The 72,089-nt window shown below is 35.1% G+C and overlaps 6 protein-coding genes and 1 long non-coding RNA gene across 7 annotated transcripts in view; 3 read left to right on the top strand and 4 right to left on the bottom strand.

Annotated features, from left to right (window-relative positions):
* Positions 1-11,471, top strand: part of LOC121253577 — a 22,404-nt gene extending 10,933 nt beyond the window's left edge. The window contains exon 6 of the mRNA XM_041153576.1: positions 11,277-11,471. Coding sequence (XP_041009510.1) covers positions 11,277-11,471 — 195 coding nt within the window. The remainder of the gene's footprint in view (positions 1-11,276) is intronic.
* Positions 11,472-16,373: 4,902 nt separating this feature from the next.
* Positions 16,374-18,496, top strand: LOC121251669 (protein high chlorophyll fluorescent 107-like). Its single transcript, XM_041150984.1, has 4 exons — positions 16,374-16,625; positions 17,023-17,149; positions 17,278-17,474; positions 18,355-18,496. Exons 2-4 carry the CDS (start codon positions 17,051-17,053, stop codon positions 18,413-18,415), a joined length of 357 nt encoding a protein of 118 aa, XP_041006918.1. The 5' UTR covers positions 16,374-16,625; positions 17,023-17,050; the 3' UTR covers positions 18,416-18,496.
* A 694-nt stretch (positions 18,497-19,190) lies between these two features.
* LOC121251670 lies at positions 19,191-21,064 on the bottom strand. The gene is made up of 2 exons (XR_005938077.1): positions 20,876-21,064; positions 19,191-19,649 (listed from the first exon to the last, which is right to left on the bottom strand). It is a non-coding gene; the product is annotated as an uncharacterized LOC121251670 (long non-coding RNA).
* Positions 21,065-24,473: 3,409 nt separating this feature from the next.
* LOC121251668 (ethylene-responsive transcription factor ERF086-like) lies at positions 24,474-25,276 on the top strand. Its single transcript, XM_041150983.1, has one exon. It carries the CDS (start codon positions 24,598-24,600, stop codon positions 25,096-25,098), a length of 501 nt encoding a protein of 166 aa, XP_041006917.1. The 5' UTR covers positions 24,474-24,597; the 3' UTR covers positions 25,099-25,276.
* A 4,218-nt stretch (positions 25,277-29,494) lies between these two features.
* Positions 29,495-32,601, bottom strand: LOC121251667 (probable WRKY transcription factor 21). The gene is made up of 4 exons (XM_041150982.1): positions 32,100-32,601; positions 30,935-31,764; positions 30,665-30,790; positions 29,495-29,935 (listed from the first exon to the last, which is right to left on the bottom strand). The coding sequence occupies exons 2-4, from the start codon at positions 31,711-31,713 to the stop codon at positions 29,791-29,793; spliced, it is 1,050 nt and encodes a 349-aa protein (XP_041006916.1). The 5' UTR covers positions 31,714-31,764; positions 32,100-32,601; the 3' UTR covers positions 29,495-29,790.
* An 8,306-nt stretch (positions 32,602-40,907) lies between these two features.
* On the bottom strand, positions 40,908-44,625 carry LOC121253681 (signal recognition particle 9 kDa protein). Its single transcript, XM_041153686.1, has 5 exons — positions 44,417-44,625; positions 44,031-44,150; positions 43,799-43,867; positions 41,429-41,522; positions 40,908-41,001 (listed from the first exon to the last, which is right to left on the bottom strand). Exons 2-5 carry the CDS (start codon positions 44,100-44,102, stop codon positions 40,925-40,927), a joined length of 312 nt encoding a protein of 103 aa, XP_041009620.1. The 5' UTR covers positions 44,103-44,150; positions 44,417-44,625; the 3' UTR covers positions 40,908-40,924.
* An 18,870-nt stretch (positions 44,626-63,495) lies between these two features.
* LOC121252884 (E3 ubiquitin protein ligase DRIP2) lies at positions 63,496-70,043 on the bottom strand. The gene is made up of 8 exons (XM_041152715.1): positions 69,797-70,043; positions 69,481-69,693; positions 68,431-68,530; positions 67,330-67,663; positions 66,731-67,176; positions 66,556-66,606; positions 64,766-64,838; positions 63,496-64,095 (listed from the first exon to the last, which is right to left on the bottom strand). Exons 2-8 carry the CDS (start codon positions 69,593-69,595, stop codon positions 63,922-63,924), a joined length of 1,293 nt encoding a protein of 430 aa, XP_041008649.1. The 5' UTR covers positions 69,596-69,693; positions 69,797-70,043; the 3' UTR covers positions 63,496-63,921.
* Between the last annotated feature and the right edge of the window lie 2,046 nt (positions 70,044-72,089).

Here is a 72,089-nt window from a genome sequence, read left to right as displayed (position 1 = left end):
AGACTAAACTATTTATAATTTATATATATATATATGTATTTATATATAATTTATTTATATATAGACTATTATTTTGGAATATAATTTTTATATATAATTTATTTATATATCGACTACCCCGAAACGCTATCTCGAAACGGTACCGGTATCGAAATATTTCGTTTTAGTACCTTGACCGCTACGACGTCCGGTACGGTATTCAAAACATTGTTTCTCATTGACATTTAATAATGTGTTGGAAAATTAATGAGGATCGAGTTCAATTGGTCATGGAAGGTATGTTTTACTTCCATTCACAGCCATAATCACACGCTAGAGGGCATCTCTACCTTGTCGTGCAAAGATTAAGGCCCCGTTTGAATATAGAAACGGTTTTATCTTATCTCATATCATTATTATGACTTTTTCAAATTCTTACTCAAAATATAATAAACAATTCAATTTTTCAAATCCCAAAACAATAATAATATTAAAAAATAATATTCTAACAATATTTTATTTAACTTTTAACTTTCATATAAAATCATTTCATCTCATCTTACTATCCAAACGGGCCGAAAGGAGTGTCTTTGTAGAGTTTACTGCAAAGAAGTTTACTAGTGCTGTGGAAATTTTAGCCTTTGGGGCATGCATAGTCTTAGATGAGCATGTTGTCTTATAGTAGTACAATCTTATTATTGCAATGCAAATTGAATGGTAGCTTGGGAGCTGATTGCTTTATCTAAATTCATGGGCCAGGCTGGTTTGACTTGGTTTGTTTACAGCTGCTTTTTTCTTATTTTCTGCAACTTTTTATTTTCTTTTGCAAGTCTATGTGCAGCCACGGTAGAACAATAATAAAATCATTAATAAACTAATTTTCTTGCTGACTATTATAGTTAATTGTAGAGGTTTGGTTTCCCTCGAAGTAAACCAATTTTTTATTTGATTTCTGTTGAAGTAAAACCAATTGGAGATTTGACACTTGACATGCTTCTTGTCTTGAAGCTCACTTGGTGTCCTCGAGATCCAAGCAAGAAAAAATGATAAAAGTGATGAGAGAGATGTGTTAAGCATCAGCATTCCTTGCTACAATTGCTGGTCTCCATTAGTTCAAAAATTTAGTTCAAGCAAAAATTTAGTTCCTCCTTGACTGAAAAACCTATGTTATAAAGCCAAATTCTGTCCCTCTTTACTTGAGGTGTGTGGTTTTTGTTCCTCTAGAAGTTGGGATTTTTGGGAATGGAATATATTTCTAGATATTGACATAACTCAGCACTCTCTTGAGAAGGGTAGGGATAGATCATCGTGCTTAATGGTGATAATTAGACATAGAATAAGAAGATATGGATGTCTTGAAGAATGCGCTCAAGCTTATTTATAATTAAGTTGCATCATGCTCAATGAGTGGGTCCTTGCTATGTAAGAAGCACAATTTGTTAGGAACTCTAAGGATGGAATGGTGTCACAAAATGTGAACAAGATGTTGTAACACCCATTCCTATAGGTACAGAATGTTACGTACATTCCTAGCATAATGCTAGGTAAAGAGATTCGACACCATAAAAAACAAATACCTCATTTATTGAATCATAAACTAACTTAGTGCAACAAAGTCTCATAATATAAAAGCTAAAACATACAAATAACATAAACTAGTTCTATGTATCAAAATTAGTTATTCAACTGTATAATTATAACTAGACCCATGTGGCACTAACACTTCTTCAAGGTCTAAGTCTCTGGAAGAATAATCTACTAATGGCACTCTTGCTCTGTATCCACGAAATCATCATCTGGGACGTTAAAACATAAAATAGAGAAACAAACAAATGAGTCGAAGACTTAGTAATAGCAAATCATATTGTAAACTTAACTTAGCTTAACGTTAGACTTAATTTTGAAAACTTACATACATCGTCACACATACACATAACATATAGATCATTCATTAGTAACATAAGCGGAATCAAACATATTATAGCAATACATGTAACATGGATGCATGAATGATTGACTCCATGCATTTCCTATAATTCATACATAACTTATTCATCTTGTCTTTCATAACATACGTGGATCGGTCCAATAGTCGTCGACTGCATAAATCATAAGGTGAACCACGCTTGGGTCTATGGTATCGTATAACATATCATAACCAATAGTGAAACACGATTGGGTCTATGTTATCACATAACATATAGTGAACCACTGATACGAACCAAGGTGAGCCTGCTCTTAAAGATCATTTGCAAGTTTCAGATGAGCCAATTACAAGATCAAGAGCCAGGAAAATCAAGGAAGCAATATAAGGATTGTTGCAATCTATTTGGGATAAAGCTGCCAAGAGCCCAACACTTAAGATGGGCTTGAAAGAAGGAGAACCAGTTTTCATCCACTTGTTTCAAGCTATGGAAGACAACTAAGGTTTCAAGAGGTTACTGTAGCATTATTGTAAACGCGGCACTGTAGCCGCGACACTGTTCAACAAGGACATTTTGGAAAAAATGGGCTTTATTTTAGCTAGAGTTTTAATTAGGTTTGGTTTAAAAACTCTTTGTAGCCTCATTTGAAGCTCTAGACAATATTGAATTTTTATTGTGAGTTGAGTTTACACTTGTTCTTGATTGAATTTTTAAACTTATCAAAGGTAAATCACAACCTTTGTAGTGTTCCTCCTAGCCTTATCTCTAAGTCATGTCTTCCACAGCTTAAATCAAGTGGATTAAAACTGATTCTCCTTCTTTTAAGCCCATCTTGAGTGTTGGGCTCTTGCTAGCTTTATCCCAAGTGGATTGCACCAATCTTTGCATTGCTTCCTTGATCTTCTTGGCCCTTGATCTTGTAATTAACCCATCTGGAACTTGCAAAAGATCTTTAAGAGCAGGCCCACCTTAGTTCCTATCAACCACGATTGAGTCTGTGGCACCGCATAACATATCAAAACATGTGGTGAAACATGCTTGAGTCTGTGTCACCTCAAAACATCATATCATGCATGTGGTGGACCATGCTTAAGTTTTTGGCTTGCATATCTACCCATAACATAAGGCCAAACTTAAAGCTTACTTTTCATTCATTTGTCTTCTTACTAACTTTCACAATGCAACTCTTACTTAAAAAAAAAAAAAAAAAAAAAACCTTTCACAATGTGAACATGTTGACTTCATGAATTTATATGGTGTGACATACTCTTGTGCATGGCATAACGTTAAACATGGCCTATTAACATGAGCCTTATGTAACATAGCATAGCATAGACATGGCATAACATAATTTGAACATTACATGGCATACATGTGATTTTCATGACATATCATCCATTCTAACAACAATCCATATCAGCATAGCATACATAGTCTCATTCACAAGCATATCATTGTAATTCATCGAGGTTCATGAAAAGGAGCTAACCTTGAATTGGCTCGTAGCGTAGAATAGGTAAACATCACATTTTTCATGCAAAACAGAATATTTACAGCACACATAAAGTTATGATCATGCTACTTACCTTTTAGCGCTGTTTCTTGAATCTCACTTTGTAGTTCCGAAGCACTAATCATCACTAACATTTCTAAAAAAACGTGTCATAGCATTCGACTTAATTAATCACATGCTAGGGAAATTAATCTAATAAAATATTTGGTTATATACTAAAATTAATAACTACAAATATCATATAATTATTTAAATGCTAATATCATATTTAATCTTTCAAATATACTTAGTAGCGTAGATTAGGCTTTATACAAATCTTTTAGACAAGCTGTAGAAATCTCACTTTATAACATAGGTTTAATCACGTTCAAAACGTTTCGAAATAACATCTAAACCCTTATAATATAATGTTGTAAATTGGTTTGTAAAAAGATTAATCCTTAACCATTTTCTGAGAAAAATAAGGTTTTTGGGCTAATATTTGCCCAAGTGCCCATGTAAAACAATATTAAAGGTTTTCTGTAAAATACCACCAGTCCAATTTGAACATCAAGCCCACACGAAGGCAGGCAGGCTGCTTAAAATGTTCTAACCGCTTTTGAAATATAATAAAACCAAGCCCACGTGAGAAATCAGCCCATTTAAATTAACAAAAAGCACCTAGCTAAATGGGATTAAGGCCCAAGGCCCACTTTCCATTTTAAAGATACACTATGGAGATAGCAAGGAGTTGAGCCACATACACACAAACGGGAAGCCATGGTCGTGGGACAGAGGAATTTGGGACTCATTGAGAGAGAAGTCTGAACGCAACGGTGGCTCTAGCGGCTGGACTGAAATCGAAAGTCAAGGCAGCCCCTTCTGGTTGTGACGGAGAAAATCTGAGAGAATAAATTTTTGTGGTCTATTAGACTAAGAACCACGTTGGGAAGAGAAAGAGGAGAAAGAATCCGATGTGGGCTTACCGGAAGGTGTGAGTTCGACAAAAGGCAACAGGTCGACAGTTTCTGTGGCTGTCCGAGTACCTCCAACCCTTGTGGTGGTTGAGGGTGGCTGAAACAAAATATACATAGGTGGTTTTGGTTATTGATGATGGAGAGAGAAAATGATAGAGAAGAGGTCTATGGGGTCGACGCACGTCGTAGGGGAAGGAAAGCTTATCGACGGTGTCTTCTGTGATGGTTTCCGGCGAGGAGAGAGCCTCGATTTGCTGTGAGGAAGGCTACAGGGCTTTTGTTTATAGGGCTTGTTGTGAGAATGGGCTTGGCCGCAAGATTGCTGTTGGTTTGATGGAGAGGAAAATTGTGGGGGAAAAAGAGTATATATATATATATATATATATATATTTATATAAAGGTTTCTTTGATGTGTGAAAAATTGTTGGGGTTGGAAACAATTTCCATCTCATCTCATTTTCTTCCCAAACATCATTCAAACATAAATACTAATACTTTCAAACTAATCATTACAACTTTTTCAAATTTTCAAACAAAAAACAATTCAATTTTTTTAAATTCTGAAACAAAAATTATATTAAAAAATTATATTTTAACAATATTTAAAGACGGGTCATGCCTCAGAGTTTCAGAATGAGGGGGTTTACAAATCACCACTTAGGACCCGCTTGTAGAGATGCATAATTCTTTAAAGGAGATGGAAACCCAACTGGTCGAGTTGAAGGCAGCAATAACTTGCTTGTCTACGAAAATAGACCTAATTTCAGTTGGAGACAACAGAGTCGTAAGAAACAAGACGGGCCCGAATCCATTAAACTCTAAAGGAAAACGGAAAATCGGATTCGGCCCTGTCCTCATAACCAGATCGAGGAGAGTATATGGGGTTAAAGGGAAATCTAGAATATTTGAAGCGGGGTCTACATCCAATATTGGCGTTGAGACATCAGTAATGGAATGCCATTCGCCTCTTGTTACATCCATAGTCATTGAAAAAACTATGGTTCCCTCATCGGAGTTGAACGAAAATGGTGTACTGCCGAGGTCTGAAAGAGATGTAGAATCCGATACCACCCTAGAGGTGAAGGAACTTGTTGTCACCCCAGAATCTCCAATGGGCTTGAAACCATTTGAGAGAACCGATGAAGTTGCTGGAGAACCAATGAGCTTGGCATTGGTGCCTTGTATAGAGGAATGTCCAGAGGCGAGAGTGCAGTTGGATGCTGTGTCTGAGGATAATGTTGCTCCTTTGGTCTCTCTTCCTCCAATAGCAGATTGGATTCTGCCTAAAGTTAGCGAGATTCAGCAGTTTGTGAGAATTTTACATGGAGGATGTGAAAGACCAATTTAAAGAACTAATCACTGTGATTGAGGCAAGCCACGCGCTTGAAACCAAATCAAGTTTCAAGAAAAGCAGGGAGTTACAATGTCTTCATTGGGCAATCAACTACGACACTAAAAGTGGTAGCTCAACTAGAGGGAAGTCCAAAGGGAGGGCATTGTGAAGTTTTAGTTCTAAAGGAGGAAATAAGAGGTTGGGGTTGGGTTTTCGGGTAGTGTTTTAGTTCTACGGGAAACAAGGGGTTGGGGTCGGGCTTAGTGTATTTTGGATTTTTTTCAAGAGTTTTTTGGGTCATTGGGGTCAATGGGCAAGGTGTTTTCTTGTATATATCAGTGTACTTTTTTTATATATAATATTTTTACTTATCAAAAAAAATATTTTTTATTCAATTTTTTTTCTTCTTTCTCAAAACCCAATAAATACTTAAACTCTCTCATTACTATTCACAAACCATTTTACTGCTATTTACAAAATTCTCATCTTATCTCATTCTCCAAACATCCCCTTAGGAAGGTTTTGCAATCTAGGAAACCAAAACTGATAGATATGGGCATGTGGAGAGTGGAAGAATCTCACTCAAATAAACCACTATCTCAAAATTGATCTTTAATAATAATAATACTGAAAATAATAATACTAATTATAAACTAGCAAAAATGATAATAATAATCCTAAAACCCTTAACTTAGAACCTGTATGTTACAGATGTAGACAAAGGCAACCTTGGGGTCAAGGTTGTTGAAGGGAGGTGGAATGTTGTGGTCCAATATTATTTGATTAATAATTATTATTATTGTTATTATTATTATTATTTATGTTGGGGAACCTCTCCAAGGCAGGGCCTTTCAAATCCACCCCTGCAGAGGAAACTTCGGTCCCGTGCACCGCACCCTCGGAAATTTTCCTACACGAAACTAGTAGTAGTTATTTGGGTATTTTGTTTGTGATAAAATTTGGGAAAAAGGCCAAGCCTCTTGATAACTCAGTTTACTTGATATGTTAGGAGTTTTATGTTGTTTAGAAATTGAGTAGAATAATTCACAGTTGAACATTAATATAATCATTGGTGAAGTAATTTTCTTGTCGAGTATTATAGTTAACTGTGGAGGTCGATTCCCCTCAAAGTAAACCAAATGGAGATTTGATTTCCCTCAAATGAAATCAGAAAACTCATTTCTTCTTGTTAAGCTCCTATCAAAATCTAAGAATCTTTTTTTTTTATAAGTAAAATCTAAGAATCTTTAATTAGGCACTTCTTGGGAAATGGCTATGGTGGTACCATTAGAAAGGGGAGTCTTTGGGGCTATTATTGAGTCGAAGTATAGGAGCTTATTGTGTTTTTTTTTTTTGGGGGGGGGGGGGGGGGGTGAAGTGAGGGTTGCGCATGGTGTAAGTTTGTGGAAGAATATTAGAAATGGATGGGAGGTATTTGCTTGTTTTATTAGCTTCGCTTTTGGAGAGGGATCAAGGATCAGATTTTTGTATGATACTTGGTGTTGTAATTCTACCCTCAAGATTGTGTTTCCTTCTCTTTTCCAAATGGCTCATGATCAAGAGGCATCAATGTCAAATCCTTTAGACAACTCTAGTGGATCCTCATAGTGGAATGCTTGTTTTCTTAGAGCTGCCCATGATTAGGAAATTGGAGTTATTTCCGAATTTCTCATTTTATTGTATGCTTTGAACATTCGTAGTATCAAGGAGGAGAGGATGCCATGGATAATATTGGGAATAGGAAGTTCATTGTGTGATCTTTGTACAAGGCTTTATTATATCAAAATCATATTTTGTTTCTTTGGAAGTGCATTTTGGAGAAGTAAGGTGCTGCCTAAAATTGTTTTCTTTGGTTGGACAGCATCTTTGGGGAAAATATTGACTATGGACAATTTGAGAAAGTGTGGACTCATTGTCCATGCTTGTAAACTCCTCAATACTTGTAAACTCCGAACGATCCTATTATAGATATATCTTAGCCCTGGACATTCCAAGTTAGAATCGTGGGCTTCATAATACAATTGGTTTTCCCTCACTCTAGTCTTCCACGACTTGGACTACCTCCTTTAGCGTCATGGTTGATTGTCCAAGTAAGACGCTTTAACTCACTGCTCTTCTTAGATCTTGATTTTGTTCCTAGTAAATGACCCACCTCAATTGCAGTGAGTACTGCCGTGAATTGGTCCTCAAAATCCTCCACATGTAATCTCCACACACTGCTATATCTCGTTGATCGGTGGAAGAGATATCAGGGGGACAACATTTTCCACAGACTCAGCTCCAAACTGTAGACCAAGCCCTAAATATCTCATCCACAATGCCATTGTTGCTATCACCACCTTGTCCAAAGCTATGTGTCGACCCCCAAGATACTTGAAGAGGTACCGAGAAACTGGCTCCCTCTGTCATGGGTGGTGGAGCCATGGTCCCAAGTCTCGGCAATATCTCAGGTTCCTTCACCTCCAGTGTGGGTGCCGTCATCTCAACGGAGGGAACATTGAAAGGGGGTGCGCCACTCACCGACGATCCTTTATGTGCTACTTTGATAGGTGCTACACCTCCCTAAGGTTCAGTGTTACACCATTTTCCTTCAACACTAGCGTGAATGCCGTCATTTCATCAGAGAGAACATTGACTAGGGGTGTAGCACTCGTAGACACTTTTGTGTCACCTGTAGCGGAGAGCAGTCTATTTTGGCTATCTCTATACTGATACCTGACGTAAAACACACTTCGAATATCGTTATCATTGACCCAATTCTCCTTTTGACCTGCCACTCTCCTAGGTCTAGATATCAAAATTGGGCCAAACCCAACTTTACTTTTTTCCTTTATCCAATTTTATAGGATTCAGCCTATCGCTTATCTCGCTATACCACCCCCTTCCCGTAGATTAGGAATGTCATGTACATACACAAATAAAACCAGGCAAGAGACTTGCATAATTTATTAAATATGAAATTCATAAAAGATTTATTAAAATAACCTGTGTCCTAAACAAACTAAATAAAATGATTGTCATAAAATAAAATTCACTAAAGTTCACTAGTATTCTCCTTCTAAGCTTGGCTTGCTTGCTAGTAATCATCATCCTCACTTGGGTAGTTAAAAATATGAAATAAAACTAAAATGAGTCGAAGACTCAGTAAGATACCCATTACAATGTAAATATAATAAACGTAAGGATTTTCATTAAATTTTTCAAGTTGAGAATTAAAAATTATGATTATTCGTACTCATATTTATGTTATGCATGACTTGTCTTGATTTATCTGAATTAATTGATTGATTTGATCCATCTGACTGGCCAACACATTTAACCCCATGTACAAGGTTGTCCACCGGCCCCACATTCTGCGGCCGCAAGGGGAGCTGCTAAGTAGTATTTTGGCATTCTATGGTGGACCACGTTTGAGTCTGTGACTTGCACATTCACCCATGAATTTGCATTGGTACCATGCATATGAATGACCATATTATTAAACTAATTTGATATTGTATTTGATTATAAGAAAGTTTACGTGTCTTATGCAACTTAAGATGCATGACATACATAATACGTATATACTTAGAAAATGCTAAATTAAACATGATGCGGAATTAACATGATCATGTATTATGATGAATGACATGCTTGCATAAATCATGACATGTTTGATACATAAAAATTGACTGACAAAGAATTGGATTTAATAATAATTTATCTAAACTAACTAATGTGTGCCGATCCTAATTTATGATCAAGTGACTTATCTCGTTGCTTTGCTTCCTAGATCTTATTTCGTAACTCGTTACCTATACGAAGTACTAAATGCTATTAACATTTCTAGAAAAATGTATCTTAGCATTCTGATTAATTAATTACATTTCAAGAATATAATTAATAATTATTCAGTTATACTAAAATAACTAAATAGTGAACTCATAACATATTTCTTTATTTTGTAATTAAAAATATAACATAATAATTTCATCAAGCCTGTCAAAATAAAAAATAGATAATTGTTCCGATAACTAGACTTGATTATACTAAAAATTCAATTCCTTGAAGTTTATTACTATAATCAAACCATAAGTTAATATTTGATAATATAATTTAAACTCTTAAATATTTTCTGGGCTAGCATAATTATTCAAGTAAAACTGAGCTGAATTAAGCCTAACCCAACTTAAAAATAGTTTCTGAAATAATTAATTTATGTCCATTGAAACTAAGTTGAAATTGGACCCAACTAAAACAAAAGCCCATGTGATTTCAGCCCATCTAAAAAAGTCAGGGTCATTTTGGTAATAATACTTAAAAAGCTTCCCAACTTTTATAGGAGGGCTACACCTCAAGGTGCTTTTATTGGAAATTTTGTAAATGATAAGGTGTCATTTATTTTTGTAAATGAGATGAATTGAGATAAAAATTTAAAGTTAAAAAAAATATTGTTGGAATATATTCTTTTAATATTATTTTTGTTTTAAGATTTGAAAAAATTGAATTGTTTATTTTATTTTATGTGAAAATTTGAAAAAATTGTAATGATTAGATGAAATAAAATAAAAAAAATATGTTGAAAAGTTTTGTAAAAGTGAACGAAGCCTATAAAATCTACACGTGATTGACCGACAGGAGTTAGAAGCATAAAAGCCCATTTTATGTTGCAAGGAACAAAGCCTCCTCTGGAGCAATGAAGGAACCGAGAACACTTGGGGAGAAATATGCGTGCAATAGATCCTTAATGAGGGAGGTAGAGGGCGACAGAACAATGGTTGGGCTGAGATCGATGGTGGCGAACGCGGTGGAAGGGCACTGAGAGATGCAAAACCACTTACCACGCCCAGCCCATCAAGTTTTGCTGATAACATAGCAACCGCTGCCCCTTTAACTCGGCAAGCTGGTTTTGCATCTCTTTCAATGTATTGAGCATCTCTCTTTCAACCATACTGTCACTGGGAAGATCAAACCATCCCTTGTTGCGTAAGAAACAGTTCTTAAGCTTTCAGAGGAGTTAGACCCCATGTGACCTGCATTCTGTCCGTGCGTGATTTCACAGTTTCCCTTCTTACCCCTATTATCAAACTGAGTCACCGAAGCATGACCCGTATTCAAAGCGTCTGCACATGATCACCTCACCACCGTGGTTGCACTCGAATCTTTTTTGCTTCAGCTCCATATTGTTCTTCTCATGAGCAGAAGTGTTATTTTGGATTTTTCCCAATGACCCATCTCCATGAATGCGAAAAAAACAGAGCAACGAATCTGTCTAACTTGACAACAAATTTCTCCCAACCCAGGCCTTCCATACCCTTCCGGAATGACTAGAACACCTCGCCAACCTCTTCTACCGTATTTGGTTACAGTTAAAAATCTACCATGTACATTGGAGCATTGTTGAGCCAGGAAGGCTCTGTTTTCTTTGCACGTGTTTTATGAATTTTGACTGTCTCTCCACCTGAAACATTGCTTCCAGCGTTGCTAGGGGTGATACCCGCACATGATTATAATAACTTTGTATATGTAGCTAATTGCTGACCAAATACAGGGATATTTTCATGTTAATGGTGGTCTTATGATTGGAACAGAAACGTGAGGCACCACCCGGTGAGAAGCCAGAGCCAGTTAGGACTCACCTCCGCAACATGATCATTGTACCTGAAATCAAGCCAGAAATGATTGGACATTATCTAGCTGAATTCTCAATCAGTTACAAGCCTGTCAAGCATGGAAGGCCCGGCATTGGTGCTACCCACTCCTCCAGGTTCATTCCTCTCAAGTGAAGATTTTGCACGTCCCTTGAAATTGCTTTCCCTTTGTTTTACTGTCCAAATGATCTATGACCACGTGTGTTGATCAACAGGTTCTTGACCTTCTACTTTGTTTCTTATGTTTTATCTAATATACATTAGAAGTAGATATTACGTTATTAATTATTTTGGTGTCATCTACATTTTTGTCGGAATTTAGTTATTTGCCTTTAAAGGGAATATCATATTAGATCGCATTCTGAGCTTCCCCCTAAATAAAGTAGATGTTCAATATTTAAGAAAGAATGGATTTAGTCTGATCGCTATTTTATTCTATTTCTGCCCTTCTCTCTCACTGCTGGTTACTTAGCCAAGCCTGGGTGGTGGTAGGCTTCTCCAGGTTTCTCTTTCCTTGCAGGCCTTTTCCCCCTTTCCTCGACGATGGAGTTTCCCACTTAGATTTATCGTATCTAGTAGGCCTCTTGTTACCCATGCGCGCCACATAGATGGCTTCTCAACACAATGCTCTTATCCCACCAGCCTTGTTACCTTGACCTGCAAGTTGCAACCCACAACGTGAGTCATGAATCTCACACTTCATTATCGGATGATTATGTCATTGTTGCAGGTTTTTCCACTTCTTTTGTCTAGGGTTCCATGCTTCACTCTCTGTTGCAGCCTCCCAGTCTTGTCAGTCAAGACTCAAGAAAAACATGGGATCACACCAAACATTTTGGCACCATTTTCTACTCCTTTTTTTTTTTTTTTTAGGCATTTCCTGCACTTTACTGATTGTCTTTGGGTGATTGTTGGGGTTGACCCTCACTTGGTATCCTAGTTAATATTATAATGAATTGGTAGTGAAGGAAAGAGGTTGGTCCCCATGTTTTTCCATGAATTGGTAGAATGGTGTGTGGTGTGAGATGCTGAGTAGCATAACCTGCAAGAGTAAACACTCTGTTAACACAAGTCAGCCTTCCATTGATTTTCCAGCTGAATTAGCTTGTGTTCTACATTCTAGCCCTTATTTGGATATTGAATAAAGAAAACAACTAGCCCTGAAAATTCATCATCCCGGTTTACGTTGCTAGCTTCCACAACATTGATAGCTACTTCCTCCGACGGACCAATTTCTGGCTTGTTTTGGTCGGAACAAGGTTCATGACGGTACAAATATCAAGTACCACAAAAAGACCTGTGCTTTTTTCAAGTGACAAATCCATTCCAAAAACTAAATACCAATGAATTGTAGCCATAAGAAAGAGTAATGTATTTTCTTACAACTTATTTTGCAATTACCTCCCAATCCAGAAAAGACATTATGATTGTAGTAGGGATCCGAACAAATTCTAGTGGAATAGCTGAAATGAGCGATATTCTGGAGGTGCCAACAGATACTGCTATGCTGGTTCTAATAGGCTATAGAAGTGCCGAACCTTGGCGATGCCGACAGCTTTATCCACAATCAAATATTCATTCGTGGCTCGAGGGTTCATAGAAAAGTCTAATAAAAAAAAAATCAAATAAATGTTGGAGATGCAGCCGAATCTGGAACGATTTATCCAAGGAAGATGATACTATGTTTCCTGAATTTGCTTCTTCAATTTGATGGTTAAAATCTTTTGTTTTATTTTTAAATATTGTTTTACTTAATAGTTAAGAAAGTAATTATTAATATATTAGTTTTTTTTATTTTTTTAAAAGTATTTAAATATATTTAAAAAATATTCAAAATACGTTTTTTTTTTTTTTTTTTTAAATGCAATTTGCAACAGGGGCATATCATGTAAGCAAACTTGGATGGCATAGTATCACTGCACTTTCTGTACTATGGACGCATTGCGATGTGTTTGCACTTTTTTTTTCAACAGAATGTAGAATCTAAAAGGGAATCGAGCTCAATCTAAATATTGACCATCTCTTCTCGTCTTTACTTTTCTTTTATTTTTATTTGAAAAATGATTTGTATAAATTTTAAATAGATAAATTCTTTATAAATCTTTATAAAAAGGTGGGCTTCATTTAAAATAGTGTAAAAGAAATTGCTTTATTAGTAGAACATATTTTTTGACAAAAGATTTTTACATGATTTATTTATTAGGAATTTGTATATAGAGCGGGAGTGAGATGAGATAAAAATTTTATAAATAGTAGTAAGATTGTTTGTGAATAATAATGAGATAGTTTGAGTTGAGTATTTTTTTAATTTTGAGAAATGAGAGAAAAAGTTGAATAAAAAAATATTATAAAGTTTAAATATTGTTAGAATATTATTTTATAATATTATTTTTGTTTGGAGATTTGAAAAAGGTGAATTATTTTTTATTTTTTATTCGAAAGTTTAAAATAGTTATAATAATTAATTTAAAAATATTTGTATTTAAATTATATTTAGAAGGAATATGAGATGAAACGAGATTGAAATTTTAGAATAGATATATTTCCAAACAAACCTACGTAACAAGAAACTATTGAAAAATAATGTCAGAAAAAAAAAGAGGTTTTTACACAAATTTCTAGTCCGAATCTCTATTTCGAACCCTTTTCAGCCTCTGTCAGACTTCAGTTGAAATAGTTGGAATTATTATTGGTATAATATGTACAAATGTTTTGGTGTTTTATACTAGCTAGAGGTTTTAAATAAATATTTCGTCCAGATATTTTATAAAAAGAATAGATCAAAAAAGATACTTTTTGACTTTTTTTTATGACACAATCTTTTTTTAAAAATTAAAATAAGACTTATTTATTTAAAACATAAAGAAATCATTATCTGTTCTATATTTGTTTTCACAATGATTTTTAATTTATTTTATTTAATCATTATAACTTTTTACATTTTTATAGAATATAAATAAATAATTCAATTTTTTTAAATAAAAATAATATTAAAAAAATATTTTCTAATAATATTTTATTTTTTTAATCTAAATTTATTTCATCTCATTTTCTGTTCAAGATCTCCATAGAAGCAGGCTAACATCCATGAAAAGCCTTTTTGATCTATCCATGCATTAACATGTCTATTTGAGTATGTATGAATTCTGAGTCTTGTTTTCTCATTCCAAAACACAACCAAACCTCCACTTTTTCCTACTCCATCCACTGTGAATAAACTTTTAAAACCCAAACTGCATCTAATCCTCTCCATTTGATGTTTTTATAACTTAGTTTCCATAAGAAACAAGATACTAGGCTTGTGGATCTTAACTAAATGGCTAAGATCTCTAATTGTCTGAAGGTTGCCAAACCCTCAGTAATTCCAACTTAGTAGCCTTATTTCTCTCGGCGAGACTGATTAACAGCCTCCACCGATACATTGATATCAGGTGTCATGACCTTTTTTTGCCTCTTGCATCTTGATTGTTCTCTAAGGTAAATAAAATGTTTTCTTCTCCAGTTTTCCTTTTTTTGGTAGCATGAGGATTAACAGGCGTCATATCTACATTAACTTGTCCCCTTACTCTTCTCTTCCACCTAATAACACTTGCCTCAGATGCTTGTTGTAATTTATTATTGTTTAATTGACCTTCTACAAAATTTGGCCTGACTTCATTCTCTATCTTTGTTGGAGCTGCGGTTATGACTGAAGTAAGTTCCTTGTGGGTGTTATGTTGTGTTTCCAGTATCAACAAAGGTATTTCTTTTGAGCTATTTAACTTTTTGTCATAGCCACTATCTTGCTTAGATGAATCTTGAAACACCTTTCTCATCCCCTTTCCTCCTGCTTTTTCAATCTCTTCTGTTTCTGCCATCTTTTACTTTCCCAAACTTTGTTGCCCTTCTAACCCATACCTAGGTATACTTGATATCAGTTTTCCAGAACTACCTTTCAGAACTACTTTCATAACTAGAATTAGTTCATGAACTAATTGAACTAGGGCCTAAAATTGCTGCTCTTAGCCATGATCCAAACTGAGTGGCACTTGTATCTCCAGTTAAATCAGATTTGTTGTATTTGACAACACAACCACTCAAACCATGCATGATAACCCCACAATTAAAACATAATCTAGGTAACCTTTCATATTTAAATTGCACAAACTTTCTTTAACCAAGTAATTCAACTACTTTCCCTCTTACTAATGGTTTTATTAGGTCTACTTCAATTAACACCCTTAATCATTTTCCCCAGCAATCTTCATTATAATCTGCATCCAGTTGAAGAATTGTGCCTATAGTGGATCCAATTATGTTTCCTATCTCTTTGTTCATGCATCCTAACTGTAGATTAATTAATTGGACCTATAGATTGGTGTGAGTAAACTGAAGTTTAGTAGGAGGGGTGAATCTCTCAAACCTCTTTTAAGCAAATTAAATTCATATCAAACATCCAAGATTGCGCCTCCCATATCCTACTTAGTTTAGCTTCTGATTGGAATTCAAAGATATAGATGTTCTCTCCTTCTTCAATAATTTCTCAGCTTGTCTTTTTATCTGCTATTAATTTACCCATTAGATATAGTTTACCTCTTTTCATTGTGAGTTCAATATCTTTTCTTGTAATTACAACTTCATCTTTTTATTTCTATGTTAATGATAATTTGCTCCATACATATGCTAACACATCTGTCGTCTTCCTCTCAATCTTGCCAACCTTATTTCTGTTTCAGTTCTAAGTCAGCAGTTGAGAATTGTTCTCCACCTCTTGTTCTTGGCAAACCAGCCTTCCACAACAGTGAAAGATATTTTCCACCTCGCTAGAGATCACTAGATTCGAGAGGAAACTACAAATTCCACGAATTTATCTCAAGGTGCCCTCAACTCAATTATATTTCATTTCCATTTTTCATCACAAGGCTATACTCAAAATTTTAACAATTCTTCTATATACAACCGCCGATAAGGAACCGGCGCGGAATTGGCTGACATGGCACGTCAGCTAATATTTTATTTAAAAAGAAAAAGAAAAAGATGAAATGAAACGGTGGAGGGAAAATTTCAGATTACTCATTTTCTCGTTCGGAAGAAATCAGAACTGGGGTCTGCGACGCTGCGTCTTGTGTGGCTGTCTCCGTCTGGGCATTGTTGGGTCTGCGACGCTACATCTCGTGTGGCTGTCTCCGTGGGTGTCGTCCATCTCTGTGGGTGTCTCCGAATAAGTAGTTTTGCGTGGGTGTTTCTTCCATCTCTGTGGGTGTCTCGTCCAAATCTGTGTTGTGTGGGTGTCTCCGTGGCTAGCTTCAGGTAAGATCTCGACTCTGAATAATACATTATGTGTTGTGGTGGTGCATGTTGCTGCTTGGGATCTTGGATTTTTACGTTTCTTGGATGAAATATGTCTATTTTGGGGCTCTGTCAAGTACCAAATTTCTTGCACTGACAGTTATTACAGACCGCATTAAAATGGTGGAAATTTGGGGTTTTATAAGTACTGTAATTTTTAATCTTAGACAAGCTAAGAGGGAGCAGCTGCCTCTGATGGTGATGCGGATTATTTTAATCTATATTTTCCCATTCTGATTGTTAGTAGTTCTTGTATTTTGATTTCTCCGTGCGTTATAATGATTTAGCACAAGAAATCGCGTCCATCCATTTCTTTTCAAGCACTTTGTGAACCACTGGAAAACAATTTAGTGATTAGGATTTGTGGCTGTTTAGGCTGGGGATGGATGGAATGGAAAGAAGGAAACGTCGCAAAGGCAAGGGAATTGTACCAAATAGCTCTGTCAATTAACTCAACTAGTGAAAGTGCTGCTCGATGTCTTCAGGTAATGAACATGTCGTGTGATGTTGTAGCAACAACACGTTTTATTTGGTTTGGCTTAGTGTAGTAGCTCTATGAGATTGCAGACTATATTATTATTATTACAACTTACCATAATAAAAATCATTGCAGGCTTGGGGTGTTCTTGAACAGAGGCTTGGTAATTTATCAGCAGCCAGAAGATTATTTAGGTCCTCGTTGAATATAAATTCACAAAGTTATGTAACCTGGATGACATGGGCATCATTGGAGGAGGACCAGAGCAACTCTGTACGTGCTGAGGAAATAAGAAACCTCTATTTTCAGCAGGTCAGATATGGTCAATATTGGTTTTTAACACATTTAATGTCCTACTATAAGCAGTGACCTTAAAGTGATGTATGTTATCTAGCAATTCTAGATCTTAACTATCTAGCAATTCTAAATCTTAACTATCTAGCAATTCTAAACCTTGAAAAATATTTTCTTTATTTTTGTGTGTGATTTTTTATCAAATGTTTAAAGATATCGAGCCTGACCTTCCAAATCTCAGGCTAGTGTGTCCTTTCATTTTGCCAAAATTGCAACTTCTCGACCTGAATTTTCACTCCATTTGATTAATTCAGATGCTTAGAGTATTTTCTCTCATCCTTGGTTACCCTTTAGTGCTTGTAAATAGCTTTCTTTGTGATAGTGGGACTTTTTTTTTTTTCCTTCTAATTTGCTTTAAAGGCTCTTCATAAGGTTACTGGTCTATGTTCATAGTTTATCCCCATTCAAATAAAATATAAATTTTGGACAGAAAATAGCAAGCCACCAAGCATTAGAGCTTCAACTATGGACTTTAAAACGATTGCTTATTCCTAGACTTTAGCTTATCAGAAACGTGGAGATCAGTTTTTTAGATCAGAAAGCGTTGATAAAGGAATCTGAGTAGAACAATCAACTTCCATATCAAGTTTGGATGGAAAGAGAGAGCACTTTATTGGCCAAGTACTTGAATAAAATAGGTCAAGCACAAGCATGTGGAATCTGGAGATATCACATTAATATTCAGATTGTACTATTGATATCACATTAATATTTGAACATTATTCGTTACAGATGCAATTTGGATTGGAAGGATCACAACCAGTGCAACCTGACGGGGATGGATCACAACCGGCAGAATGAGATGTTTTAATTTTAATATTCAGATACTCTGTGTATTGGAATGTGTTTTGATGTGAGTGTATTGGAATGTAAGTCATGGAATGTGTTGAAACTGTGTATTGGATGTATTTTGATGTGAGTGTATTGGACTGTATTGGAACTGCGTACTGGAATGTAAGTGTGCTTTGAATGGCCATTTATAGCAGGTTGGAGTTTTGTGCACTTGAATGAGATTTTTTGAAGTAAAAGGGAATGAGTTTATAATAGAAAATCCTGTTGCAGTAGCAAGAAAAATCTGATAGCTTCAACCTTCCTTCCTCCCAACTCTCATCACCTTAGTCACTGTTTTACCTTGTTCGAGACCACCTCAAAAAATATCTCAGCCACAACAGCAGAATTTATATGCCTCAAACAGCAACCAGCAACCTATGAAATTCAACAATGTAGTAGCTAAGAGAGATTGGAGCAGAAATTACACAATTGGGTCTTCATACCTCAAGTACACGACACCTTCAACCAACAACACTAAATTCAGTTTCTTTCTTTTTGTAGCTGTCACCACAGGGATCCTAGACCAGATGAAACCACCCAAGTGTAGCAGAAGCTCATACAAAAAGCAAAAGCAAAAGAGCAACAGCAGTAGAATTTCAGTTATCGGGTAGTGTCAAGCCAATGGTCCACAATCTTTTCTTTTGGCATCCCTTCTTCCTTTCCTTCTTAGTTTTAGTGTATGATAATCTCTTCCCAATCAATCGTGATCTAGTGCAGCAAGTAGAAGGACTTAAGAGAGACTCAGCCTCCATAATGGCCACTACAACAGTATATCTACTCTCTGTATATCAATTATAAGAAGCATGGATCAAACAACTATATAAATATACATATACAAATACATATGATATGGACAGAATCTGTGACAATACAACAAACATCAAATTACAAATTTTGAAGCAATCCCATTACAGACTAGTTAGATTAAAGAACATCAAAAAGTTAAACTAATCATTCATTTATACAAAACTCAATCCCAAATCACTTCAGAAACTTAAGCTAAGTACAAGTTTCACAAAATTTGTTGGTGAACTCTGGTAAACACCAACTAATTAGTCCAACATAAGCCTACAAATTTTACAACATATACCAAGTTCCAAAATCACCTACATACTATTACATACATGACACAACAACTACAAAAGCCCAATATAGTCGGAGTAATCTGCATGAACGCAATATTTCAACTTCTTGCTCCAGAAGCCCCAACTCTCTCTTCTCGATCTCATCCAATCTCTTACAAAGCTCAATCTCTCTCCTCTTGATGTCTTCGAGTTTCTTCTGGAGCTCTTTTTGGCTCCCTAACAGTTCATTGTATCTTTCTCTAAGTTGTAATCCCATACACACATCAAGTGAAAATTAAAACAAAAAAAAATGTTAGAAAGTTAGTGGGGACACCAGGAGAAACAAATGAACTTCATTGTTGTAGCATATAAGACAATGCAGCCAGGAATGAGCAAAATAACAGAGACAGAGCTTCTCCAAAGGGTGAGTAACTTTTCTATACCACCCACATTTAAGAAACAGAATAAAGTGTTTTCCATTTTACTTATGAAAAACAAAAATAATAACATTGGCTTAAACACACAGTAAGCTATATTTCTCACCCTTGAAAATCCATTTCTTTTTCTTTTTCCCTTACAACCAAATGCAGCAAAACAGAAATTTTGTTTCTGTCTATATCAAGTTTGTATAAAGTGACATTGACCTATCAAAAACTCAAGAATCTGAAATGCACAACATCAAACTAGAGAAACAGAGTATTATGGTCAGAAATTAATCAGTGTGTATCAACTACTGGTTCCAAACTAAAGATACAGTTGGTAGTTCTAAGCAATTTATTAGCATTGGCAACTACTGGTTCCAAAGGCATTCAATTTACAAGAATGCACCCAATCTGCAGACTACAAGAATGAACAGCTATTTATAATTAATCAATGTAAAAAGGGTGGATCAACATTTAGCCAATTTGGTAAAGGAACTTAAGTTAGCAGTGGATCATTGCCTTCCGTTACTTCCCAATCACTATATATGTAAAAAACCCTTAAGCTCAACCTTATCTTGTTATTTGGCCATGACAACAGGTCTAATTTTATATATAATACGGTACTAATTCTGTATCTTTTTTTTTTTTTTTTTATTGATTTTGTCTAGAACAATACACAAGAATTAACATCAAACAGAAAAGTCAGAAAAAAACTATTGAAATCTATTTTGTAAAAATAAAATGTGTTATAGAATAGCACATTTTATATTAAACTGAATTTTTGCGTCTACAAATATGTAATTTCATTCTCAACATATAACGGTTCCCAAAAGCAAGCAAGCACGAACATGAAGCCATCAACACAAGCATGCAGTTGTGATCACAAGCATATATGGATTAGTAATCGAGAATAAAAGCCATCAACATCACTACAAATCTACTTCAAAAGCTTGGATTTTCACAATATGGATGCTAAAACAATCCATCAAAAATCATAAAAACAAATCACCCTTGGAGCTATAATGTATGCTAGAAGGAAAGTAAAATCAAAGTTACACTTACTTGATGTTAGGGTTAGGGTTAGATTTTGGACAAATTACTTCAATGGATTACGCCGTGGGTTGGATAATGGTTAGGGTTTCGGTTTCGAATGGATTGCGGTTTCGAGTGGGAAGGTGGGACTTTCGTGGGAATGAGAGGAATAGTGCTTAAGAAAGAAAAATCGTGCTTGATGAAGACGAATCTGCCACGTGGGAGCCGGTTTCGCGGCAGGTCCTCAAACCGGTTGTATATAGAATTTTTGAAATTTTAATATGCATATTAATTTTCTGAAAGCCAGTGTCGGCAGCTAGAGGCAAGTGTGGGTCCCCGTCTGGAGCCGCCGTCGCCGCCTCACTGTTACCACGTGATTCCTACCTATTTCTTTTTTTCGTAAATTTAGGAACAACTGACATTTATTAGTTTTGACTGCCTAATATAATTAAATAATTATTATAGTATAGTGTAACCTCGAAGTGTGTTCCTGACTCTTTACTATTATTAGTATTATTATTTTATTATTTTATTTTCGGTTAAAGCTGGGTGGCATAATTGTTCAAAGCCCTGCTGTCCAGCAGCCCTAACCTAGTAGTGGTCTCGCGCTGTTGCTCTCCAACCCAAATTGAAACGTGCTGAGCCTGCGAACTCTTTGAACCTACTCCAATTATGGCAAATCAAAAAGAAGAAAAACACAAGTTTCTAGACAACTTTAAACGTTACAAAAGGCAAAAATGATAATAATGCTGTCCTTGTAAATGTGGGGTCATAAAGTTTTTCTGTGTATTTATTTAGTTGTATCGTACACTCATACTTGTCTTGGGATTATTTGGAATCATCAAGGATGACGGATTGTGGCAATAATTATCATTTTTAGATTTTTTTAATATTTTTTAATATTTTTTAAAAATAAAAAAAGTTTATAAAGTTAAATAAAATATTATTATTATTTTAATATTTAAAAAAAATAAATTATTTATTATATTTTATATGAGAATTTTAAAAAAATTATAATGATTAAATGAGATGAGTTGAGATTAATATTTTAAATTTCGTACCGTATTGACCTATCTGACCGGTACTTACCATATCGGAGTAGTGACCGGTACAGAAAATGTATGTGTTTTATACCGGATCAAATACCGGCTGTACTGGTGCTTTTCGGTCAATATTGGCCTGTTTTCGATGTATCGACTGGTTTTTGTGTACTGCCGAATTTATTATTATTATTTTGTAATTAATGTAAAAATTTTGATTTTTTTTTTCATAATTTTCAGTCTAATTCTCACATCTGAAGTTTTTTTTTAACTTTTTTTAATCATTTTTCCTCGAAGACTGGAAATCAAATCCTGTTTTTCCTTTTCATGATGAAGATGAGTAATTATTTTTTAAAATAGTTGGGTTGAGAAATTATAAGTATTATTAAGTTTATAAATGTGTTTTAACTTTTTAAGACTTGCATTGATATTATTTTGAAATATAATTTATACAGACTATCTCAAAAAAGTATTCAAAACGATATTGGTTCCGAAATATTTCATTCTACTGCCTTAACCGAATCGACCACCAAAACGGTATTCAAAACTTTGGTTGAGATGAGTTGGGTGGACTTTTATATCCAAACTGGGCCTTACTACCTTGTACAATATTGATTTACACAATTCACATATTCATAGATTAATGAGTGATTTTGATTCAGAGATGAGTTGAGATGGTTTGTGAATAGTAAAATAAAAGTTGAATTATTTATTATATTTTGTGTGAAAATTTGAAAAAGTTGTTTTGAGATTTGAAAAAATTTATTATATTTTGTGTGAAAATTTTAAAAAATTGTAATGATAAATAGAAATGAGTTGAAGTGGGTTTTGAGACGTGGTTACTTCCTTAATTGTTATTTTGTAGAATATGACAAAGATCCTCTAGACTTGAGAAGATACACACCATTTCGTGATTTTGCATATTGAATGATAATTTCGTATGAAACATCGTCATCTACAGAAAATTATAGTAAAACGAGATAAGCTACATGCATGTATCATATGAAGCTAATGGTAAACTTGTTTGGAAATGCAATTGAAAAATGGAGGTGCCAAGATCAATTAAAACGTTCGCCTGGATAGCTCGTCTAAATGGCATTATTACCGAATTAATGAATTTAGTCGAAGAAAGATTGCTAATCATTCACTTTGCCCCATTTGTGAGAGTGAGGATATTGAAACACTTGCGCATGCTTCATGGTCATGCCCAGCTAATGTTTCAACTTTCAACTTTCAAGTGTATGCTATGTCAAGATAATATAAATGCACAATTCATAATTATTTTACAATACATCTCAAATCAATCAATGTAACCCTGTCATTTTATTTAAAATAATTTATTTTTTATTTTAAATAAAGTCATAAATTATTACAAATTAATTGTAAATTTTTTATTATTTTTATTTAGTTATATAAAATTTGTGTAAAGTGTAAACTAAACATATATTATTATTCTAATAATAACTTTTAAGGTGTGTTTGTTGTTTAACCCAACTCAATTCATTTGACTTCATTTGGATCATCAACCTATCTCAATTCATTATTATAACTTTTTTAAATTTCAACACAAAATATAATAAACAATTCAACTTTTTCAAATTCTAAAATAATAATAATATTAAAAAATAATATTCTAACAATATTTTATCATCTCAACTCAACTCAACTCACTTTAACATATAAGCATTATTAATGAGGACTCACTATTTTTTTAATTTTTTATAAAAAAAAATTAAATGCATCTCAACCTATTTTATACATTTCAACATAAAAAAAATTAAACCCATCTTAATAAGGCCCAGTTTGGATACAACAAGGTCTCGAACTCATCTTATTTAATCATTAAAACTTTTTCAAATTCTCATACAAAATATAATAAATAATTCAACTTTTTCAAATCCTAAAACAATAATAATATTAAAAAATAATATTTTAAAAATATTTTATTTAACTCTCATCACAACTCACTATACAAACCTCACCTAAGACATATAAAATATTATTATTCACAACTCAAGTCAATTCAACTCATGAACATCAACATAGCTATGTTTGTTTGTTGAATCAAACTCAACTCATTCCAACTCATCTTAAACTAATTATTAATAAGATTCACTACTATGAAAAATTAAATTCATCTCAACCTACTTTATATATTTTAAACTAAAATATTAAATCAATTCCCACCTAAAAAATTAAACCCATTAATCATAATGAGCGGTACTACTCTGCCGCTCAGAATAACTGACTACATCTTAGCGCTAGGCCAAAATGACTCTTTTAATTTTTTTTAATTTTTTTATCATTTAAAAATATTTTTAAAATATATAAAAAAATATCAAAAACTAATAGTTACCTTTAAAACTATTAAATAAAGAAAAAAAATTAAAAAAAAAGAGAAGAAAATACATAAAATGGCAAAATAAAAGAGTAAATCGAGGGGGTAAAATAACATATTTCTAATCACAAAATAATACTATTTACGACTCATCGACGTAATCGCAGCCAACTCGTAAAAATGAAGGCGTCTGTGGCACCAGCCATCATTAATTATATTATTAAATAACGCAGACAAACGCACAAAACACCAAAGTTGTCGGCGTTAACCAGACTGTCCCCTCCACTATATATGACCTCCGAAAGCTAACTCTCACTCTCACACGCGCACTCCCTTTCTCATTCCAATCCTTTTCTGCTACGTACACCGAGTCAATGCCCGTGGACGCGCTTCACGTCTCTGGAACTCCGACAGGAGAGACACAGTCTCGGTTTCCGGCGCCGGGAAAGCGCATGACAGCTCATTTCAGGGGCGTGCGCAAGCGGCCGTGGGGCCGGTTCGCGGCCGAGATCCGAGACCCGTGGAGGAAGACCCGTAAGTGGCTCGGCACCTTCGACACGGCAGAAGAGGCCGCCTTAGCCTACGACGAGGCCGCAATCAGCCTCCGTGGCATCAAGGCCAGGACCAACTTTGGCCTCCACGGCCTAGTCATTACTCCTCCCGTCGTTACCGGTGGCTCTGGTGCAAGGGAGCTTTTCGGCTGGAGACCCTCGCTGGGCTACGTATCAGGTGCTGCTAATCCCTCGGCGTCGATATCGGAGTACAAGGGGTACAAGATGGAGAACGTGGATGTGGCGGTGAGCGAGCAGGAAGAGAATAGTCAAACGAAGAAGCCGTTTCTCTTCGATCTGAATCTCCCTGCGCCGCTTTTCTGAACCACCGGAGATGGTGGTACCCGGTGAGGATTTGACCCTGGAAGAATATTGTCGGATTTTGTTTTCTATTTTGATCTGTTTGGGTTCTCTTTTTTTGTCAACCCTCATGGGTTAGTTTATGAATCCCGCTTTATGTACAGTTCAATCAGCCCTTCAAAGAACACTATTTTGAGCTTAATTAAACAGAATAACAATGCTGATGGCGATAATGATGACTTAGGAACATGGGCGGAGCGGTGGAAGAGGACGAAACAATGAGCGTAGGGGTGCGGCATAATAATAGCGTTTGACTGAGACTGAGACTGAGACAGCACAGTCTCTGCATTTTGTTGCTTACTTTACATGTCGGTCTGATTGACTGACCCACTCTTCCTCCTCCAACTGACACGTCCTCGTTTTTAACTTCCTCTGCACGTTGGTTGCCCTTTTCCTCTTTTTGTTTTTTTTTTTTTTTCCTCCGACGACAAACACCAGCGGATGGAGTCCAACTGGCAACAGCAATGAAGGAAAAAAAAAAAAAAAAACAAAGTGGGAGGGTCTGCACGCTGGAGTTGCTGCAGTTTAAGAAAGCCCAAGTTGTCAAGCAGCCATTGACTGAAAACTACGTTTGGTACAAGAGTACTGTATCCTCGTAATATTTTATTATTTTTCATTAATATTTAATATTTTATTATTATTATTATTTATCTATTATTTACTTTTCTTCGTTACTTTTCACTACGCGTTACAAGTTTCCAACGTCGCATTTCCATTTGTTACGTTAGACTGTTTAAGGTATCGTTTGGATTTAAAAAAGAATTAAGATAAATTATAAATGATAATAAAATAAATTATAAATAATAATAAAATTTATAAGTTAAAATTAATAAATAATAATAAAATAAAATAAATTAAGATGAATTAAAATAAATTAAAATAGATTACAAATACAAACCAGGCTAAGCGATGTGTTGCGTGACATTAAAAACTTGTCATATATGATATGAGTGCCCCTAGATGCCGGACGAGGTGAGTATAGTTTATTTACACCATCCAACAATTGTGTGACACGTATAGACTCTAGCAAATAAAAAATAGAATTGACTGTAGATAACAAAATGTTGCATCACTCCTCTCCCCCATTTCTATCTCTCCCGTTTTTCCTCCCCTGTCAATCCCTCTCTCTCTCTCTCTCTCTCTCCTACGAATAAAAAAGGTCTAGTTCTAATCCACCATAGCTAATCAAAGAAGCAAAAACCAAAGATTTCAAGAAGAAAAGGTTGCTCTCAAATTTGACCGCTTCTCTCTATTCACCATTGCATCTTAAAAAAGGATGAAAAAATAAATGCAGCCAAAACAAACCCATCTCTCCTTCTCTACCCTTTATAACATAAAGCGTGTAAAGTGGGCTCATAATCTTTGAAATCTTTCGCAAATACACAGTTCGAGTTTTGTATTCCTATGATTTGATTTTGTCACTTTTTCTTTCATTGAAGAGAGGAAGTATTATTAGAAACCATCTCCGAGAGCGAGAAATGTAAAGCAGATGGAGGAAAGTGAAGCTAGCTCTTGACATCAACTCCTACCTTTACGCTCCTCACACTCTAGACGATTCCTCGCAGCCTATGGCTCGGGTCTTCGTCGACTGAGGGAGAGAGCTTTTCGGGTTCTTGTCTTGAGGGGAGAGATAAAAAAGAGAGAGAGAGAGGACAGGAGAAAGAGCGAAGTGATTCCCATTTCCCAACCGTCGCACCCACTTATCTTAACGTAAATCGCCTACGTGTCGGCTTATAATTAAAGGGTGTAAGACATAACTGAACACCATATCCGGTTTGAAGTTAAACTCATATGATATCTTAAGGCTGCGTTTGTACGCTGAATTGAGTTAAAGTTGAAATTAATTTTTTATAAATAATAATAAATTGAGTAGTAAAAGAAGTTACGTGAGATTTATCTAAATTGAGTTTAAAATATATTTAGATGTTAAAATGAGTTTAGTACTTTTTATGGTAAGTTAAAAAAGGTTGTGAGTTTCACATAAAAAGGTGTGTTAAGTTAAAAAATGTCGTGGGTCTCAAGTTGAGATGAGTTTAATAACTTGAGAATTGAGTATTTAGATGTTAGACTTAATTTAAAATTAGACTCAGTCTTGCAATTAAACGCAACCTAATTATGTTTAAAAACTATAAAATTTAAAATTAAGGTTAGTATTAATTGCTTATAATAAAATGAAAATGGGAGGGATATAAAATTTGGGCTAACCCCTCAAAAGAAAACTTATATTTTAAGGAGCAAAGACTCGATGGATTTAAGAAGAGTAATGACTTGTATAAGTTATACAAGTTTTAACGCTTAAAGCTTATATCTAACGTTACCCTTTTAAAAACCGTCAAAATGGCAACAAGTAATCGGCGTGCTTGTGAAAATAAAATGGTATCCGAAGCATATTTATTTTTAGTTATTGTATCATATCAATTTTGTTCCTAACCCTTGTCTCTGCATTTTTCATCTGATTGGTTGACCGATTAATTGGTATTGCATATTAGACGGGTTGTCATCCAGGGTCAAATACTCAACCGGGTATCGCCATAGTCTCAAACTTAACTATTGGCCAGGTGGGCTGAGGCCCATATGTTCTGTTTCATTCTTTTCCTGTTCAATCCCCTCAACTAGGACTATAATCTATACATACGAATTGGCGCATATGGGCTGAGGCCCATATGTTCTTCTGTTTCTAATACATATGCCCTCTAAAACAATTTTCCCACCAAAATATATACAAATAAGGGGAAGATAACGATAGCAAAAATCAAAACCCAAAATGATTTTTTTTTTTAAAGTAAATCCCACTTACTGGTAATCATCTATCCCTGTTAAGAATAAGAATACATCATGATAAGACTCATCATATGTATGTATGTAATGGCTCAGATTTTTTTTTGCTTTCTGGATTGGTTCCAACTTCCAAACATGAGAGTAAAGAAAGAAAGGGTAGTTTTAGGCTTTAGCCCCCCCCATTAGCACTGAACTTTATTTATTAATTGGTGGATTTGGATATTGTTTGTGGCAAACATAATGAGTTATTTGCAAACCTTTCTGGCTTTCACTTTCTATTTAGTACATTCCATTATTGACTTTAACCTGCTTTTTTTCCAGTCTGACAAACACAACCTTATCCAACCCAGATTAGTGTCATCTCTTCAGTGCTCCTAAATTACCATTTACAAAAAAAAAAAAAAAGTGTGATATCCCATATGATAAGGATAAAGGTAGGTGGTGAATGAGATCTCACATTGTTTGGAAATGAAAGTTCTTACTTCTTTATAATGTTACAATGAGATTTTAATTGTATCATTGACTAGTCTTTTTAGAGTATAGTCATGTAGTTTAAGCCTTCTATTAGGACGGTACAAAAAGAGAGAGAGAGAGATCTCCAATTTCTTTCTCCCCATTAAATACGTGTTCAAGTGGCAAAGAAGTTGTCACCAAACCAGTATATGATGAACCTGGGAGTCAAGCAACAATATGGCCTCTGATTCTGAATTTGGAAATGGTCCCAACTCCAAGAAATAAGAATAATATTGGATTGCGTTGAAGGGAGAATATTGCATAAAAATGTCGATGCTTTCCTACCCATTTTGGTCCCCTTGCAACTAACAAACATGCCTTGTTCTAGACTCCTAAAATATGGACATCTTTAATAATTCTTCTTCCGGAAGTGTGTAGATAACATGCCCTTGTTTAGATCAAGTTTATTAGAAACAGACAGATTCCATAAGTCCAGAAAGATTGGGATCCAAAATCCAAATCCAGCCTAAGCTGAATATAGTTTTATTTTAAATTATTAGCTCTTTTAAAAATAACTAATAATCATTTAAAATAAAATTATTTTTTTTTAATAAAAAAAAATTTGGCAAGTATATGGTTACTCAGAAGTTAAACTCTCAAGATAGTGGCCACTGCCTACAAATGAAGTGACAACCGAAGGTGCTGCTAACGATTCAGATTTCATGAATCCAGTTCATGAACCACTTACCTCTGGCACACCCGTTACTAGTCCTGAAAACGAAAACAAAAGTACAAATATTTTGAATTTGACAAAATGCTCTAATAAATACGAGTTCTACTAGGTATAGTTATTTTTGCATTCTTTTTATGAATTTTACTGATATGATTAGTCAAAACAATTATTTTATATTAAAAAAAAGACGCCGTTAATCACGGAGTGATTCATTCAATAAATTACTTTTAAAAAAGATTCAGACGACCTTGATGAAAAATCACAAATATTTCTTACAAAACAGCTATTGCGATATAAACAGCGTGGGCGACTGTAGAGGATGTGTCATGCACACTGACTTGTAAGTAAAAAGACTTGCATCTTAATCCATGGATGCAGCAACGAATCATTCACAAGTAGAGATTAAAACATCGCTTGCTAAAAAGGGCTGAGAGTTTATACAAATTGACACCTCCAATATTACATGATTCTTCAGTTAAGCGCCGGGCAGCATGCCCACTTGCCAAATAAGCTATAAAAAGGGTCGGATTCAACCCTCCAAAGCCACAAAAAAAACCGCTCCCAAAGTATATATATCCATGTGAGGAGATGCAAAATATGTACAGGAGCATTCCAAGCCAACCAAATACACATTAGATTTTGCTTAAACTAAATAGCAGGGGCTTGGCCTTGGTGAATCTCTCCACGGCAGCTCACGTGGTTGTAGACTGTGATGGTAACCTCGGGTGGTTATGCTCGCCTTCATAAGTAACAATCAGCATAGAAGGCTCTTCCAAGCACCTCTCAACATGCTTCCTTGCAGGACAACCTCTCATGCTACTACATTTGTAGTATCCTCTGCACAAGTTTATAAACAGCTTCTCAGTTACTTAAGTTAGTTCATGCATACATAAATGGTATTGGCGATGACAGTTTGAAAACATTTCAATTTCGTAGTTATCAGTTTCAAATAAATAAATAAAGGGATAATTTTGTGATTGTTTTGAGTTGACCCTGCAATTTCTTGATGAATGGATCAACGAAAATAAAACCAGAATCAAACAACCATCTTTGGCAGATTCACGCCACAACTAGCAAGGCAGAAGTTAATTCCTCATCCCCAACAACAGAGGAAGCAAGACGAAAAACTTCTTAGTTCCTAGAATTAACTTTGGCTTTTTCTAATGTGTGTAAAGCAAGAATCCCGATCTTGGGTACATAGCACAAGCTTTGTTGCTACTCCAGTGGAGACTAGTGAACATAAATCTTAGAAACCAGCCAATGCCCCAATCACAGAAAACAATCAAATGGCTAAATATCTCTCCTGCGTGTGTAAAAGGAAAAAAGATACAAATCTATTTTCCACAGCAATGCTTCTCAAAACAAAGATTAAAAAGAAACAACAAAGAAGATTAACTGTAACGTCCTCGAACAATTAATTCGAGAGTACATCTTTATACTTTACAAAATCCTTAAAAAAAAAATGCATAGCTGTAGAATAACAATTAGTAGATACCACATAGACTAGCACCAAATTTACAGAGTTAGAGCGTCAGAACTTAAAACTGAAACAGAGACTGAATATACCTAGGGTGAGGAGAACCCTTGATTGGCTTCTGCCCGTATTTCCTCCATGAGTAATCATCAGGAGGTATATCTGCAAGCTTGTTACTGATTGCAGGTACCTTGATTGATCTCTTCACCCTATGTTTCCTGCCACCACAATTAACCAAGTAAGAAAAATCTGTTAACTAAAAATCAAATCATTCCGCAATAGATGGGAGGAGGAAAAATTGAAAACAATAAGGTCTAAGACCATAATTAAATGGCAGAGATGGTGAAGAAACAAAGTCTAACCTCTTCTTTGAGCAATGACATCTACCACTGCTTCCACATTTCACACTCCCATCATCCCCCCGGGCAGAACACTTTCTCTTATGCTGTTGAGAATTCTGATCTGAAGAGTGAGGTGCACCAATCAAATGGAAAGCACTTGCATCCAAGTTAGCTACACTTCCATCTATACTCAAGGAGGACATAAATGACCTAGTGGACGACATTGTGGGAGTACAACTAGAGCTATCAAAATTCAGGTTTATGCCACTATTGCTCCGTCGATACATCATTTCAGCTTGGTGTTTCATCTGTTGCTGATGAAGCAATAACCTCTGTTGGTGCTGTTGTTGCTGTTGTTGCTGGAGGAAGTGATAGTGTGACGATGGTGTTTGATGGGAAAGTTGGAGAGGGCTTTTCCCATTTGAGCTCAATTCCAAAGATGGGTTTCCCAAACACAAGTTACTCTTAACGTGGGAGCCAATTTCTTGAATTGGATTTTCGGGAAAGCTAGACTGAAGAAATTGATGATTTTTGGGTTGCTGGTCTGTTCTACTACAATTTGGGTTCTCCAACAAGATGCCTTGGGGAAAAGGGATATGGAGTTTCTTGAGCTTTCTGACTCTTGCATGACCCAAACCAGTGTTGAGAAGAGAAACAACTTTCTTGAACCTGAACACAGCCTCCCCAGTCTCTACCATTAAATTCTTACACTGAACCTGATCTTGAGGCTGAGACAGAAGGCTTAGAACTCTATGGCAGCAATTCACAGCTGCTTTGTTAGCTTCTTCAACCTCCTCCATACTCGGCCCAAACGTAAAAAGAATAACCCTAAGTACTCAAACCCCAAGAACCTAACCAACGCACACCATAAAAGACCCCGTAATCAGAAAGAAGAACTTAAATAATATATATTCAACCATCCATATCCAACGAAACAAAAACCCAGATAGTCAAAATCGCATTTTTCAGCGAACAAACGCCCAAGATCGAGTTTTTCATTGAAATTTCGGGAGTTTCGCCAAAGAAAATGCTTAATTTTCCAAAACAAAGAACCAGCATATCACAATGAACTAGGTCAGTGAAAATCCGAACACCCAAATAGAGATCAGACCGTACATAGCTATTTCACACAAGGAAGTTGATCAAACCATGAGTGAAAAAGCAAGTAAAGAACCAAAGGACGGACCTTGTCGAACTTGGTACTGTCAAACCCTAGATTCTTCTTCCAAGGTTTAGAGATTGAAAGGTGTGAAAGAGAAGTGGGAGAGACTTTTGCTTCGCTTGAGAATTCACGCGGCCAAAAGAATACAAAGACCTCCACTTTCTCTCCTCAACGATATTTTATTATTTGCCTACAGAAAGGAAGGGGGAAAAAAAAAACAGAGAAATCGAGACGGAGGGAGAGAGAGACAGAGAGAGAGGCATTTGAATAAGGAATGCAAGCGAGCAAATGAAACTGCCGTCTGTGTCAGAGATTTTAAAGGCAGGTCCCACACAAAGACCTTTGTCACTGCTTTTCTTCCCCCAATTTCCAGCTTTAATTAATCTTTTTCTTTTCTCAAAAACTGCTCTGCTCTGATCTGATCCGATCCGATCCGATCCAATCCGTTCTGGTCTCTTAGCTTGAGTTTTACTACTTCCAGTTCCAGATTTGCTGTCATGTTGTGTGTTTGTTTGGAGTTGGAGTTGCCTTGTGTACATCCCCCATGTTTGCACAGTGTGATTACTTCTTACACTTGGTCTGTCTATTCCCTGCAGTTTCTTTGGGTATATACTCTTCTATTATTATTATTATTGGTATTTAGTATTAAGGATTGGGATATTGGTATTTCCATACTTTTAGAGAAAACGATTAAACAAGGAGGAGAAACATATAAAATTCTAGATTTAGTTGATTTAGTAGTAAAGCCTAGTTTCATTATTCTTTAATATAAACATAATTGTTTTGGGGGGTAATGCTACCTGTACGTATTCTTTTACGCAGACCTTTTTACGCACTACACGGCAGTGTTACAAGACCATTTTACCCACAAAAATTCCCTTCTTTTTTACAAAACCCTCCTGACCATTTTCGTCCTTCAGACCATTTTTGTTGCTCCATTTTCGTTTTATGTCAAGCTACAGACCCATCCATGCTCCATTTCTTCTACATTCAAACTCAATAAAAAGAAGAGGAAGACAGGTAATGGAATAGATAACGCTGGAGGGATTTGGGGAGTTGTCAGACTTAAAGAGGAGGACGCGTGATAGGGTGGACAGTAAATGAGAGCAGCGACCATGGCTTCCATATTGATATTACTCGCTCTTTCTTTTGAATTCGATCTCTATTTTCTACTTCCACTTTAGTGTTATTGTATTGAATCTGGATATGACGATGCACGTCTTTTACCTTTTTATTCCAGCAAAAAGAAAGGATAGATGCCCACTTTGTGAGCACTGAGATGGGTTGTATTGAACCAGACTCAAGTGAAGTCTGCTTTCAAGGCCATTTGATTGAATACTCAAGTCTCAAGTCGCACGTAACGACTCGCATGTAACGACAATCGCGTAAAAGACTGCGTACAAATAGCATTTTCCAATTGTTTGATTGAATTGAATGATTTACTTCGTAGAAAAATAGATATAATATTAAATATCTAGAACAGATCTTCAATTTGGATCATCAATTTAGATAAAGAATTTTTAAAATGGATATTTATCTACAACAGTTTCATAAGATTAAAAATAGAGTAATGCTGTATATACTTCCAGTTTTATTTATACTTTTATTTATAAAACTTATTTTATTAGTTTTTTTTTTAAATCAAATTTTAAATTTCAAATTTCATAATTTTTAACATATCAATAAATAATATGTAAAGAAGTAAATTTTTTATTAATTTTTCTTAAGTACATTTAATATTTTTCTTAAAAGATACATATATATATATATGCTATAATTGCTCCAAAAACACAAAAATTCTTGCTATGAAACAAGTAAAGCTATTTATTTGTGAATAATTTGTAAAAAAGTAATAAATAGTTTATAAATAATAATAAAATACTGTTAAACTACCCTCGCCAAACAGAGCAAACTAGACCTAACTCTTGCTAGAAAAAGAGCAAACCCCTTAAAAAAGTTTTAAAAAAATAATAAATAAAAAATATGTCAAAGCTAGGCCTAACTCTTCCTAGAAAAAGCAGTAAACCCCTTCTAAAAAATTGAAAGGCAATATAATACTTTGTTTAATTTTTATTTATTTATTTAGTTTTGTTTTTAACTTGTTGGTTTTACTTTGCTTTGAAGGTTGTTTTTTCCAAAGGGAAATCTCTCTGTCTGTGAGGCTGATCAAAGTGTCCGCATAAAAAGGTAGGACCCAAGAACGGTCCTCGAGAGCATTTTCTATATATAGCCGTTGCCAGGGCTACAAATCAAAGCTTTCCACGTGTAAAATTAAAATACCAAAAGTCTGACACGTATTCCCAGGTGGTACTGTTTTTGACTGCCCTAGTTGGACAATTGCTATCCTGCGCCGAGGGAACATTGTTAGTTCGGTGACTGACACCGCGTGGGTCCCAACTTGGTCCCACCGTCGTTGACATCATAAACCCCCCCGCCTCTGATTTCTCCCACTTTTATTTATTTGATTAATATATTTACTAAACGAGGAATTACGGGCGGCTTTCGTTTTGTTTAAAATGCATATTAAAAAACTATTAAATGATACTTGTAATTATAATTTTTATTAAAAAATAATATTTATTATGCTGTGTATTTCTTTTATAAAACATGAATAAATATAGAATTTATTTGAAAAAAATTAATTTTTTAATAATAAATTTACTATTTTTTAAAAAGAATATGTGAGACTTATACAATAATTATATTTAGCATTACTTATTTTTAATTTAAGAAAACGATAGATAAACAACTATTTTTACACTATTTTATATCATTATATTTTAAATGATTGATATTTTTATAAAGTAATATCATTTTATATAAATACCTTCATTTTAAAATATAATTATATAAATAATTGTAAAAAAGATTGTATATATGATTACTATTTTATTTATATAATAATATGTGTTGACGTGTTAGTTATTGATGAATCTTATACGTAAAATTGTAAATATATACAATACTACTCTTTTATAAATATAAATTTTAAAAAATAAGTATATAATTATTAAAAAATACATATTTCTCATGTGATCAAAGAACAAATAATAATACTTTTAAATGAGTTAAGAGGAAGTTTTCTCCAACGCAATTAAGTAGAAAACTGTCCTTTGCCAAATTTGGAAGAGCATATTGCATTAATATTTTTTTTAAAATAAATATATGGTGTATGGATGATGAGTAAAAGAAATAACTTAGTTTATGAAGAATAAATACAAAAAAAAAAAAAAAATCTAGTGTTTGGGATGATGAGTAATAAAATTATTTTTTTTTTAAATTATTCATGCTAAACTAATAGAATAAAAAAATTAAAAGAGATGTGGTGTGTGAGATACTAAGTTGAACGATTCTACATGATATATATGATGATAATATTCATCAAAAGATCTTTTAAATTTTATTCGAGTTTTAGAGTTTTATACAAAAAAAAAGATAGAGATATGAAATAAAATTTATAACATTAATAATTGTGCAATTTCACAGACGTAATTATAAATTGGAGGGCATAAGTTGAAAGAGGAAAACTAGGGAGGGAGGAGATAGTTATTAGCCCACTTTTGATAGAGACCATGCACGAATGATCAAATATCTCTTAACAATGATGAGGATTAGCAAAAATGTGTGTTTCATAATTGCAGCTAAAGAGATCTTCCTTTAATCATTCTTCACTCCGTACTCACAAATCAATATTATCATCTTGTGTAAGATATTACTTTCATAACCAATCAGTGAAGCTTTATTATATTTTTAAAAGAGATTTATTATGCATAAGTTATTATTCATTTTTACACTCTATATTTATAATTTTTTCATAAGATATAAGGATATTTTTTATAGGATATGAAGATATTTTTTATAGGATATGAAGATATTTTTTATAAGGTGTGTAGTATAGAGTGGTAAACAGTAGCTGATGAGAATAATTTTTCTTTTTAAAAACTTGGTAATTGTTTCATTAATTTTTTTTAATAAAAAAAGTTGTATTCAACTTTTTGATACCTTGTCTATGATACATAATTGGAGAAAAACATAATAGAATAAATATAGATAGAAGTCACTGCTAGGAGCAATCATTTTATACACATGATGTGGCATCATCTAGACCATATATTTTTCAAGTCTAAAATAAAAAAGTAAAGACCTAAAAGTAGCTATGTAGTGAACGCAAAGTGTGCACTGCTACAGTGACTTCTCTCTAACATTACTCAACATAATATATTGGTATAAGCTAGGGTGGCAATGTAATGGTCTAAATACAATAGAAAAAAATATACTTTATACCCTCAATTTATCATATTTTCTAAATCTCTACACGAGGTATAAACCCGTTAATAATATTCATACCTTAAATTATAATTATTTTTTGATATTTTTGCTCTCGGTTTAGATCTTAATTAAATATATAATCATCGTAGACAACGTAGTTTGTCAAAAGAAAATAGTTCTTGGAATTTATATGTTCTTAAAAAATGATGATTTAAGATAGTTTCCAATATATAAATATATATACACTTGTGTTTTTTAAAAGGTAGGATTGAGATGAGGCATATAGAGTATTGGATTTTAGTTAGTGTCCTTACGATTTTTGTTTTAATTAACCCAAAATATGTGACACACTGGTGTTGGGGAGGATAGGGCGGTAAATAAGGCAATTTTATTGCATTGTTAAGGTGACAAAGCCATCATGCTTTACACCAAACTTGTCTGCTTGATTGGATTATCCATATCGAATAGATTATCCATATTTGACTTTTGGATCTTCACTAATTGGTTATAACCCTCCATTATATGGATGATGCCCGGTTTGGAACTTGACTTGAAATTTTAAATTGAGTCTAACATCTAAACATCTAACTCTTAAATTACTAAACTCATCTCAACTCAAAACCTCTTTACACGTCAGATCCAAAACTTTTTTCAACTTAACACCTCATTACACATGTGATCCACAACTTTTTTTAACTTTCTATAAATACATCTAAATTCATCTTAACATCTAAACACACCTAAATTCATCTTAAGTGAGCTCCATAAAACTCACTCAACAATCTCATCTCACTACTATTCGTAAAGAAATCAATTCATCTCAATTCAACTCAATATTAAAACGGAACCTTAAGATCCATTAACGGTCAAGATTTACCACTAACAATAGTTTGTGGACACCAAGGCCATGTTTGCTTTTAAGAAATAAAGATTTTTTTTTTTTTTTTAAAAAGATCTTCTAATCATTTATTTAGATCTCTGTGAAAAATAAACCAAAAAATAAATAAATATCACACAATTATTTTCTATAATTATTTTAATTGGGTCCTAGCTAGTCATCACTTTTACATAATCCAAAAAAATACTCCTAAAAAAAAGTTATCAAATTTTCTTTGATAGTTTATTGCTCATCATGTAAGTATGTTAACCGGGATGGTAATTATCTACTCATTATATATATATATATATATATATATATATGCTTGTTCTTCTTTAATTCAATGTCTTTATATAATGATTAAATGGGTTATTGTCAAAACACCTACCAAACCCGTTTGAAAAGTTTCAACATTTTAAGCATGCACTTTGACCCCTCTCCATAAAAAGATAAGAGCTGTGAAGACAAACATACCAGGAATTGTACAAGATTTCCACGTGCCTTCCAAAATCATGTAGTCAATTGGGTAGTTGTGAGTTCAATTTGGAATGTTTCGCTAAGCATGAAACTAGATTAAAGTTGTCTTAATTTGAAAACTCGACACAAACTCATGAATTCTACAACATCTATTATTTATCTATTTCTTACTTTAAATTTTAGAATTCGGACAAAAACTTTGGCTGATATTAATTCCAAAGTTAAGATGGTGAGTGGGAACTATCTAAACGTGTGTTGGGTTCATGCATTTTTACTGCACAAACTAGGAAATTGTCACAATTCCTCTCAAACAAGCATGATGAATGCCTACTTATTTACAAAGAAGAGAAAGAAAAAACAACAGCTTTTATCTTTTCATCTGTTTTTTTTATTACTATTTCTTTTAGCAATATTACATACAATCTTGAAATGCGTAAGTGTCATATAATCATTTTAAGAAAGAGTAAAATTTTCTATTAAAAAATTAATTTTTTTTATATAAATTCTATATTTATTTAATTTTTTTAAAATAATTATACAATATTTACACATTCACAATTATAACTATCCTTTCTGATTTTTCTTTTTACGTGAAGGAATAATATAGCAAGAGTATCAATTAAGGAGGTGAGTTGGTGGGTTCCTGAGAACAGTTCTGTGCAAAGCGTACGTAGGAACCTGGAACTCCATGAATTTACTTCCTTTTGAGGCTGGAGACTTAGCTTTTTGTGTTCATTCTCCACAGACACAGTGTCGGTGGCATTATTTATACCCAATACAACTGTAAGCAGTCTTTCAAAGCAATCATGTTTTCTCGATGAACCCCAAAAAGTCTTGGGTTATCTTTGTTCTTCTGCCTCTCATTTTCATTCTTATTGCTGGATTAAGCAAGGAATTAAGCCCTCCAGACCACGTGTCCACGGGCGAGTCATGTCTGCAACCGAATCAAACTCCTAGTCCAGATTCCACCCTTAGAGCAATGATAGACATAATTATTTTACAAAACTATCCTTATTTGAAACATAATAATGAAAATAATAGTGAAAAATGATGTGTTTTTATTCATCATTATACTAAAGCAGAAGAATAATGGTGCTTGATTCCAAGGTATAGGGACTCGGGAGCTCTCAGGTAGCCATACCCACCTAGCAACATACCCCTCCCATTCATAAAAAGAAGACAATGCACTTTGTCTTAGCTCATTACCCACTAAAAAACATTCTGTCCATCTGCCCCTTTAATCTTTGATTGAAGAATATGTTCCTGGAGCTTGCTTTCCTTTTTCCCTTTTAAATTGTCTTTCTTAGGGGAGAAAAGTGTAGAATTTCACAAGCTTTTTTTCATGGCACATTGAATTGACACTTCCTTTTTAATGGGCTCGTAATTCATATAAAGCAAAAGAGGTTCTTTGGGATCTGGTGAGACATTATATGCTTTTTTGAGCTACGGCCATGATCATAACTACAAATGGTAAATCAGTATGTCTATGTCGATTCCTTCATTCATCTGCTGAATTCAACATGCATGATATCATATGGTCCAACACGAGGAATATATGCATAGAAATTGCTGATAAATTTTGCATGTCAAGTCCCAAATAGATCATTGAGATTTCTCACAACTTTCTGATCCAAACATGAAAAGACATAAACATCGCATGTTTAATAATACAACTGTATTTCATGGTCTGATCCACACGGATGGTTTTGTTAGGTTCCAAGTTCAATTAAACTCGAACAAAGAACGAGAATTCTTCATTGTTTTTTGTAATGTTTTTGTCCACTTGGCAAGATTTCCACAAGATATCCATAGTTGTATGTATCTCTAATCTGATTTCTTAGTACTGTTATGGTAGGTATAAAGAGAGACATCCATCATCAAAATGTAAGTACATGACGTGTAAGTACCAGCCAATATGGTACAATATCGGCCATGTTTCTACTTTTTTCCTCACGTTCAAAGTGCAGGCCACCAAACGCATTTGCATTTGGACAACGATATTATAAGCTGCGACTCTTCCTCCACTTCCATTACGCTTCACATCTTGGCATTCTATACTTCCAAGACTTCAAGAACCCACGTGCAAACAATGGTTCAACTTAGTCCGAATTTACATTAAGAATAATCCGACTCATCATCCTTATACCACATATTACATATAATTTGTTATTTTTTTTATTTTTTCTCCCTTATCACGTATGTGGTATATGAATTATTAATAGAAAAATTCAATTAATTTAATAGAAAAAAATTAAAAAAAAATTAAAACATGTGTGATATAGGATGATATGTAACAAAATTCATTCTCGAATCGGCTTGGCCTCCCCATGTTTACAGTCCTAAGAGAGAATCAGCACGTGTGTTGAAATATAGGCAACATCTGAAACTGATTCCAATCAGAATAAAAAGGCAGTTGAGTTGAGTTTGGTTTAAAATTAATGTGTCCTCGACACTGGTTTCGTTGGAAGGTGAAATATCTAATTCACCGGCCATGCCCAATTTTAGTTCTGGTTCATCTAATATTGACGAGACTCGAGAGTCGTGTGCTGCAGTTTGAACGACAAGAAATTGGAAAATTTTACAATCCATTCCAAAAAGCTGAATGAGATTGAACATTTTACTTGCGCTAAGACAATATATATCTTGAAGAAACATAAATTGATGCCAAACCATAAGCCTTGTAACCAACTGAATTAGCTTGGAACAAGACAAAATAAATTCAAAATAACCCATAAAAAGCCAGTGAAGAGCATTGATAGTTTTTCATCAATTATCTACACAATTTTGAGATCTCTATCAGTTACATAGATGAGATGAAATGAAAAATATATAAATAATAATGCGATAATTTATAAATAATAGTAAAATAACTGAAGTCAATATTTTTATGAGAATTTGAAAAAGAATAGAGAAAAAGTTGAATAAAAAAATTATAAAATTAAAAAAGGGTTAAAATATAATTTTTTTAATACAATTTTTGTTTTGAAATTTAAAAAAATTATTTTATGTTCAACTTGAAAGTTTGAAAAAGTTGTAATGATTAATTGAAGATTTAAAATTAAAAAATGTTTGTGTTTGAATGATGTTTTGATATTGAGACTGAGATGAGATAGTTTCAAATGTTTGTGAAAACAAAACAAGCCTAATGGATGCTTGGAGCATGATTACAAATCAAATCATCCTACTAAAACTTGTCCAAAACCTATTTCTCTAGTAGCAAACAAAGTTATTGTTTCCTTCCTCTTCCTTTCTTGGTTGGCTGTGCGTCCATCGGTTCCTTTCCAGTAACTTCTGATACATCCGCTGCAAAATGAAGGCAGAAGAGGGTTTTTTTTTTTTTTTTTTTTGTTAGTATAGCTTGTGACGCATCAAATCAATAATATACTGATTGAATCATAATTATATGTTAAAGAAATGGTCCGCAGGAGCATTACTTGGGAACTTTTGGGGTAATGGATGTGACAAAGATTACTACAAAACTCTACAAACACAAAATCTTATGGAAAGAAAACTATGCAATTGACTTTCATGTAGCATCTAAAATCAGTTTATAAGCTTATTTTGAATTCATTATCATAACAAGTATCGGATCGGAGAAAGATTTAATGTCATGGAAGCTATACTCTGGTTGGTGTTTATAACAACGCATGGTGACATTTCCCTTTTTTAAAAAATTTTGTGTGCTCAACATCCCCGTAATTACAAAGAAAAATTTAGAATAGGATAATACCATCAGGACCCCGAGCCATCAACGTGAAGAATATATTGTTAAGCTTCTCCATCTTCTTAGCATCTTGCGCCTGGTCTGTCTTAAACTTGAGACACTAGCAATAAGCAAAAGAACCCATCATGCAAATGACCACATACTAAGGAAAGAGAAAAAAATTCTGATTCCATGGTCATTAACCATGACTGACAAGCAGTTATTCTCTTTTCTTGAAAGCCAGCATGTGCACAAAACATTCCAAACCCACTATCCATTGCTGAGTCACCTATCACCTATAAATTAACTCCAGTTTTATGATGCACATGCTCAAAAGACATGTATTATGATATGGCCCCGTTTGGATAGTGAAAGTGTTTCATTTCATTTCATCTCATCATTACAACATTTCCAAATTTATACACAAAATATAATGAACAATTCAATTTTTTCAAATCCCAAAACAATAATAATATTAAAAAATAATATTCTAACAATATTTTATTCAACTTTCATCTAAAACCATATCATCTCATCTCACTATCCAAACTGCACCACAACGGTAGATTTACTTTAGCAATGAAAGAAAGCACAGTGATTTTATTGTGCCCATTGATGCCCAATTGGCAATGGCATAATAATGAACGGATCACATTTATATCACTGGCATTCTCATGAGGAAAATAGTGAGTAAAATGTCCTCCAGCACCTCATAATCTATTTTCAACTCCCAAACAGCTATTAGGATGTTATGCTGCTCAAATAAGCAGTTATTAGACAAGACAGATCAATTATCTAAAGGTATAAATAAATTATATTATGTAGATAAACTGACTCGGCTAGCTAGTCAACTGCTTTGGTGATTCTTTAAAGAGAAAGCTCATTCCAATGTCGTCCTCTTTCTAGTTTTAAATGGTCTCATTCACCTAAAAAAGTGTAGATGAGTGTCTTTTTTCTGAACTTCCAAGAAATTTATGCTCATATGAAAACTCATATACACATCTCGACACTGCTAAATATGAAAACGATAAACAAATTACATATAAAGGAATAATGCCAAATATGGACACTAGCAAAGAACCACCAAATATAGATTGTCATTATCTTCTCATAAATACAGTTTTCCTTTCTAGGCAAGATAAATATTCGGACATGTTTGGCAAACCATAAAATTTCCAAAATTTCTCATAAACTAATTCTCAAACATCACTCAAACACAAAAAACTTTTCTATTTCAAATTTTAAACTTTTCATCTAATCATTTCTCAAACACAAAAATTAATACAACTTTTACAAACTTCAAACAAAAATAATATTAAAAAATTATATTTAAACAACTTTTTAACTTTATCTATCCACTTTCACAAACTCTAATACAATACTTATTTTAAAAAATATTTTTATTCAACTTCTTCTCTCTCCTTTCCCAAAACCTAATCTCAAAACAAATTCTCAAATATTTCCAAACATTCTTGATATCCAAACATGCCCTAACATTGACCAAAAAGGAGCACAAACAATGGGGAGGAGGACCCCAACAAACACCAAACTGGTTAATACAGTGCAAGAAATAAGAAACAAACAAATGGACACGAGTACAAAAGCCGATCCCATATTTCTTGGAATAAAGACAAGAAGATGTCACCATTCGGGTGATTGCTGTAAAGTGTGCTCTGTTAGATCTCAATTTAGGTAGATGCTGCTGAACACCAGATTCGCATTGTCAAAAAGAATGTTGTGAAACTCTTGGAAAAGCAGGACACAAAAGGCCACTGGAGTGCAGAGGAGCTCGGCGGCATGTGTCCTACAAGCCCCGGTAAAAAAGGATGTCTGACTGGTGGAGCAGGTTGTTGGTAATCTCTCAGAAATACATAATGGGTCTCATAATTTAGAATGACTATTTCAGGGTTTACCTCTTGTCCACATTAATATGATGGAAATAATCGATTATTTGCATGATTGTCCCCTTCTTTCCCTCAGGCTAGACTTTTCATTAAACTCAATAAACACAAAGGAGAATGTTATCTTGTTATGCCTTTGCGATTGGGCATTAACCTTATCATTTGGCGGCTTTACACGCCAATGTGCTTCAAAGCTTCACTAAATCCACAAGGGGATTCCAGAGTTGAAACTAAAATCTATTAGTATCAACAGAATTGGAACTCCAATCTTTGCTATGAATGCCAACTTTAGACCGTCCTCATTGAAACCTAAAAGCAGCGCATGAAGAACTGTGTCCCGAGTCACTAGAATGATTAATAAAACCAAAAACATAATATGATTCTAGCTACAAAAACTAAACTGACAGCAATATTGCAAGAGTTTGATCGGAAATAGCACAAGATAAAAATCTCGCCAGATTAAAAAAAATGGACAAAGAAGATAGAACACCCATACCTCTCGGTTGTCAGTGACCTTGAGTACCAATTTACCATCGCAGTTCCGGTATTTCATTACATACCGCGTCTATATATCCAATAAAATTGAAAGAAAAATGAATTAATGCAATATCGTTATAAAAAGAATGAATCGGATAAAATATGGTAATTGATAATCTTTTTCTTGGATTTTGACGGGAACCAGACAGAAGGTAAGGGGGAAGGGGGATGAAGAAGGGGTGTAAACGTACAGAATCGGGATCGGCACGGAACAACTGCACGGATCGCTCGACGAACTCGTCCCACGAGGTGATGTAAACCATTGCGCCGCAACACACGGAAAGATAGACAGCCAAAATTTTCTAGACAACCTAAAAACGATTTTTTTTTCGCAGATTTAATACAAGGCATATGTCCTTCTTTATAAGGGAATTACATTGAAATGAGATTAAACCCAAAAACAGCTATATATTTTGAGGCAGAAATCTACAATTTACACCAGAAAATCTACAAAGTAATATTTCAAAGAAAACATCCACAAATTTTCCTCGTCATTAGCATCAGCAACCCATATTAAAAAAAAAAAAAAAAAAAAACTCATCCACAATAAATCAATCTCAGGGACTGCGGAGATTACCGTGTGTTGGCTGAAGTAGGAACCGATGGGGACGCCTAAGATATTGAAAAAATACTGAGATGGGAGAAGGAACCGACGGCGAGGGTAGTTCTAGGAGCTGCGAACGCGTAGAGAGACGGCCGCACGGCGGGAGAAGAGAGAGAGAGACTGAGATAGGACAGATTGATCTGAGAGTTGAATTTGGGTAAAGCTCAGTGAGGTCTCGATGGATGGGGATTTGAATATTTTTTTTTAAATAATTTTTTACTATTATTTTTATTTTAAAATTTAAAAAATTTATTATATTTTATATAAAAATTTAAAAAATTTATAATAATTATACGATATGAAATAATTTGAATTGCGTAACCAAATGACCCAAAGACGGGTTATGAACTGAGTTGGAGTTGAGTGAGGTCGCGATTGTTTTGGGGGAACCCAGTCCAAACGCTGCCCTTTTTCATATAAAAACGTCGTTTTACTTGCATTTGGTTTGGGTGGGCCGTTGTATTGATCAAACCACGCCATTTCATCCCTGAATGTGGGCTGGGTTGGGCTTCCGTTGGGCTTCTATAGTCTTGTATTTCTAAACTCTCTTTAAAAATTCTAATTTTTTAAATCCTAATTTTAATTTTAATTTTAATTTTAACCATAAATGTTTTTATTTATGATTTTTATAATTTTTTAGCATTAAATTTAATTGTTAGTATTGATAATTAAAAATTACTAATTTACTAAGTTTTAATCTTTGTCTAATTACATGTTATTATATTGTAATATTTATTATAGACTTGTATGTATAACTAATCTCTAATTTATTTCTATACTTGATTATATATATTAGTAATACTATGATGTTTATACATACTAGACTATTAATCTATTTATATTATAATATAAATATATTATTTTATAAGAATTAACACATACTAGTATAATATTAAATTTAATTATATAAGTTCTAGATTTTTTATATGAGCATATATGATCAATACATAAATAATACATATTTTTATAACATATGGACAATATCAGAGTTCGAGGCTAAAATTGGAGTCGAAGCAAAGGGAGTTGGTTAGAAGATAGCTACAACTAAAAAAAAAAAAAAAAAAAACCTCTGAGTCAAAGATGGATTTTTGCATAGTGAGTCCCATCAAAAATTTAAGTATAGCCTTTATATCCATTGATTGGTCATCAATGAGATGATGAAAGTAGTGTTAGTGATGAAGTGACTGTCAGCTAGAACATCAAAATTGAAGTTGTGACCAATAATGGGTTGCTAATATGCCAAAGCCAACAAAGAGTTAATAATAGGCCGAAAGATTAAGCTGACAATAAGCCACATATGGCTTTCATTAACCATACGATCAAAATCAAAAAAACACAAAATTGGGTCTAGGCTTCAAACAATACTCGCAATAGACCAAAGCCCAAAAAATAAAAGGCTCATAATTAAAAAGAAAATACTCAAAATGTATAGATTTGAAATAAAACATAGTTTAACAGTGATGAAGATTTTGTGAGCTAATAAAGATAATTCAAATGCATGGGTTTGAAACGAATCATAGTCTAATGGCAGAGAAGATTTTGATAGATATAGCTAGCGAAATAACTTTAAAACAAATAGTACACAAGATAAAGTCTGGCATTAGCAAAAGACTTTGATATCATGATATATAATCGAGGGCCTCCTGGGGAGAGAGGTAAACTCTCTCGTCGAACCCGTCTCTCTCTAAACTCTCGTTACAGATCTGACTCGAGGGGGTGGGAGCTTCGGCTCCTTTCCCCTCCCTCCCTCCCTCTCTCCACCCCCGTCCCTTATATGTAGTGCTCCGTTTTTGTGTTTGTTGTATTTTTACAGGCAAAATAAGGGAGAATAACAGATCTGAAACTTCCGGTGACCATAGACCAGCACGCGCGCCTCCATGGTGTTGCCCAGCCACCAATCTTGAAGACCACCAAAGGTGGCGCCAAACGGAGCGTCGAGTAGCTCGCACGCGCGACCTAAAGTTATCGGAGACATTCGACGAGTGGCTATCTCGCGCCGCCAGGAGGCCCTCTGCCGTCGCCACGTGCGGCGCCACTGGGGTCTGTGAGTCCAAAACCTCCAAGATCGGTAGACGGTTTTCCTCCCAAAGTGGTGCTTGTACTGCACGTGCCTCTACAGCCTCTTGGAGCACTGTCCTTTTCCGTTTTCACAGTAGTTTTTTCATTGTATTTTAATTTGTGTACTGTCTTTCCTTTTAAAAAAAATAAAAATCTAAAAATTTTGTCCATTCGGACCTTGGTCTGAACGGTGTGTTTCCCCCTCTCCGCTTAGGCAGTGTATGGGGTTGGTGTACCCTACTCCGCGTAATTGGGATATGGGTTTTGTCACCTGTTACTATTATTTTGTCGAGGACAAATATGTGCACGACGAATCTCTTAGACTTAGGTTTTCAGAGATCTGTCGTCTCGACTAGACCATGCCAGCCACGAAAGTGTGCTGGGAAGCTATTAACATATGTAACTGACTTATTTTAAGTCAAATTTGTATGTCCTATTATGAATGAAATGTATAGACTGGAGTGAAAGAGGGAGAAATAGACTTTCATTAACTATATTCTTCGATCTTATAGCATAAGTATGTAGAAATGAATAGTACAAAGTGTTAATCAAATTGTGGAGACAGAGAAAGAGAGAGGGATATGAATAATACTAATGAAGTTTTATTTTTAATGACATAACATGATATACTTAAAATAAAGTTATTATATTCTCAACGACTTAGTATGTATGTTTGGGATTACGGTGAGAAATATAACTTATAACTTAAGTAATAAGTTCTACTATTAAAAAATTATTTACTATTTGGTAACTATATGTTTAAAACACTTTCAAACATATTACATTTGTTAGGAAATAATTAAAAAAATATTTTCTGAGTTAGAAATGACAATTATCGATTTTTTTATTGATTATAACCATACCATTGAGAGTTTGAAAGTTGTAATAATTGGAAATTTGTATGGATTTTTTTGCTCATTAACAATCTTTCTAAAATTCAAATTACGTTCTGTATTATCTGAAAAAACACATTTAATAACTTTTCTTAAATGTACTTTTTAGCTTATTTGAAATTCAAAAAAAAAAAAAAACTTTAAATGTCACATCCAAATAAACTTTTTCATTAAATTTTTTTTAAGACAATTTAAACGCCTCTTAATACCCCGTTTGGATAGTGAGATAAGATGAAATGATTTTATATGTAAGTTAAAAGTTGAATAAAATATTATTAAAATATTATTATTGTTTTTGAAAAAGTTAAATTATTTATTATATTTTGTGTAGGAATTTGAGAAAGTTGTAATGTTGAGATGAGATGAGATGAAACCGTTTCTATATCCAAATAGGACCTAGACTACTGTCGCAACCCCAAAATGACCTTTAATCTATGGAAAATTCTACTCCTAAACCGGTATATTAATCCAACACCACACACCGTAACGTGGCAAACCCAGTCTGGTCGCCACGTCACGGTTTGACACTAACTCCATCGTTCTCGATTATTTTCAGCAGAAATGTAAAGGTTGAGTACTTCTTCCCTAAAGAAAAAGAAAAACCCCCGATCCCTTCCCTCTCTCTCGTCTTCTCCTTTGTCTGGAAAACCCATGCGTAAGAAACCCTCGATCCCTTCCTTTTTTCCCTCTTGTCTTCTCCTTCGTCCTCTCCTATACGCATAAATCATGTTCAGTCTCTTATTCTAGGAAAAACCCTCACTGCTCTATCACTTCCCCTACCATTTGACTACCCTCTCTTCCTCTCTCTCTTCCATAGCCATCCCTCCCTACAAGAACTTACCTCTCGTAGCCCCAATCTATGCTTGCGTCCCCAATCTATGAGTTGATAGTAAGTTGGAGGAAATTACTGCATCTAGATCTCTGAGTCGAAGACATACAGTCAGTCACCTCCATCATGGTAAGTTTTTGGCCCCTTCTTTTTGCTTCTCCAGTATAGTGACATTGTGTAGGTTTTCTACACTAATTTGCGTTGTATGAAAACTGTTTTCTCTAAATCGTTGGTCAAATGTTTCGATGTTTTTGGTTGTGCCAATCAACTGTTTGAAGGAATTACTGAGTGAAATGGAGATTGTCCATGTTTGTGCCCATCAGAGTAAAAGCTGACTTCCATAGTTTATGCAGTAGAGTTTCAAGCTGTTAGTTTGCACATGTTTAGCTACCTATTCAAGTTGTCACTTTTTTAATCCTTTCAATTTGTTTTGGTGATGTGCATTTTTCATGTTGTTATGGTGTTAATGTCCACAAAAAAGTGATTAGTGCATGTTTCACATTGTGTGTGTCCATGTTTGTGTTCTGGTTTGGAGGTCCACTGTGATGAAAAAATAGAAACAAAGCCATCAGAAAGAATAGACTATTTTGGACTGTTAGGGGCTTAAAATGGGCAGCTCAGAATACAAAGATGTAAGGGACCTAAAATTTTCAAATCAAGACTCTTATGCAAAGATGTAAGGGCCTAAAGCTTGTTAAAAAGATTAGGTAGCAAGACTCTTAAATTGTATTTTGATTGAAAAAACAAAAATGAAGGTCTAAGTTCCAGCCAATCACCTAAAAAATATTGTCCATTCATTTTTCTATAGATCCAGTGGGCACTGAAATCATGTAGTGAGGTTACATTATATTTTGATGCATATTTGAATGCTTGCAGGTTTCAATTTTGAAAGACATTCTTGCTTAGTCTGTTCAACTTTATAGGGGTAAATGTGCAGGCTAGCTTTTGTTCTTATTTCTTTATTTTTTTCCTTTATTTTTTGGCAAGGAGGTGAGGTGGGTTATTATGAATTTATGCTAATGCTTCTTCCCGTATTCTTTGTTTCTCATTTCCTATTTAGTGTTGTAGATAGGTTTCACTAACTAATGTTCCATCTCATACTCATAGTTGTGTTCTTCAAATTATAGGTTCTCATTTCCGGTTGCATTTCTTTTCAACAAGGGGTTATATACATTTAAAAAGTTACCTTGGAAGTCTGTGGCATTAAATATACTCATTGTTTCATTTAGATCACCTATGGCATTGAGTCAATCATCATGTGTAGTTGATGTGTTTCAAATGGAATCACCAACCTGTTCTGAAAGCCCCATTAAAAACCTCCCAAACTAACAAAAATTCTAGAAAAAAATTTTATGTTTGCCCGAAATATAACACGGTAAAGCATATTTTTTGGTCATATTTTTTTTATTACTTTTTAACTTGTCATATTTAACATTTGAAATTCTCAATTGTATGCAGGTAGAAGCAAGATGCCAAATCTTCATATGGGCAGATATACTTCAACTAGTAAAGGAGAAAATTCTCGCAAGAGATAATGCAATTTGAAAAAGGAGGATGATTTATTGTTGCGCTAGTATGAGGTTCAAAAAAAGAAAGATAAACTAATTGAGAGAGAGAATTCTCTTCACAAGCAATATGAGAAAATTACAAAGTAGATTGTAGAGAATATATGTGCACGTATATTATTGTGTATGTACTGAGTGTTATCGATTGTAATAGTTTTTGGTTAGTTTGGACTAAATATGTATCGTTTTACTTTTAATTGTAAATGGATGGTTCGGACTATGTATATGACGGATGTTACTAATTTAATTATGTGGTTATGCTCCATTAATAGTCTTCATTTTATAGTAATTAGTGCAATTAATAGTCTTCATTTTCCTAGAATGGCAGTAGTTATTTTCAGGCAATAGCAATCGGCCTTCAATTTTTTTTTTATCTAAATCTCGAGTAGCAGCATTCATCAAATTAAACCAACACAACAGAAATATTCATAGCACTTATTTTCATTGAAATATATACATGATATCCATTCATAGCACTTATATACATTATCTCCATTGAAATATTCCATAAATCTTGAACTTCTCAGCCTATTACACTAGCACAACAAAAATTCCCATGCCTATTACACCAACACAACATAAATCATTCATAGTATCCCCTGCCTGTTACACCAACCTAACAAAAGTCCTCAATGAACTTCTCAGCTACAACAAATCACAAACTACAACTTACAAACAACATTCTTTACAATACAAGTTACATTAAAGAGTCTCACACCCACAACATATTTCATAACAACACTCAAAATGCAACAACCTATAACTTACAAACAATATTCTTTACAATAAATTTTACACTTTACATTAAAGAGTCTCAAACTTACAGTTTATTTCATCACAACACCCAAAATATAACAAATTACTCAATTACAACCATAGCCTCACACCTCGTCATTGCCCGATAGCGTTGGTACTATGGCAGTACTACACCGTGTTTCAACAACAAAATCATTAATGTTAGCACCAAGTTGAGTTTCCGATACCTCACCCTACTGTGATTCATCATTAAATATTTTTCTGCAAGTCTAAATTTCAAACCAAAAAATAAACATCCATTAGAAAGGAATATGCATGTAGAGAGAAACAATATAGAATTAATATGAAAAAAATTTGTTACTTGTTTCTTCTTTCTCTTGGGCACAACCTTCTCCACAGGCAAGACCTTACTTTTCGTTGGCGTCCTCCCTTTGCCTCAGATAACGTTTGTGTTTTATATTTTTTTACCGTTGTTCGTGACTACGTTCTCTTTTACCTTAGTTGAACCAGACTCAAGTGTTAATCCTTTAAATTGATTCTCAAACTCATCCAAAACATGCATGAATACATTAACATGGTTATCACTTGGGATACACAGGTTGCTAATTTTTACATACAATCATAGAGTGCGCAAGCTCCGTGGCTTTAAAAAAGAGTGGAGTTCACTATTAATTTTTTTTTCATGTGGGTCCCATATTTATTCACTTTTTTCAAAGTGATTGTGTGACGCTTGCATACTCACGACTGCAACTATCATTTCTCATTTTAGACAACGTTTCACCATAAGCTCATACCTCTGTGAGTTCGAATTGTGCGTAAGTCATCGTAGCTACTTTTGACCACTATGTCATTCTTCTATCGATCTAAGATGTACTTCTCCGGTAACACATTATTAAGGCACCAACAACATCACAAGAAAAGTAGCAAGAATCATCTAGAATATATGAGCATAGTCCTTGTAACAAAAGAAATAAAAGGTAGGGCTAGGTGTCACAATATAAGTGGTCTTTACAATCAAGTTTGTTATATAAATAGCTATATATATACGCATAATGTACACTGATCAATACAAGAATGCAATACACTGTGCAACATTTTCACAGACAGCTTGTGTACCTCTGCTATTTCCTCTGTTTTAATATATATCATGAGCCTCTCGATCCGCGTCTAACTTCCTTTCAGCTTTAATTTTTTTATTCCTCTAGTCTCTTTCTTTCTCATTTCTAACAATGACTTCTAACGAATCATCTATTAATCCTACCATTCTCAACACAGCTTCACATTTCATCAATATCAAGCTCACGACAGAAAATTTTCTTTTATGGAAAGCGCAGATCCTTCCATTCTTGGAAGGTCATCAGCTCCTTCCATATGTGGATGGTTCTCTTCCACAACCTCCATCCAAACTCAATGACAAACCAAATCCGGCACATACACAATGGCGTCTTCAGGATAAATTGATAATGTCTACAATAAATTTATCTTTGACCGATTCTGTCCTAGCACAAGTGCTTGATTGTTCTACCTCATGTGAGGTCTGGACAACCTTGCAAAATATTTTTGCTACAAAATCTTCAGCTCATCTCATTTACACTAAGTTTCAATTAGCAACTATCAAGAAAGGAGCAGATTCCGTGACTGACTATTACAATAAAGTCAGATCTCTAGCTTTTACTCTGGCAGCTGTGGGACGTCCTTTAGATGATTCCGAGCTTGCCATTTACCTTCTTGTAGGACTAGGTGCTGAATATGAGAGCCTAGTTACCTCCCTCACCACAAGACTAGATTATCTATCTCCCCATCAACTTTACAGTTATCTCTTGAATCACGAGTCAAGGATCTCTCACCAAACACAGTCCCTTCTTTCGGGCACATCCATCATTTACCTTCTTGCAGGACTAGGTGCAGAATATGAAAGCCTAGTTACCTCCCTCACCACAAGACCAGATTCTCTATCTCCCCATCAACTTTACAGTTATCTCTTGAATCACGAGTCAAGGATCTCTCACCAAACACAGTCCCTTCTTTCGGGCGCATCCATTACAGCCAACAGCACGATCAAAACTCCTTCATCTGGCCACAACTGTAATCGTGGTCGCAACAATTATTCTAGAGGTCGTGGTCGTGGTCGCCACAATGGCCGCAGCATTTTTGCTAGCCCTCAACCCACTGGTACTCCCTTCTATAACAAATCCATTTGTCAAGTCTGTCAAAAAGGGGGGCACACAGCTGTCACATGTTATTACAGGTTCGATCATGGGTATCAGTCTCCTCCACCTCAACACTTCTCTGCTAATTACACAGCTATCAACCCAAACCCATCACCGAATACCACTTGGTTTCCAGACTCTGCAGCAAGTCATCATTTTACATCTGATTTCCAGAACCTTAATGTGGATTTGTCGACTTATCAAGGTACTGACACAGTGAGCATCAGAGCTGGCTCCAATCTTCCTATCCACAACACTGGCTCGGCTCAGCTTTCATCTCATACTGGCAAATTTCTCTTAACCAATTTGTTACATGTTCCTATGATTTCAAAAAATCTTCTCTCTGTCCGTCAGTTCTGTTAAGATAATAGAGTCTATTTTGAATTTCACTCTTCTATTTTCTATGTGAAGGATTCATGCACCAAGGTGGTTCTTCTTCAGGGCCATGTTGAAGACGGATTGTATGTGCTACAGACAAGTGCAGAGCTCGCTAATTCCATCTCTATTTCAAAACCTCAAGCTTATATGGGTCTTCGAACTTCAGCTCAACTCTGGCACTCCAAACTGGGTCATCCAAGCACACGCAATTCTTCGTCAACATCGTCTTCCTCTCAGCACATCAACTTCACTTCAGCCTTGCTCAGCCTGTACCTCAACCAAAGCACATGCTCTACCTCATCATTCCTCTCGTAGCCGTTCCACTTATCCTTTTCAATTGCTCTTTTTTTATGTTTGGGGTCCCTCGTCCACTCTTTCAACGAAGGGATCTCGTTACTTTCTTTCAATCATAGATGATTATTCTAAATTTATATGGTATTTTCCCATGCAATTAAAATCCAATGCCTCCACTATAGTAATTGCTTTTATTAATTTTGTCAAAAATCAATTCTCCTCTACTATTACTTCGGTCCAAACAGATGGGGGAGGGGTGAATTTCGACCCTTTCAAGCTATTTTTCGCACATTAGGCATTTCTCATCGTATTACGTGTCCATATTTTCATCAACAAAATGTGAGTGTGGAACGTCGTCATCGTCACATAGTTGAGACAGGCCTAGCCTTACTCTCACATGCTTCAGTCTCACACAAATATTGGGCCGAAGCTTTTCAAACGGCCACTTATCTAATAAATCGTATGCCTACACCTCTTCTACACAATAACTCTCACTTTTTTATTTTAATGGGCCAAAATCCTGATTACTCTTTTCTCAAAGTTTTTGGGTGTGCTTGCTGGCCCAACTTGAGACCCTTTAATTCCCATAAAATGGATTATCGGTCTAAAGAATGTGTGTTTATGGGCTATAGCTTTGATCACAATGGCTATTTATGTTTTCAAATTGATACGAGCCGCACATTCATTTCAAGAGATGTCCATTTTAATGAAATAATCTTTCCTTTTTCTCAAAAGCCCAAAAATATTTCACTTCCGAAATCCACGTTCTCTCATTCAATTTCTCTTCCCAGTCTTGAGTCTTCGAATTCACACGGCCCACAACAAATCAATCTCCCACCTTCCATTCATAATAATCTTAGCCCACACATCACAAGTACTCCCACGTCATCAAGGCCTTTATTGGGTTCTCCTTCTTCATCAACAGAGTCTAGGGTTTCATCCTCTTTGTTGTCCATTAGGCCTGCCGATTCTCATCAAAGCACATAAACTAATATCCTGTTGTCATCGTCTCCTTTGGTTCCTCCATCTCCATCCAATACTACCACTACTCACTCCATCACTCCTTCCACGATAACTGATTCTCCCATTCAGCATCCATGGTTACTAGATCTAAAACTCAGTCAATGAATCAATGGCACCATTCCTTGGCCATCTTCGAAATCTACAACCTCTCTCACTCAAACCATCTCATCTCCCACATTCGGGGTCCCAGAGGAACCATCTTCTTATACCGAAGCCTCAAAGCATCAAGAATGGCGATATGCCATGTCTTCCGAACTAGATGCTCTTCTTCAAAACAAAACGTGGACTCTGGTACCTTTTTCTTCTGCCTATAATCTTCTTGGTTCAAAATGGATCTTGAAAACAAAGAGACATGCTGATGGAACCATTGAGAGGCGTAAAGCTAGACTAGTGGCTCAAGGGTTTCATCAGCAGCATGGGTTAGATTATTCTGAAACTTTTAGCCCCGTTGTTAAACCCACAACCATTCGTCTTCTTCTATCCATTGCTGTCTCATCTCACTAGGCTCTGCATCAACTCGACATACAAAATGATTTTCTTCATGGGGACCTTGAGGAAGCAGTCTACATGAAACAACTCCCTGGTTTTGTGAATCCTGATTATCCTCACCATGTCTGTAAGTTAAATAAATCTATCTATGGTTTAAAACAGGCTCTTAGAGCTTGGTTTGCAAAACTCAATGATAGATTACTTTCCCTTGGTTTTCGTTGCTCTCGTGCTGATTCCTCCCTGTTTATTATGCAAAATGGTTTTGATTCAATTTATTTGTTAATCTATGTTGATGATATCTTAGTCACTGGTTCTAATTCTCAGTTGATTACACAATTTATTTCTACTCTCAGCACATATTTTCCTGTCAAAGATCTTGGGTTGCTACATTATTTTCTTGGTATTCAAGCTCATAGAACCTCCTCTGGTTTGTTTTTGTCTCAGACTAAGTACATCACTGATTTGCTTACACAGACTAATATGCACACCTTTAAGGCAGTGTCAACTCCTATGTCTTGTTCAGATAAACTCACAACCTAAGATGGGTGTACTTATGAGGATCCAGTGTGGTATCGTAGTGTTGTTGAGAGCCTGCAATATCTTGCATTCACTCGTCCTGATATTTCATTTCTGTAAATCGTGTTTGTCAATATATGCATAATTCTCGTCTTCCACATTGGACAGCAGTAAAACACATTCTTCGTTATCTCAATTCAACACATCATCTTGGTTTATTTTTTTCTTCATCTTCCTCCACAAAATTGACAGCTTTCTCTGATGTTGACTGGGCTGGTTGTCCAGATGATAGGCGATCCACGGGAGGTTTTTGCATTTATTTTGGTAATCATTTAGTTTCATGGGGCTCTAAAAAACAGTCCACTATAGCTCGGTCTTCTACGGAGGCTGAGTACAAATCCGTTGCTAATACTACGTGTGAGCTTCTTTGGTTGCAGTCACTTCTCAAAGAACTTGGTATTAGTCTATCGGAGCCACCTACTCTTTGGTGCGACAACATTGGTGCAACCTATCTCTCCATGAATCCTGTCTTACACTCCAGAACAAAGCATGTGGAACTAGATTACCATTTTGTACGCGAAAGGGTTGCTGCCAAATCTCTTCATGTAGCCTTTGTCTCTAGCAATGATCAAATAGCCGACATTCTCACCAAACCTTTGTCTACAGTGCATTTCTCACTTCTTCGGGCCAGTCTTACTCTTGCCTCAGTGCCACTCGAATCGAGGGGGGATATTAAGGCACCAACAACATCACAAGAAAAGTAGCAATAATCATCTAGAATATCTGAGCATAGTCCTTGTAACAGAAAGAATAAAAGGTAGGGATAGGTGTCACAATATAAGTGGTCTTTACAATCAAGTCTGTTATGTAAATAGCTATATATATACGCATATTGTACACTGATCAATACAAGAAGAATGCAATATACTGTGAAACATTTTCACAAACAGCTTGTGTACCTCTGCTATTTCCTCTGTTTTAATATACATGAATCTTCTTCATCTGACAAACTTTCAATGCATGCCTACAAGGAATCTCCCTCATCTTAAACAACGCACATGTGCATTTCACTTCACACCCCTCCTCATTATAGTAAACTGAGTACTTGACGCTTTTGACATAGTCATCATTAATGATAATTTTTTATCAAAAATATCGAAGGTGGAGATGCAACCCTGTTTGTTGATAATTATGCAATTACATAAAATCATCCCCCATACCATATCGCTTGCCATATCACTTGTAATGGGCCATAAGCTCTTGATCAGTGGCAAACTCCATACCAAGTTTGGGCTCCTCAACTCGATCATCATCATCCAATACTTTATTAATCTCCTCAGCCTCTACGTCCAATGAAGTTTCTAAAAATGAAAACATACTCTTAAGATTAACATTTATATTATAAACATACACTGGATGTTTACTCATCGGGTTAAAAGTGTAATACCATTACTAATATGACAGCTTCGATCAATCATGCATGATGTACCTCCAAAATTCTTTTCACTTTCATATATAAATGGAGTAGTTGATGATTCACTTACAGTCTTTTCAGATCTTCTCAACTCCTCCAAAATACTCTACGAAGGACATGACATTGATGGGAGCTGTAATTAGCCACAATGTTAGAACAACTCAAATGCACGTAAGAAAAAAAAAGTAAAAAGTTAGAAAAGAATCTACTTGAATCGTTTGTTGAACTCGGTCTGACTCCTCCACATTAGTCAACAGATAGTAGATGATTGTTGTTCCAAAATGTGGCATTGATTAGGGTTGTAATTAGATATGGTGTTAGAACAGCTCAAATGCACGTAAGAAAAAGTAAATTATAAAGCTAGAAATGAATCTACCTAGATCATTTATGGAACACAGCCCGACTCCTCCGAATTAGTCAACGGAGGGTAGAGGATCGTTGTTCCAAAATGTGGCATTGATGGAGGCTGTAATTAGACATGATGTTAGAAAGGCTCAACAAATGTAAGAAAAAACATTTAAAAATTTAGAAAGAAATCTACATGGCTACCCCATTCGTATGTATATGAATTTGGATATACATTTGGATGCATCATAAATGACGAGTAATACAAATTTCCTAGACCATAATATCCCTGTAATACACAAATAAAAATACATTAACTAAAAATATCGACACAACAATATTTATAAATGACCAATGTGTATCATACCTGAGTCAGTGAAATTGATGTAGAAGGCCTGGGTGGCCTTTCATCTTCCTCTTTATCCATCACGTTATTTCCACTGAGTTCATAGAACGAAATTACTAAGCAGAAATGTATAAATAATTTCACACATGAAATAAAAGGGGGAGGGGGTGAGAGATTTTTCTCATTGATTGTACATGACACATTCACAAATATAATTGATGCACAGTACGATGACTAGCATGAAGCTAAATATATTATGTGCTGAGAACACTGCAATTAGCACAAAACACAGAGTTTAATGCTTTCAATAATAGTTGGAAACAAGATCTAGATGATAATTTAAAATGGTTGATGGATTGGAATAAAATGGAGTCAGATGTTGGTAGCTTAATCCACAAATTCAACAACTTTATGGTGCCTCTTTCACTGCAGATTCTCGCAAGAAGGTATATATGTGCCTAAATTAAGTCACATGTCCACTAAACATGATATGAGAGCGGTAGCCAATATCTCAAGCATCAAACAAATAGAGCTACTACTCAAATTGTAGAGAAAACCCAAACATGTCCAGCTTACAGATTCCAGAAAAAAAAAAATTCGATCCTTCTATATAGAGCTACGACTCAGCCATGTACAAACAAATAAATTACATTACTTTGTATTTGAGGAAAACCCAAACATGTCCAGCTTCCCATGTCCAGCTTACAGATTCCAGAGAAAAAAAAATTTGATCCTTCTATATAGAGCTACGACTCAGCCGTGTACAAACAAATAAATTACATTACTTTGTATTTAAAGAAAACCCAAACATGTCCAGCTTCCAGATTCTAGAGGAAAAAAACCCAATCCTTCTGTATAGAGCTACGACTCAGCCATGTACAAACAAATAAATTACATTACTTGTATTTATAGAAAATCCAAACATGTCTAACTTTCAGATTCCAAAGAAAAAAAAAACCAATCATTCTATATAAAGCTACAACTCAGCCAATTCAAACACATAAATTACATTACTTTGTATTTGAAAAAAACCCAAACAAAGAGGACAGAGTTGGGCCATATAAAATATGTCATGTTCAATAAGAACTCAACCATGTACAAAGAAACACAAACTCAGTCATCGAGCAGGTGTGAACCCAAAATGCAACCACTAATTTGTGCATTTTACTGAAATTTTTTAGAAAGAGAGATTGCCATACAGAGAGAACTTGTGTGTAAGTTTCTTTTATCGATTGGAGTCGTTGCCGACGCTAGACTGTGACAAACGTACTACAAGGCGGGCAGAGGGGCAAAGGCATAGAGCAAGAACGTGGGGGAGGGAAAAATTTGAATTAGATAATTTGGGGGTAAAACGTGGAGAATGTGGGTAAAACGCGTGTTTTACTAAAAGAAAAAAAAAATTAAAAAAAATGCCACACCATCGGTGTGTGGTGTTGAAGATAAGGCCTCGTTTGCTTTCACAAATTCTTTCAACTCATTTCATCTAATCATTACAAATTTTCACACAAAATAAAATAAACAATTCAATTTTTTCAAATCTCAAAACAAAAATAATATTAAAAAAATATATTCTAATAAATTTTATTCAATTTTTAACTTTAATATCAACTTATCTCATCTCATCTGTAAAAATAAATAAGACCTTAAGATGGCATATGAGTAGAACTAAGGGTGGATAGGAATCGCCTAAACCGGTCGGGAACCAATTAGACCGGTCGCCGAAACAAGGAACCGGTTGGCGGTCGGCAAGAATTGATGAAAATCGATATCGGCTGGTTCGAACTCTTAGAAAACCGTTGAACCGGCCGACTCTTTATATATATATATTTAAATATATATATATATAAAAAAAAAACGGCGCTGTTTCACTTAAATAAGTGAAACTAAAACGGCGTCGTTTTGCCCTTGGAACTTAATTAAAAAAAAACATATGGAATTGCGCCTTAAAGGCAAACAACGCCATTTCAAAATGGATTTAATAAACCACATGGCCCCTCTTCTTCTTTCTTCTTCCTTAGTCGCCATTTCACCTGCAACTTTCTTTTGCTCCCTCATGGTAAACGTCAACAGCATCCCTACTTCGTCACAAAGACGCCGACGGCAAACCGAGGAACAGAACCGCACTGTGTCGAGACCGATAATATCGGTTCTCTCTCCCCCAATCGACCAGTTTCAGCCGATTCTTTCCTCTCATAGAAGACATCGGTTCGGCGTCAATTAGGCACTGAAACCGCGTTGAACCCATCGATTTTCAGCCCTAAGTAGAACCACTCTTAATCTATTTTGAATTCTCATATAAAAAGCATTCAATGCAGTTATTTTGTATGTTTTTGTTGTTAGCCGACTGCCGACTTCCATACATCCTCGATCCTTCCACGTGGACCAATCTCATTAAAATAAGAAAGTTGGACATGTCTCGTTTTACATTGGATTTATTTATGGAAAATGATAGGATCCCAACTCTCGCTCCAATTTTTTTTTCAATTTTTTTTTTATTTAATGATTGAAAAAGTGTTGTTTAATAATATTATAAATTTTTTTTCTTTTTATTTAAAAGTATTAAAAAAATGATGTGAAAAAACTTAAAATGTTTTCACATATTGTTTTAACACTTTTAAATATTTAAAAATAATTACAATATTATTAAAAAATAATTTCTTAATAACTAAGGAAAATTTCATAAAAAAAATACTAAGGATAAAAAACCAAAAAAAAAAAAAAAAACTATGTCGACAAACGACGAATTTCGTAGTTTTTGACATGGCGGGATCCATGGCAAAAACTTTCTTAATCAGCGGAATCCTATCATTGTCTTTTATGGATTGCCATGGCCACAAAACGACGACGTTCATTCATAAAGCCACCTTAACAGCGTGGTCTTAGCTCTTTCAGAAAGCTAGCATATCAAAATTTTGTGTGCGCCATCTTATTCCAGCACAACCCCTTCCCCCAACCGCTTTTCCTTCTCCAGGAGCCGTCCATGGTGGCAGCTAGTCCAACCATTCTCCTCCTTCACTCACCCCTATGCACTCGACGAAGCTTCCCTCTACATCAAGAGAAACCTTGGCTACTTTTGAGTTAATTACGCGCACATCGTCCTCCTCGTCCTATTCCTCAGCCTTCTGGGGCACTCGATCTCCATGATAGTCTTCTTCTTCGCCTTCGTTGCCTGGTGTTTCCTCTACTTCCTCTGCAAAGAATCGCTGGCTGTCCTCAACCGCCAAGTCAACGACCTCGTCGTTCTGGCCTTGCTAGCAGTCGTCACGATAGTTGCTCTGGTGCTCACAGATGTGTGGCTAAACGTGCTAGTTTCGGTTCTAATTGGGGTTGTCGTTGTCTGTCACAGTTTCAAATGAAGGACATGGGCTATGGGCCTTAAACCAGTTTAATTTCATTTACAATTTCAAATTCAGCATGTATTTGGATTACAAGATAGTTAGTGGGCCTTAATTTTATTTTCTTGTATGTTTTTAGTGTGTTAGCCTGAGCCCATGTAGGGGTTATCTCATTTATGTAAGAGCCAAGAACTCTAGGATTGGGACATTCAAAAAGTTAATAAAAATTCTATTTTCTTTTTCTTATCTTCTTCTGGAGGTGCTCCCCTCGAAGTGAGCAATTTCAATCTATTTTTTTTTTTAAGTAACTATAGATATGTTACAAGTGGTATTAGGTTCATATTTTTCTTTTGCAACTACTTCATCAATCTATGAAAATGAATAAAATTATCTCCAAATTAAAGAGATGCTCGAGCAATGGTAACAATATTGTAACAATATTATGAAGTTATTTTACAGATTTTCAGTGATGTGAAAATAACTTTGAAAATTCTTGGAACAATTTTGATGAAGAATTCTCATCTAATTGGTTTTCATAGATGTTAAAGAAAACCACGAAAGCAAATGGGCCTTAATAATTGTAAGAATAGTTGGTTTTGAAGGATTTATTTGATTGATCATTGATGTTAAAAGAAATAAAGAAATGCTTTTTTAAGTTCCATTGACCCGAGAGAAAGGGAAGGGGTGTCGGAAAATGCTGGAGTGGCAATGATGGACTGGAGAGGATTGGAATTCCCATTGAATGGTAGTACGTAGAAAAAAAAAAAAAATTCTACAATAGATAAATTTGATATGTCTTTATTTTATTTTTAAAAAGCATAAAAAATTATTTTTTTAGTAGGATTTATTTATTTTTATAAAATGTACTTATCTATTTAAAACTTGAAAAAGAAGAATAAAAAATAAAGTAATTAATAAGCATAAAAAAGAAGTGAAAAATTGTCTAAATAAATTAGAAGTTATTGATGTCAGTGTAGATGTCAGCTAGGCATCAATTTTGGGTACCGGTTGAAACCCATTAATTGGATATTAAGCATTTACATCTGCTTTTCATGATGTAGGTGAGATTCCAAAACTCATTATTTCAACGCTCTTTTGAATTTTCAGTATCAATAAAATTGTGAGAAGATAAGATGAGAGTAAAATTAAAAATTAAATAAAATATTATTAAAATGTATTTTTTTAATGTTATTTTTATTTTAAAATTTGAAAAAATTAAATTATTTATTTATTTTATATAAAAATTTAAAAAAATTATAATGATTAAATGAGATGAGACGAAATTAGTCATAAAAAAATTGTGAAAATAAACATGTCCTAATGTCAACCCAATGTCACTACGAAGTACAAACTACAAACAGAACAATTCCTATGGTAGTTCCTAATTCCGTTCTCTAAAGTTTCTCTCTATTCAAAACTCACAAGACTAGTATCTTTCTCTCCTTCTAACTCCCGTCGCCACCTTGTATACAAGTGTTTCTTGTTCATGTTTTTATTTTTGCTTTCTTCAAGCTACGCCAGGGTTGGATCTACTTTTTTCGATCATAAAAAATTTACAATTGTCCACCACGTCATTCCCCAACTGCAAATCTATCATTACAACACAATCGCCGCAAAATGATCGACTTGGGAGACTCATGCACGACCTAATTAGAGCGTGAGTTTTAGGTGCCGCCACGCTTTAGAGCTTTCGGCTGTTAAATGCACCTTATCATTGAAACTAGAATCACTACAAGAAAAAATAACATTTGTGACGAACTATTTACTACGAGAATGACTATTACAACGAAAATAGATTCATTTTAACATAAAATAGTCATAAATAAATAGTTTTATTTGTAGTGAATTCTCAAATCTATCAAACTTATCCAGCCAACCCCAACTCCTCAATGCATGGCTCCCAAGTCCCATGCACCACCACAGTCACATGTGCATATTTCTAGACACATTCGTGCCAAGTTGATGTTTCCTATCTAACTATGTTACAGTTTTCCTTGACCATTTTAAAGCAATGAACAGAAATGTAAAACAAATAAACACAGAGTCTATCATGGTACCGTATCCCCCCAACTGATTGTCCAAAACCGTTATTAGAGACAGCTCTCCCTTGCAGGGGGAATGGATGGAACCAAATTATTGGTCTCATATCGGAAACCCTACCTCATCTTTTATGTATCTTGTTTCTTTTATTTTAATGAAATGCTTAGGTAGGAAAAACAAATAATTATTAGGGTGAATTTATCCCAATTCCAGCACAGGAATGGCAAATTTCTTTTCATTTTCTGGAACAAGGTTAAAATGAAAGAAAATGCTTGGGCCAACGAGAGGTTGTCCCAAGACATTTTTTCGAATTTTTTAACTAATAATTAAGGAAGTATTTTTTAATGATGTTGTGATTTTTTTTTTTTAAATGTTTAAGAATATAAAAAAGGGGACCAAATGGCCTTCTCGGGTTAATGCCTCGGGCTACACCCTCGGTGGGTGTAGCAGCACTCTTTGGAGAGCTAAAGATAGAGGGTGAGAACTAGGGCCTGCCGCACTAGTAATTTTAGCAGGTTGAGGGTAATTTTCCTAAGAATGTAATAAAGTACACCTCTTGACAAGGAAGATGAACAAGTAGCAGCTAGAAAGTTAAACATGCAGGGATCTGAATAATAAACCATACACGTGAAGATTGGACTTCTTAATTACGGAACAGTCAACAAGCAGACCTTGCCAAGACCATACTATACTATAGGGGGCACTGTGATTGTCTCAACATGTGGGTAACATTAAGAAAACTCTTTAGTAGCCTATCTCTCCCCTCCTGTGCTGTGGCTAGGAAAATGTTGCCTGTGAAGGAACCGATTATTATGACTCATAAAATACATGCCGGATCAGACAGTGCCACTCTATCACCACTGAGATTCTACAAGGAGTGTGTTTAGATTATTGAAGATGTGAATGGCAGTAGATAGAAAACCATAATCAAGTTTCTGGAACCTTTCGAGCATAGGCCAGCACCATCACGAAATCCTTGGCCGGGGACCCAATGGAGGCTGGAACTTGCTCTGATGTTGACGCCGTCCGTACCCACAAATCAACTAAATTATGTAGTCTCCAGGTGGGGACAACTGGCTGTCCCATGCATTTGATCTCAACCTGCAAGAGTATCAACTGAGTTGGTTAGCAATGAGTGGACTGGAAACACCAACCTTTGTTTATGAAATATAATCCAATAAATACCAAGGGAAGTGCAATGGTGTTACTTCATTGCAGTACTGCAGGCTACATTGCTTGTTAATAATTCAAGGAATGCAACAACTATTTTGTTTATAGTCCAGGGGGCCATAATCCAGGACAGGAGTAAAATCTCAGACTGCAAAGTCAAATTAATTATTTGAGTCTTGAGAGTCGATCACTGAAGGTAGGATTGTATCAAGCCACCACTCCAAGATCATTACGAAATGTATAATTTTGTTAATATAACCCATGAGGCAGCGTTTATGCTACATATTCTGCCTAAACTATTCCAGCTGAAAAATGAAAATTTTAATTTCCCATTTTAAAAGAAAAAATCTAAGGAAAAACTGACTGGGAATGCACGCACCTCTTCAAAAGACATGCAACATGTTATAATCTTAGATTCTTAGCTCTTAAAGACAACTACAATTAGATTTTAGTATTTAAATTTCATAAAAGATATAAAAATATACAAGGGCAAACCAAGAGATATTTATGCACCACAAAAACTAAACAGAACAGTAAAACCTTTCTCATCAGTTTTCTACTTAATCAGAGATTGTCTTTCGAATCAGATTTATCCACTCACCTCGACTGCACTGGTAAGATCTAGCTTCCTCATCACATATTTTTGGATAAATGAAACAGGTACATTTCCATCCCTGTGACAAAAGAAACAAACACGACAAATATAAATCCTGGGCACCACTAACAAAAACAATTTCCAAGGTAGTTAAATTTTCCATTATGGACATTGTAGGTAGGCTTCTTGATTGCATGCTACACATGCAAGAGAGGATAAAAATCGAAGTTACAGTTCCTGTTGAGATTTGTGAAGCTAACAACAATAATTATACCAAGAAAATGAGAATAGAAAAATAGAAAATTTGAACATAGGAATTTATGTGGTTCGACAATGTGCCTACGTCCACAAGAGTGAGTGGCTGCTTTTTCAATACATGAGAATAAGTACATGGTTATGAGGGTTGTTACTTCTAGGCAAACGTCTTGGCTTTCTCTGCAGACTGCACCCCTACCTCTTCTATTACTGAGCAGTCGTTTATGGGTGTTAGCAGGTGTTTTAGGCTGCTCCCGAAATTCTACTTGTACAAAAAACTGAAAATTCCAAATCTAGCCCTACTGTACTGCAAGGGCTATGCCCTGCCCCTCAACCTATTGAACCAACGAAGCTGAGCCTAATATATAGCTATAAAAATAAATAAATAAATCTTCTGTTTTCCCCCGGCAAACAAACAAACTATATAGCTTAATATGGGCCAGCTCTTGCCATTATGCTTCCACATTGGGCTTTTAATCCTAGAATTCAGTGTTACTCTCCATGCTCCTTATACAGAACATGAGCCACTTATTCATACAGTTCCATATTTTCAATATGGAAAACAGAACAATTTCCATTTGGCATGCACATACTTATAATGTACTAAAACATGCCAGAAAAATTTATATTTGCTGTTATCATCTTGACATAGATGGTTCAGCTATATAAAAAAAAATACATTTTTGTGATCTTCCCTCTCCCAAAACAAGAGGTATAAGATGTATATCTAGGGAGAAAACTGAGAATTATAGATTATATATAGTTTCATATGAGATATGTAACTATCGTAGGGACCTAAAGGTGACTCAAACAACTTATTTGAAAATTTTCCAGCTCAAAATAAAATGATGTTTGAATTGGCTGAGAAGCAGCACACTCAGCGCAATGGTTGATATGAGAGCTGAAAAAAGACCAACCCCATGTTCAAGGCTTGTGACAGCAGCTGAAGAATATATTACTTAGGAAGCTCAGCTCGACCTGATCACCAGAAGTATCCACGATATAGACACTCATTAAAATATTTAAAACTAAAATCACTATAGCAGTGTTTATCATATGTGTGAAACCTGTGCTCAATATCAAGTGAAGGACTTCCCCCTGTAGGTTTTCAGGGTTAATCAATTACAATAACTGATTTCAGAACAGTTTCGAATTAGGATAATTCTGCAATTTCTGCTATTTATAAATGTAACACTGACACATACATACTCCATCAAAATATACACAGTCAAGTAATTAGATGAGATGTCAAATCAATGATTAACAAGTTAAGGTCTTTCTTTATCTATGTGTCCACCATGTGCTCTAATATTGGCACCAAAAGCAGTCAAAGTTCAAGTGGGCGTTAATATTATCTCAAAGTTTAAAGGCTACATAATAATATTTTCCTATATATAGATTATAGCTGCGTAAACAAGCTTGTACAAATACACGCTAATGTATTGAATTGATCTTTCATGCTAAAACAACAAGGAATGAGCTTATTTCATCAAGTACAATGAATAAAGCCTAAAAACATATAGAAGGTGAAAGAAACTTACTTTATTCTTAAGTAGTTTACAGGAATTTGTGGCAAGGGTGCACTTCCTTCTCTGAAACCATCAATACTAAGCAATAAATAAAGGAGGTCCACGTTTCCAAGCAAATTCATCCAATTTTCATAAAATAATAATAATAATAATAATTTAAAGTTTAAAAGCTAAAGTTGTTTCTCACTGGTCTTCAGAAGCTACTAGAGAGAACCAAACTGGACCGGGTCTTCTTTTGGGTTTTGCATTGGCAGCATCCAGCACAACTTGGGGTGAAATACCTGATTCTCCAAAAGCAGGTTCCCTTTTCCGGCGAACCCTTCTCAGAATTTTGGGTTTTACCATTTCCGAAGAGGCAGGATCAGTGATATTCATTTCATCCTCAACTTTAGACTTGCGTTTAATTTCCTTAATTTTGGATTTTCGCACTTGACCTTCGCTCTCATTAGCTTGTATAGGTTCTAATTTAGCATCAGACCCCTGTGAATTAGACTTGAAAGATTTAGTCCTATTTGCAACTTCCACCAGATAGTTTAAAGGTTTCCAGAGATCCAATTTTGCTTCCCATGGTTCGGGATCATTCTCCATTTCTTTAATGGAGGTGGAATGGCTAGGCTCACCAGGGGAAGAACACTATACCAGTCAAATATACAAGCATGAAAATTATTAGTAATTTTGAGCAGATGCAATCTTTCTGAGCCACTGGGAAAGGAAGAACATGTAGGCAGACTGGAAAATAAAAATCATGGCATAAGAAAAGAAAACAGCATGCTGGCCTCCTTTTACCTGCCCAGTATTTAGTGGAAACTTGTTTGAAGTCTCAGGTGAGCTTGAACTTTCTGGATGATCATCCACAGAATCTTCCTCCTTTTTAATGGGTTTCTCAATGGAAAACCTGGAGCCTTTTAAAGCAATGGCCTTTCTTGCAACAGCTCTTGATCTTCTTCCAGTCATGGTAGCCTGGTTTGACACTCTGGGAGTGCTGACCACCAATGATGACAATGATCTCTCCTTTCTTCTGGCTGGTAATGTATTTGAAGGCACAAATTCAGGTGCGTTTACCTTTCTTCTTTTGAGAGGGAAAACCTTTGTCCTTACATCTTGCAAATTGTGGTCCGGCCTGATGATCAGAGATCAATAAGTATGGATAACTATCAGAACAAACTCACATCTAAAGCATCCACTTAACTGTGGTTAATATACTAACTAAATCTGCATGCTGCTCAGCGAGCATATTTTTGTAGTTGCCACAGAATGGAACGTGGGATGAGAAATGGAAATTTGGCATAAGAAGAACTGGAATTTATGATATTATATATCAAGCACATTTAAATGAATGCAAATCCACCCACTTGCATACATGCAGAAGAGCTGTATAAGCAGAACTCTAAGAGATAATCAAGAAATTGCCAGAAATGCTGAGAGCATCATAAATATTAACACTTGGAAACATAATATAAAAATTTGTACCGACAAGCCACACACCAATAAGTATGCAATGTGCAAATTCAACCCATACTACTGTGTTTCCACATTCTTAGATATTACCAACATTTTAATACCTACCTAGCACCAAAAGGAACACCTAAATTTTACGACAAAAGCTTGAAAAATTGGCATATTCTCAGATTTAAAAAAAACAAAATTGCAGGCAAATTGTATTAGCCTTATACACGTGCAATGTCATTAAACAACTGCTTCTAAAGCACTAGCATATGGAATGATAGATAATATAACTAGCCAATGATATGAACCAGAAGTTATCACTTGTTATGCAATCCCAATTCATGCAATATGTAGCTTAGGTAACACCACGTTGGAAGTAAAGCCACTTAGAGAGGGAGAGATTGTATTTGTTGCTGAGATTGTATAGTGCTGAGATCCAACCTTAATTTCTCCAGTGGGACACAACCCAGATCAATGTTGCATATTGGACAGCATTCTAATTCCTCTTCTGAAATCTTATTATATATGCACTTCCTGCAAACTGGATGAAGTTCAAAAGACAAATCATCTGACATCTGTTCATTGCATCGATAACTTTATAAAGAACTATGAAAAAAAGAAATAGGTCAATATCAAGTATTCAAACTCTTCAGCTTGGTAAAAGAGGCCAGCAAAGTTAAGAGGAGGCAAAGCATATTTTGAGTTATTTATAGATACAGAGCATCAATTGCTACAGATAGATACTGTCCACTAGCGTTTCTGGGTTAAGACCACTCAAACAAAGATAAACAAAAAAACATGAAAGGACTATGAAAGAATATATTATCAACCTTAAAATCTCCTTTTTCTACGTAAGGCTTACAATAGCTGTATATACAGTCTTGCCCTAAAGAGTCTTCTGACCGACTTGATCGAGCAATTTACATTATGGATTACAGACAAAAAGAGAATTGAAGGATCGCTTGATCCTCAATTTCCCACGGCCAAACTGTATTATTATCTCCTGGGCTCGCACATAGGCAAGCACATTGCACACCCAAAGCCCAGCTAAATCTAGCATGTACGAGGACTTAATCCCAAGAGCTCTAGCAGGGGTGTAATGCTTGCATAGTTACTATAACAAAAGGCCCTCCATTATTATCACTATCAATCAAACATCCAATCTTTCTTTCCCACGTATATTTATGAAACAGAAACTTGTTTACAGAAAGTAATAGATCGATCGAATGATTTTAATTTTCAAGTACGCAGAGAGAGAGAGAGAGAGAGAGGAACAAAGATCCCGATGAACATGAAAAATACTAAAACCGAATGCCCAGAACAATAGGAGGCAAACCCAGAAAACAAAACCCGAAATAATGATAACCCAGATAACCAGAACCACAAAATGACAGAACAACTCACCAGGATAACATAAATTTTCAAAATTGGCATCATAAACACAAAACAAACAAGATTTAAACCACAAAGAAGCAGATTAGAGACACTCACACGTATGAAGGCATTCGGATATTGTAGTGGCATCTCTGAAGAGCTTCTTGCATAAAGGACAAGTCATGCACGCCACAATCGTCTGCCTCCTCACCTTCACCACCTGATTCGCCATTTCCACCACCCGAAGCCTCTCTGAACCACGTGTTCACACACTGCATGTCACCACCACAAGCACACACGCAGAACTTACGTCCATTTCTCTATGCTCACCTGCATTAAACCCAGTGACTACGCACAAACGAGCACAATAATAAGCAAACAAAGGCCGCAAATACCGCAAGAAAAACGAAGAAATTAATGCAAAGCTGCGTACAGAGAAGCAATATGGTTCCTGATCGGTGGAGAACCCGAAGGCCTGGTGACTCAGGAGCGTGAGATTATCAGGTGGGCGGGTGAGATTCGTGGGGATTTGACGTGGGTTTTTCTCGTATTTATCGTGTGGGAGAGAGAAACAGAGGGCGATGTAGAGGGGCGTGGCTGATTGATCTGAATCGAGGGGAGGAGAGGCTATCTTCGTTGAAAATAGCATGAACTAGGAGAGTTCCTTTCTTTTTATATACAATTTAATTTTTTTCAAAAATAGAAAATAAAAAAGAAAATCGAATGTGTGTCAGTGTCTGTTGTTTTTTCTTTTATTATTTTTAATTTGAAAATCTTTTAAGGGTCTTTAAACAGTGTGACAGAGACGCGTTCAGTTCCACAGCTGCTAACTGGGAAGAACTTCATAATAAGTTGGGACTTAGGATAACGTGCGCCGTGGGTGTGCTACGGAAAATAGATGCGCACGGGGTTTCGTATACGCGACGGCGAGTTATGCTGGAGTGAATGTTAACTTGGTGCGCCTGTGCCATGCATGTTAGCGACCGCCGTTGACGTGGAACCGAAATACAGTTTATAAGCTGAGGAGCTACGGTTAAAAGTTAAAATTGATTCGACACAATTTATTATCTTTTACTTGTAGATTAATTATTTGATATAATATTAAAAAATATTGAGAGTATAAAAACGAATAAAAATAATAATGAATAGAATTCTTTAAAATTTTGGAGTATATCTTTTGATATCTAATAAGAGAATTATTTTGGATCGGTCGGGCTGCTCTTAGCCAAAAGCAGCTTGCCAATCACATAGTAACACTTAAGACTTCCACCACACTTATTCTAAACCAGCACTACATCAGAACCGGGGCAATCTCTTCTTCGTGTCTTAGGCTTCAGCCCCTTCAGAATCCCTCGCACCCCTTTGAAGCTGATTTCAACCTCAGGAAATCGCACCCGAAGGATTTGTCTTTCATTCTGGTTTTTACGATTTGAGTCTTTTTTACTTTTTCATTTGGAGTTTTTTGTGCGTTTTGGGTGTTGGAAAAACTGGGAAACTAAATGGCAAAATTAGTTTTATATGTTTTTGGCTCTATTGTTTTAAATGAAAATCGCTTGCTAATCAGAAAACTATATCGGTTGGTTGAGTAATGGGTTTAGTTTCTTTGGGTTCTAGATCTCACTGGTTGAGTAATGGGAATATGTTTACTAGATCTCACTGGGTTTGAATTGGCTAACTCGATACCCAAACGAGTACTTTGTTGGGGATTTGATGCTGGAGATTTGTTTAGTAGATTCACTTTACTTGCAAATAATTGAGTAGCATGGTAGATCAAACTTAGATTTGTCGTGTGCAACGGTAGAGAGGGGCAGAGAGGGGTGGTGAAAATGAGAAGGAAGAGAGGGGTAGCGAGGAAGAGATGGGCGGTGCGATTTACAGAAGGGCACTTTTTGAGCTGCGTCGGTGTCGAATTGAGATGCTTGCGTCGGCGTCGGTGTCGGACTGAGGGTGATGCAAATGAGAAGGGAAAGGGCTGAGTTGAATAGAGGGCATATGACTCTTGATTCGTTGTGGTGGAGCGTAATCAAATTACCGTGTATTTTCTTACTTAGCTTGAGTTGAATAGAGAGTTGCTTTTGTGGGATTTACAGCCTGACCGCTGGGAAGTGGTTCTCATCCGATAATTATAGTAGATAATAATTACATCCGACTGCTGGCCCTGCCTATATGAGATGATTATCTTCCACCCCACCCATGGCCATCTCTTCCACCATAGTTGTCTGTCCTTGTCAAACAAGCAGGCGGTGAAGAGGTTTCGTGTAGTTGTAAAGAGGAAAAAAGAACAGAGTAGGATAAAAAAAAGTTAGGATTTTAGCTTTATATACCTAAGCGGGCAATGAAAATTCAGTCGGGTGGGTACCTTGCTCAAAACTTGCCTTCTCATGTTTATAAATTTAAGCGACATGACCGCAATCGTGCTTGGGGCGAGCGGGTTGCTCACCCGTTCCCTGGTGGTATGCGTAACTGCTCTCCACCCTGACGATATTATGTTAAAGTTCGAGAGTTTTAAGTAAAAGAAAAAAAAAAAAAAACTTAATGTTCTTATTCATCTCATATATTTTTATTTTTAGTTATATTTACTATGTGATACATTTTAAATGATTATCATTTAAATATTTGATAAAAGCAACTATTTAAAATCATTTTAATTGCTGTTCGTATATTTTTTGAATAGTATGAAATATTAATATGACTCATTTATTTAGCTATTTTTCTCTCATTTTTGT

The sequence above is a fragment of the Juglans microcarpa x Juglans regia genome, chromosome 2S (assembly GCF_004785595.1).
Source record: "Juglans microcarpa x Juglans regia isolate MS1-56 chromosome 2S, Jm3101_v1.0, whole genome shotgun sequence".
Lineage (NCBI taxonomy): Eukaryota > Viridiplantae > Streptophyta > Magnoliopsida > Fagales > Juglandaceae > Juglans > Juglans microcarpa x Juglans regia.
This window is presented reverse-complemented; position numbering and strand designations above follow the sequence as displayed.

Coding starts and splice junctions, on each gene's coding strand:
- LOC121251668 (XM_041150983.1), top strand. CDS start 24,598: ATGCCCGTGGACGCGCTTCACGTCTCTGGAACTCCGACAGGAGAGACA.
- LOC121251669 (XM_041150984.1), top strand. CDS start 17,051: ATGGAATGGAAAGAAGGAAACGTCGCAAAGGCAAGGGAATTGTACCAA. Junction 17,150..17,277: donor GTGCTGCTCGATGTCTTCAG/GTAATGAACATG, acceptor AAATCATTGCAG/GCTTGGGGTGTTCTTGAACA. Junction 17,475..18,354: donor GTCAGATATGGTCAATATTG/GTTTTTAACACA, acceptor TTTTGATGTGAG/TGTATTGGAATGTAAGTCAT.
- LOC121252884 (XM_041152715.1), bottom strand. CDS start 69,595: ATGGCGAATCAGGTGGTGAAGGTGAGGAGGCAGACGATTGTGGCGTGC. Junction 67,664..68,430: donor GTCCCACTGGAGAAATTAAG/GTTGGATCTCAG, acceptor TCTGATCATCAG/GCCGGACCACAATTTGCAAG. Junction 64,096..64,765: donor ATCTTACCAGTGCAGTCGAG/GTGAGTGGATAA, acceptor ATACTCTTGCAG/GTTGAGATCAAATGCATGGG.
- LOC121251667 (XM_041150982.1), bottom strand. CDS start 31,713: ATGGAGGAGGTTGAAGAAGCTAACAAAGCAGCTGTGAATTGCTGCCAT. Junction 30,791..30,934: donor TGTCATTGCTCAAAGAAGAG/GTTAGACTTTGT, acceptor TTGTGGTGGCAG/GAAACATAGGGTGAAGAGAT. Junction 29,936..30,664: donor AAGGGTTCTCCTCACCCTAG/GTATATTCAGTC, acceptor AAACTTGTGCAG/AGGATACTACAAATGTAGTA.
- LOC121253681 (XM_041153686.1), bottom strand. CDS start 44,102: ATGGTTTACATCACCTCGTGGGACGAGTTCGTCGAGCGATCCGTGCAG. Junction 43,868..44,030: donor TCCGTGCCGATCCCGATTCT/GTACGTTTACAC, acceptor TTGGATATATAG/ACGCGGTATGTAATGAAATA. Junction 41,002..41,428: donor GATGGCTCGGGGTCCTGATG/GTATTATCCTAT, acceptor TTCATTTTGCAG/CGGATGTATCAGAAGTTACT.